Below are 72,089 nucleotides of genomic sequence, written 5' to 3'. Positions count from 1 at the left end.
GATTTTGATCCTTGGAAAAATGGGAAGATAAGTGTTCTCACATAAAGATGGTGTAAATATAAACCATTTTTTAATTGGTGTTTTAATTCATCCACCATTGAAAAACAAATATTGCAATATTACTTGAAACTTTGGACATCTATTTGCACAGAGTGACTTTGATCCTTGGATGAATGTGAAGATACGTGTTCTCAGAGAGGGGTGGTGTACATATACACCCTTCTAAATTGTGTGCTGTAATTCACCTAGAAATGAAGCATATGTACACCCTTTTGGTGTTTATATTCAAGGAAAATAAATTAAAAGACTTAGCCACCATTGTGTCCTTATGAAAACAAATTATTCAAAAATATATTGAAAAACACAAAAAAATAATTAACATGAACACCATCTTGGTCTTGATGTTCATTATTGAAATAATAAAACAAACTATTCAAAAATATTCATACACATCATTAAAACAAACTATTTAAAAATATTCATAGACATAGTCAAGAAAGCCAAAAAGATTTCTTTATTTCAAAATAGGATTTACATATAGGAAAGACACTCTAGTTTGCATTCTTTCATTTTTCACATTTCTCAAGGTTGTTCTTGCCTTAGACATTCAACTTCCTCTTTTGCTTCTTCAACACTAGAGCCTGCATCCAATAGATCCTAATATATTTTGTCAAGATCCACTTCTTGAGATAGTGCAGTTGTGATCTAGGTAGTCATCTTGGGGGCTTTAATACCAAGATCTTGACTTACAAGTTGCTCTAGACCAGTCTAAGATGTTTCAAGTATAGCATTAGGAAAAAAGGAGCTCATTTTGGGGCCTTTTAGGGTTTGGGAAAAATGTCTCTCAACCAATGAGGAGAAGGCCAACGTAATGTTGAAATTTCACAAAAAAAGGCAAAAATATGAAAATGAAAATAGTACTTTATGTTGCTACAAGCGTGTGGCATTAATGAGAAGATTTGTTTTTTATTCTTTTACGGTTTGCCTATCCTATCAAGAGATGTGGACCCAAAATCGAAACAAAGCTCCATTTTGAAACCTTCCCGCATGGTGACCCAAAACAACCATCCACTTTCTCTTGTTCTCAGGCAGCATTCCTCTACTTTTGCCACCATGAACCATTCTATTCTCTCTTCGACAAGCATTCCTCATTGCATCATTGTTGTTGTGATGCTCTTAAACTTTCAAGACAATAAGCTACTTTCACCTTTTATTTGTTTGTTCTCAGTTTCGTTCATTTTTGTTAATGTCCTACTATTTTGGTGTGTTTCTTTGACTTCACAAAGTATTAGAGTGAGGATTTCAAATGGCAACCAAAAACTTTGGTCGTGCCACTAGGAAACAATCTGTTGCTCTACTTGGCGAAGATGTGGATGTACAAAGTATCTCTTTACCACGAAGACCTACCTCACTATCTCATGTGTAGAAGTTTCCAATACTATGACTGTGGACGGTAGCTGGAAAAGGATAGTAGTGGTGAAAGGAGATTGGGTTCTAATGCAACCCAACAAGCAGAGAAAGCAACAATCAACTAACACTTTTTTGGCTTCTTGGAAGGGTAGAGAGAAAAATTTTAGACTAAAAAAGGAAGGCATAAGAGTTAGAGAGGTTCATATACAGCATGTCTACATGCACTGAGAACTTGTATTACGAGATTATCCTACTTATCTTCCACACCAAAGCCCCAATTGTAAGTGTATTTGTGTAATGAAATAGTTGAAACGAAATAATTGTTTCTTTCTATGATAGACAATATCTTTGTTTTGGTTTGATATATATTCCTCATCATACGAAGGGTGGCAACCAATGGAGTGCATACTAGGATTCTTAGATGCTTTACATGGTACTAGTAGGGAGCTACAGTACAAAGGTAGAAAATCAACAATGCTGGCTGAATCAGGTATATTTTTTTATGATCACTTTTATCAATTGATGGACAATGCTCACTCACACGGTTTATTAAAAAAGCAAGATCTCCCAGCATGGAATGGAATACAATTGATTGGCTAGTCCCTGATGGAAGCATCACAGAATCATATTGAGCCAAACTATTTTCGAAAGTACAACATTCCCTAAAACCAAATATTGCTACCAGGATAGTTAAAATCAACGTTTTCATGCCGCTCACAGTTTTTGTAGAACTTTTTCAAGATTATACAGTTAAAGTTTGTAAGACAATGTTGACTTTCAGAACAAAAGGGTATGATGAAATTCCAATTCCAAAATTTTTGGATAATGGTTGGGATAGAATGGTGGCCAACAATATGTATTGTGAGGTTGCTCATAACTCCATCAACATTAACTGCATGATTGCCTTGCAAAACTTTATTTTCTTTTTTTACTATAAACGCAGTAGGATGATAGGCACAAAACTTGTGGCAATGGACCAAGACGAGAGGTCTTCATGTCCAATAATTGAAATAAATGTTATTGAGAATGACATCCTTCTAACATCCATCTCACTAGGACAATGCTGCACTCTCTTTCAATTACACAATGACATTATTATGGAGACTGAGAACAATATCCATAAAGAATTTTCATTCATTTTGAACAATAGGAAAGTAAGTTGGTTTCGACCCTGTGTTTCTCCTAAATATATTCTCTTTATATTTGCATAAAACATTTACATATTGCTAAAATTTTATTTTTGGTGATACTTCAAAGGAGCGAAAGAAAAATTCAATGCAAGGACATTGTAAATAGAACAATTCAGATAATACAAAGCTATTGACTCTAGGTGTTACTTGGAATCCAAAAAAATAAAAGTTGACATTTGATGTATTAATACAAAATGATTACAAGTATCATGTGTTTTTCTATTATTGCTCAAAATCTCTCCCTTGACTTTTTTGCAGTGGAGACCCCTTCTGGGAATCTTCCACATGTTGCTTCTGTAGATCCTGCTGCTATATATCCTGCTAATATACATCCTCCGTCAGTGCTTCCTCCTTGTGCATCGACTCCTCGTGCTCCTTTGGTGTACCTCCTCCTCGTCCATGGGCTCGTCGTGCTGCTTTGATGTCCCTGCCTCCTCGTGCATAGGGTTGGGCTTTTGTGGTAGCTCTGCCTAGAAAGGATCAACTGTAGCTTCTCCTTCCACATCCTTCAAGAATTGTTTGAGCATCTCATCAACACCAACACCTTCTAGAATATATTCTAGATTACTAGTGATAGGGACATTTTGAGCCTCTTGTTCAACCCGGAGATCCTCAGGGCCTTTTGAGCCCTCTCTTGTATGGATTGTTCAGTCTGGTGGTGGACAAGGGAAAGAGGCCTCTAGTAGCTTCAAATTTGTCTTTGCTCTGAAGCTATGTACATATATAGAGCCAAATCTATCCTCTTTCATATGCAATAAAAACAAAGAATGTTTTCAATCTTTTTTTATCAATGCATTGAATTTAGAACTTCTTAAATAGTATGCAATAAAAGTACTTACAAATTCAGGCTATATCTTTGAAAAGTATGTGTCCATTATATATTTTGCACTTATTAGAGTCCTCCATCCACAAGAGAAAGGATCATCCTATTGTGGTGTTTGTTTTATCAAAATAGAAATCTAAGATGTATATTGGACTATGAAGAGTGCAAAAATAAGAGGGAGATAAAGATAAGTGACAATGGTTACTGTACCCGGCAATTGCATTGGTTGAGTTGAATCTAACATCTTTAAATTTGGATCACGGAGGTCTAGTGCATCCATTAGTCTTTTGAGACAGCTTCAATGGGAATGAAAGGCAACAAAATATAAAATTCATACTTCTGCATGTAAAAGCGATATGGTTGACTTTTCAAGAGAAATTTTGAAAATCACGTTTTAGAGCAAAAGTATGGGGAATGACTGACTTACAATTCTAAATCCTAGTGGGTTCCCTTTAAGGAGTTGAAGGTATAGCATAACTTTTGTTGTACATCTATATGCACCAAACTCCAGTGATTGCTGCAAGAGAAACAAATAACATGAGGGGATTAGACAAAGAGGGTGTAAATACAATTTGAACATATCAGGATTTTGTCAATAGAGGGTAGTAGTGGAAAAGGTCAGGGAACATACTCTGGACAAAGTGGGAGGAGAATCATATCAACCACATCCAAATTACAAAAATGAAACTACTTGGAAATGCTTTTGGTTGATGTCTTGTTATCCTTGACACTATTTCTTTGACTCTCTCCATGAGGGACTCTTCATAGGCAACCTTGCCTTTGGTCTCATGTTGGTAAGTGACCTCTATGATCTTGATTGCATTTGCTTTAGGTTTCCTAGCTGGAGGTATCAACAGGATATCTCTCATTTTTAGATCATCCCAATCCTCTGCATTAAGGATCTTGTCATATCTATACCTGGACCCTTACAAGTGTTTGGATGTCTTTTTTCATGATAGTGATCCTGTGTGCATGTGTTGCTACCATCACATGGTGTCCATGAAAAACTCTATTAGCCACTCTTCAACAACTTCTTGGAGAGCAAGTAGTGCAGTCCTTTGCCATCTAAAGTCCACATGCTAGTTGATGCATATTTCCCTCACAAGCCTTTGGAATGGTGCCTTCCTAATCTCCATCAAGACAGATTTTCTTTGGCTCACTCTCTTCTTCCTGTTCCTTGCTAGCATGTGCACAGGCTTCCCCTTCTTTGAGGATTCTGATCTGGATAGAGCTGCGGCAGCCCCTGCAATGTTAGGTCCCTTCCCTTTCTTTCTAGCTATTGCTTTGGTTCTTGCCATAGTCTATTGTGTTCTTCTCCTGGACAGAGACCCAAACATAACAAGAAAATAAGCCACCCAAGAATTTGCTTGAAAACGTGATTTGGTGGAAAGATATGGGCAAAATGTTGAAATTGTGTTCTTAAGCAAATAATATTTTACATACTTCAGCAACACACTCCATGCAAAAAATTTGCTAGAAAACGCGATATGGAGGAGAAATACAAAGAAAAAGCTGAAATCACATTTTTAAGCAAATTCCTTTGAAGCATAATCTAATCAATCAGTTGGACTCCACCATCCTCCTAAACCCTAGAATGCGATGAGATGTGCTCAACAAAAACAACTCATAGAGTATCTTTGAGAGAAAGCTATGGAATGGCCATTTCACCTTAACAGCAGGAAAAAACCAATGACTAGTGACAGATTGCTTACTTGGGCTTGTGTCTCTTGATGACAAATAGGTCAAGGTGGTGGTTCAGAATAGAGCTAGAGCTGGTAAGGTCCATAGAGGACATGAATATTTTCGAGAAAATGCGATTTGAGGCCCTCTTTGCATAAAAACACCCTATATTACATTTATCCACAAAACATGCTATGTGTGCTAGTATTTGATAAAAAACACGATTTTGGAGCAGTTTTCTTGAACAAACTAGAATATTGCATTTTTTATCAAATTGTTATGCAAGAGTTTGTAGAATGCATTTAGAAAGACCAGTTTACAAAAGGTACTAACCTTATTAGTATGTAGATAACAAGAGCTTCATGGGTGACAGCTTGATGGTTGTTAGCTTGATGGATCTTGAGCTATGGTGGGTTAGTGTGATAGAGTTGGTGAGGTTGTGGGTGATAGTTTAATGGGTGTTAGCTTGATGGGTTGAGCTAGAGTTGTAGTGGGTCTGGGTGATGGAGCTTCAGCTATAGTGGGTCACTGTGATAGAGCTGTTGAGGCTTTGGGGGACAGTTTGATGGGGTGTCAGCTTGATGGGTTGAGATAGAGTTGTAGTGGGTCTGGGTGATGGAGTTGGAGTTGTATTGGGTCAGTATGATACAGCTGTTGAGGTTGGATAGCACAAGCCTATAGGGAAGAAGATGAAACTCAAGATGGAGATGATGAGGGGGATGATTAAGTCTGGCGGCTTGGTCTAAAAATAGGTGCATACAATCACTAGATGCTCAACTCACTAGTACCTTGAAGACCGTTTTTGGCATGTGTGGCTGACAAGTGTGACTTGCATAGATATCTGTGCCATCTCCTCTTATCTTCACTTTTCTCCATCCATTGAATAATGAATCTTTATCTTCTTTATCATCTTCATCTTCTTCCTCGTCTTCATTTGGACAACAATTTAGACCTTGTCTTGTCTCCCACCATCATCCTCACCTACCTACACTTGTGCAAAAGCCATGGAGAGAAAGGATACAGGTACTTAAATACACCACAGTCTTGATCTACCTTTCCAAGTGTTTTCTTGATCTATTTAATTCTATTGCATTAGCTATTAGGCATTTGCTTCATATTTTTGAATGATCAAGACAATTATCTTGAAGATTTACTTGAATTTGTCTGGACTTGATGTTTTATATGGAGCCTAGAGATTAATATTGTGTGGCCAAGGAGTTTTCTTGAAAATGTGATTTGAGCCTTCTTTAGCTTAAGATTACCCCATATCGTGTTTATAAGCAAATTTCTTACTATTGCTAGAAGTTTATTTACATCAATAGAATGTTTTGCTAGAAAACGCGATTTCAGTGTATTTAACTAGAAAGACAGTCATATCATGTTTTTTTGCAAACTTTCAAAGAGGGGGAGCTAGCCATCTAGGTGATGCAACAAGACCTGTTAGGAAGACCATTGACCTGTCAGCTTATCTGTAAGGGAGGAGGAATCTCCTGGTAAGAATTTATTTATGAGTGCTTCTGTTTCTTTTTAGCTATATGTGTGGGACTTAATTTTAATTTTGTATGATGCAATCAAGAGAAGAAATCCCAATGACAAGGGTTCAGACAAAGGTGGACAGTTACTTGCTAAGGGAAAGGAGAAGGAGGAAAAGAAGTCACCCCAACTGCAGCTCTTTGAATTTCTACAAAAGTCAAAATGCCAAATGCACTATCACAAATACCATGAGATGTTCTCAATCGAGAAGATTATTATGAAAATGTATTTTCCATAAACATTTCTCTTGGTAGGAATGATCATGGGAATTGGATACAATACGAGAGTACTAATTGAGGTGTCACATGGAGAGAAGTCAAAATGTCCATGTTTTGCTAGGCTAGATGGTTGGCATTGTGGTAATTCCAAGTTGATACTAATTTTGCTAGTGTGACTATTGCTATTACAATTGGATAAACTGCATATTTTGATGTTTGTATATCAAACATAACTATGCTGGAATTACTTAGTATGACGATTCCTCAATTGATAATTAATTGGTGCGATGGTTCATCATCATCACATGGCTTGAATACATATGATGAGTTGGATAATGAGAAATGAAGATGGTGAAGGTGGTGGAGTATCAAATAGTTGATAAAGAACATGCAATAATATTGTGAAATAAAGATGATTAAGCTGTGGGCTAATTTGTTTCATTAATCTTGGATAAGACAAATAAAAGCATCTCTCAAAGGTCTATGTACATCCAAGCATCAATATAACCATTGAGTATCGACAGCTTCATCAAGATTCATATCAACATTGCCCCTATTTCAACAGATATATCAATGTTGTCTCTTTTTCAATGGTTACTTCCACGAATAGGGTTTACACGCCATTTATATCAACACTTATTGTATTTTAATAGGTTTTTTTGAATTAAACTTATAGGTTCTATGATAGATAAATACATATTTTGCATGTACTATAGCTTAACTTGTAGGAAAAAACATCATGCTTTGTCGATTTGATTAAGCACTTTTATACATGGTGGTAAGGTGGCACCAAAGTTGAATGTCAAATTGGATGGGTGGCATAAAACCTTCATTGATCAATTGAATGTCAAACATAATCATAATTTGATCAAGTCATGGTTTTACATTTGATGTGGTTTGTTAGGGGCGGTGCTCAAGATCAATCATGAAGCACTTGTTGGAAACTTTTGTAGCCTTGACGATAGTGTTGGATATTTTTATAGCCATTACTATGGTGGTGGAGTACAAGAAATTCAATAGCTAAGGTAATGGTGATATCAAAGTGCATGCAGTTCAGTATCATATAATTTCAGGGTTTTTGTAAGAAGTTATTAGCTTGTCTTAGGACTCAACTTGTTCGTTTCTAATTTGACACATGATTAATGAAATAAAACCAATTTGTTGTTTTGACTATAATTTATCTACACTTAACAATTTCAATAGCAAAAGGAGGAATCAAGATTTATAGATTGGCACATTGAATTAGGTGATACATTTATACTTAGAAGTGACCTTGTAAATTTTTATAAAAGAAGTTTAAAAGGGATCATGATTTCCAAACAATTCATTGAGAATGGAAAGACTGGGAGGTTAGTGGCCTTATGAAGTTTTGTACAAAGATGCTTGAAAATGATTATAATTTCATTTATTATTAGGTCATAATTACACGGGTGTTTCCCTTATACTTAGGTCACCTATGAATTTTTGTACTTGAAAGGCATCATCACTTCCAAATGGCTTTGTTGAGAATGGAAAGTTGGAGAAAAATTTTTATTTCTAGATTATTACATGAGAATGAAAAGTTGAACAATGCACAAAGGAAACCCATTAGGTATGGATCGAGTGAAAATTGAATGTCAAAGAGGAATCACCAAAAATCTAAGGGGTTTATGGATCATGTGATTGTTAGGACCATAGTAGGAAACACTTAAGGAGCAACAACTGAATATTAGCCAGCTATAGTTGTAGCAACGATGGATGCACAAACATTCATATTTAGGATTGCAATTGAGCACTATGGAAGAAATACTCAAACAACATAACACAGACATACATTTTGAGTTGAACATCACTAGTCCAAGGAAAGAACATAAAGGAGGTGGAATGCCTAGGAGATTGTAAAGAAAAGCATAGGCTATGGAGGTATAATGGCTTTTTATAGCTTATTTTGGATGCCTTTGTGAGAAGACAAGGTTCCTATTTCTTCCTCTAGGTTGACCTCCATTACGCATATCACCCCGCAAGGCAAGGAGCCCATGTACCACTTCCCTATTATGGCTCAATGTTCAGTGGTACTGTGTAGCTTCCTGTGCACATTGTTGGCCTTACTAAGGGTCTATGGAAAGATGGGGGCTTGGGCTAGCCTTCCTTTTTCCTTTGTCTTTGGTCAACATGACTTCTTTCTATTCTTTTAGGAGACTTATCCCAGACCAGCCATATGGAAGGTATTTGGAGGTTGGGGGAAGAATTTTAGAGGTTTGGGGGAGGAGGAGAAAGGTTCAGGTAGCAGAGAGGAGGTTTGGGGGAGGATGAGAGACACATTGCGATCATGTGGAGATCTAAGCATTGGAGTCTACGGGCAGAAGCGCAACTAGGGGGAAGAGGAGCTAATGCAAGAAGGTAAACGCGATTGGCGGACTCACGGACTATAGGAGTGGATTGCATGCCAGATGTTGCACTGGAACAATGCGTAGACTGCATGCAAATGTGCAGCTAAAGCAGGCAAGTGGGGACTCGTAGAGTGGAAGGACACTAGAGATTGCACAATTGTCGTGAATTCGTGGTGGTTAGACACCTAGCACAGGTTGCGTGGCTGGCAGCATGGTTGACAGCTAATGTACTGTCAGCCAGGGGGTCCTGCACTACGAATTGCTCTTTTGACAACTACTGCTCCATTAGCAGCCCATAGGCTCTTCGTGGATATACATATAGGTCTACAAGCTAGCACAAGAGAACCTGGGCACCGTGATGGAGCGGGACAGAAGGACGATGAGACAGGACGATAGTGTAGACATCTAGCAATATGCACACAAAGAGAGAGAGAGAGAGAGAGTCACGGTAGTGTCTCTCTATGCATCGCATCTCAATCAAATAGAGTCTAAGACAGATCTGGTCATGGAAGTGCATCATCTGTGAGAGTGGGCCAAAGTTGTGTCCCTTCTGAAAGAGGCAGTGGTATCATTCCCGGATCTTATAGTAGGTTGGAGAGAGAGAGAGAGAGAGAGAGAGAGAGAGAGAGAGAGAGAGAGAGAGAGAGAGAGAGAGATGGACCTAAGAGAAACTTCTTGAATGAATGGCTTCTCCCAAAGCATTCACCATACTCAACATAGCCTTGCCCTTGACCTTGACCTCTCCACTACATTAACCAGGTGGTGCAAGCCTTGAGAGGTCTCGAAGTGACTATCAAGCACCATAAATCTTCAAGGAAGTATTCAACTAGTGTCAACCAGAAGGGCTAGGGACATCAATTTTGTGCTAGATGGTGGATAGCTATAAGAAAGGAAACGACAATCGTCCCTTCTTCAAAGGAAAAATACAATCATCGGCTCAACTTCACCCATGTCCTAGCCAAAGAGATGTTGGCAAACTCAAATTGTTTTGCCTTTCTCTGAGTTGTCCTGCAACATGATTTGAGCTACAGATCATGCATAAATGTGGAGATTATAAGAGCCATTTCACCACTTTTTGAAAGTTGTGTGCAATATGCATGGCAACTTTATTCATCCCTCAACTTATCTCAGCCATGGGGATTCAAAGGCATTTTAAGATGTGGCACTAGAGATTTTCTCTTTTGACGCAAGCTTGGGCATGGAGCAGGGGAAGGTTTAATCGATGGAAATGGTGGAGGTTGCTCCTATATTACAAGGGCTAATGAAGTCCTAAACAAGAGGTTTCATGAGAGAAAAAGTAGTGTATTATTGAGCACTTGGTAGTGATGATAAACTAGGGGAAGTTTTTGAAGTAGATGTCTCTTTTTCTCTCATTTCCAAGGTCTGAGGCTGTTGGTCACCTACAATTGTGTCATTGCTCATTGTAGCATAGGTCCTTGGGTCGTATTCTAGTGTATTCTGGTGAGAGCTATAGTCTAAAGTGTGGAAAGTGGTTCTAGCATATGCGTTAGGCGAGGAAGAAGACTTGATCACATGGATTGGTGGTCTTTACCTCCATGGGAGTTCAAGGGTTTGCAGGGTTTAGAAGAAGGATAGGGTTGACGAAGCTAACTAAGGGTTCTAGGGTTTAGAAGGAGCCCAAGGTTGAGAGAGGGTTGCAGAGTTGAGGAGTGGAGAGTCAGTCTCCTTTACTGATTTACAGGGTTAAGGGTTTAGAAAGGGGTACCAGGGTTCAGGAGGAGGAATGGAGAAAGGATGTCTGGGTATTGCCTCCAGAAGTCACCTATGGGATTATCCGACAGTGGATTCCTGTCAATTTCTGTATTCAACTCCCGTGTGGGTGTTCGGTTTGGATTATCCAAATCGTGAAGCTCATTGTTGTAATCATTGCCACCACCTTCTATTGGAAATTCATAAGGGGTACATGCTTGTGGCAGAGAGGAAGAGGTTATAGGAAACATATAAGAGGTGGAAGCAAGTAGTGAATTAGAGAAAGATGGGATGTTGGTAGGAGGTGGAGGAAGGGCAGAGTAGCAATTTGATAATCCTCAGAGAAGGATTTTCAATCGGTGGGAAAAAGTTTGGCGTTACTGGATGGTAAGGTTGGGATTCTAGGATTAGAAAGAAGTGTTGTGAGGCATGGGCGAAGAGGCATGGCAAGGAATAGTGGTTAGCATGGATTTCAAAAAATGTACAGAGGATGTTACTAGAGTTAGAGAGGGAGGTGAGAAGATCAGAGCAGAGGGTGGTGAGATAGGGAAGATTGGATTGAAGGTAGACCACATATTCCTTAGGCACATCTTTATCAATTTTTGTTGAAGGCATTGTCAACTTCAATGTGGGAGCAACTATCGATGCAAAAAGCTCAGTAGGAGGAGCTCAAAAAGAAGTTGCCATTTGGAGCGCTCTACCTATAGTGCTAGCTTATAGTAGCTTTTGATTGTCGAAGCTGCTAAGTGCTAGTGAGTCTCTCTCTCAAAGTTCTCTCAAGTCCCTATCTTTGTCTCTCTCAATCAATAGAGTAGATCTCTCAATCTCAATCTAGGCTTAGCAAAACCTAAGCTCTGATACCATGTCAAAGAATGAAAGATTGTGCTAAACCTAGTGTGACTAGATGAGCATAAGAACTATGGAGGCTCAAAGAACACTAAATAAGACATGAGAGGGAGATAGCAAATCTATATCTCTTGCAATGTGTACTCAACAATACATGATAGGCTTCTTATATAGAGAGAGCCTTTAGAATAGTCAAACCATGTGGGATCCTCTCATCCACATCTCTCCTTGTGGATATCCTCAATCCACATCTCCACATCATGTAGTCCACATCCTAGGGTGGCTCCTTTAATTCTTTCCTATACCATACCTTAGCCCTTTAATCTATGTGCTCATGGCACCATATCTCAACAGTGGAGACATCCCATTAAGCATTCATACAGAAGTATGGCATCTGGTCTTAACCGTATGAGGTATGTATGTATTAATAGATAGAATACATTCTTCTCATCCTCATCCATTTTCTGGCATAATTCTTGGAGGGTCTTATGGCTGAGTGGCCTGGTCCAATCAAGACCAGTGACTGCATCATGTAGCATTTTGATCTGCAAGTGGTTGCACTGAATGTGAGCTTGTCTTTGTAGATGATCCGCTTGGTTAAGTGTTGCAACAAGATCTTGGTATACTGTTGTGGTGCTTTGTAGCAACAGATCTTGTGTTAATTCCTCCGTGTCATCATCAGCTTGATTATGAAGTTGAAGTTTCAATTCAAAAATTATTGCCTTTTGATGTTGTAGCTCTGTGCTCTGTTTATTACACTTACCAAGTGATGTGGTGTAGGAAAGCTTTAGAACATTGAATTGTTGAGCTACTTTTGATGATCCCGACAATTTGATCGCATGTGAATTTGGAGTAACTCTTGTTCTTGGGCATCCAGTCAGGCATTGGCATTCACGCGGGGGAACAAATTAACGTATGCTAGGGATGTCAAAATGGTGCATATTGGGCTGGAAAAACACCCCGTAGCGTGGTGATTCTGTGTGTGAAATCTTGGTTTAAACCGGTTTCAAATCGGGTCCCAAATGGGCGAGTTATAGACCTTTAAAGTTAGGGGGAAATCAGGGGTCCTTTAGTCTTTAGTGCCAAGTGTGAATGGACTTAAAACCTAATTGAGGGAGCCTAACTGAGGGAGTCCAATTGACCTAGTTTAGTTGGCCTAACTAAACTCATGTCGTTAACCTAACTAGTCTAATGTTAGTTAGTCCACTAACCTAACTAGTCAGTTTCTTTAACCGAAGCGACCTACCTAGTTCAACTAACCTAGTAGAGGTTATCCTAACTTAGCTATAGTTAAATTAATCTAACTATAGTTAACCTAGCATATATATAGTTAGACTAACTAAGTGCTTGATCTAACCTAGGCTAGGTTACTCTAACCTAACCTAAGACAACTAACCTAGCTAGGGTTAGTTGGTGGGTTAGGGTTAAAGTCTTTTTTTTTGGGGGGGTGGCGAGCGCCGCCTCGGCGCTCATCCGAGTGGGAGATGGGATGTCCTAGGGAGGGAGGAGTGTGTGGGGGGGTAGGAGGAGGTGTGGTAGCGGAGGTAGTTAGGGAGGGGAGGTAGTGGCGGAAGGCTAGTGCAAGCAGTAGAGAACCGTGTGGGCGGGTGTTGATGCCATGCGAGGTGGGTGCCATGTGGCAGGCACTGTTGTCAATTTTTACGGGTGGGCACCGCTATCAAGCATAGTGCTGTCAAGACGCTACCACCATAGGTGGCCCATGGAGAGGGTAGACAAAGAGAGAGACAGAGAGAGACACAGAGAGAGAGATAGAGAGAGACAGAGAGAGAGGTGAGAGGGGGGGCGGGGGTTGGGGTGGGGGGAGGGGAGAGAGAGAGAGAGAGAGAGAGAGAGAGAGAGAGGAGGTAAAGGGGGGGGGGGGGGAGATCACAATGCCTTAGCAGAAGGTAAAGATGCTCTGATATTGTGAACAAATATGAAGAGGGAGGAGAGAAGAGTGGAGGTGAGGAGAGAGGGTGAAGGGTTAGGGTTTCCAACCCTTTTGCCATCTTAGTAGTCTATTGCATTACTACTATGCACAATATAAACATGATGTTGAGATGAATCCTCAACATATCCTCAATCATACCCTAATAATTATGCAATGATTCTCATCCTAAACTACATGCAAATCAACACTATTAGACACACCAATCATCTTGTCTCCAAACCCATAGTGCTTTTGAATCCAAAAGAAAAAAAAAACATTAAACGATATTTTACACACTAGTAACTCAATGAATAGGTTTAGAAGCATAAAAGGTGCACATATTGTTATGCATAATTTCACAACTAGAACAATGCAAGTGCACTTGTCACCACTACATTTTTCTTCTTGACTTCACACATGAGGTGGAAAAACTTCTAAGATCAAAAAGATGCATGCACTAGTCACCAATTGTGCTAGATAGACACAAACTTTTTGAATTACCCAAGAATGAGTCCGTTGCATGGAATCCCATCCCATCCACCCCCCGCCCCGCTCTCCCCCTACCCCCCCAAAAGAAAATTTGTAACCCTTGTAAATTCAAGTACAAGATATTAGAAATGAATGGTTTTTTTCAAGAATCAATTTATAGCTATACCATTTTCGTTCTCATATGTAGTTTCTCCATGACACACTTTAGATGTCATGGCTTCGTTCTCCTTATACAAACCCTCCATGACACCCTAATAGTTACTCAATGATTAAGTAACATCTTAAAGTATGCTTTCCTCTTAAATTCAATATTATAGACATTGCCAATCATCTTGTCTCTAGTCCCATGGTGTTTTTAAACATGTAACAAAAGCACAGTCAAACATTATTTGCCACATTTGGAGACTCCAATGAACATGTGTAGACGCATAAAAATCCATACACATATTGATAAGTATGATTCATGACCTTAACAATGCGAGTGCACTTGTCACCACTATGACTCTCTTCTTGACCTCACATCCTTTAATGGAAAACCTTGTAAGCTCAAATGCATGGATGCAATAATTAAATTTCACAATCATTTTGCTCATGTAGAAGGGAAAATTTGGACACAACCTCCTTCCATGAGACTTATTTTTATTCTAATCAAGATTTCACATACATTGTTGCAAAATGTGAAACTGATCACTTTCATTTTGAAATTCAAATTTGAAAGTTTTTAACTTTTTTAATAATAAGAAATAAGCTTCAAGTTCAAATATGGTGCAAACGGGTTGAACTTTTTAGTTGTTGAAATTTCCTCTAAGGGATGCTTCTTGTTTGTAATTTTGAAGGTCTACACTAGAGATAGGTGGCCATGCATTTCGGGAAGACTACGTATTACATCAAATCACATCAACAAATGACCATTGTGGCTCTTGATAAGGGTAAAATGATATCTCAAGAAGGTGAAAAAAGAAATATTGTACACCTAACAAATATTACTATTAAGCACAAATGCCAAATTTTGATGATATAGCATAAGACTCAAGCTAACGTATAAAGTTTTGTAAAAAAAACCTTGAACAACGTTGTAAAAGGTTATAACAAGGAAAATAATTGGGGAAGCATGTTCTAGGACTTCTTGCTCATTTGAACACAAAATGTCCTAATATAATTTGGATGGTGGTAGGTTAGTGCTTCCTAATCTACTCATGGAATTCCTTTTACAATGGATGTCACAATGTACAAGGTGATGTTTTATGATAGAAAGGATGTGAAAAACTCAAATCATTCATTAAGTTTTAGATTTATTTGGAATTAGCTTTTCAAAACTCACAAATATAGCCATGTAAAGTGTTGAAAGATTTCGTTATGCGTTGTAAAAGCCCTTAATGCCACATTCTCAAATTGTGACTCTGTGTGACTTCTACGACCTGTACCAAGACACACATACATGTGGTTGCACCACTTGTTTCTTTTTGAAATGGCAAACATGCGAATGCACTATAGGCATGTGGCTACTCTATTTGGGGACCACACTCTTCTTATGCCAGTAAAAACACCTTGTGGAGTTCACAACACCCAAAAGGTATAATACCCAATCACACACACCAATGAGGTGGGAAATGGTGGAAAGCCATGCAAGGTACGGATGGGCTGCCACGTGTAAAGATGGGGAGAGCCACGTAGGACGGAGAAGAACGGCCACGCCTGCAAGGGGAAATGATAAGGATGGCCACGTAGGACAAATGGGAGGAGGGTGGAGCTGAAATTTGTGACAAAATCTCTGTTTTGCAGGTTTTGGAAGTTGGGAGATTAGGCAGCATAACCAGGAGCACCATTAAGTTTGTGGGCAAAATCTCTTGAAATCTCCATTTTGCAGGACTTGAAAGTTGGGAGTTTCAGCAACACAACCAGGTAAGCACCATTGTGACCTTAAGTTTGTGAGCAACATCTCTGAAAATCTATGTTTTGCAGTTCTTGAAAGTAGGGAGTGTTTCAGCAGAGCACAACCAGTAGCACCATTTTGTTTGTGAAGCAACATCTCTGCTTTGCAGGTGTAGGAATTTTCAGCAGCAGCACTCGTGAAATTTGTGAATGCCTTGCAGGTCTTGGACGTTGGGAGTCTTGTGGTGAAGAAGATGCGGAGAATCACAGCTTCTCGCTCCCGCCATAGCTTCGTCACTCCCACCAGGACGCTTACCCCAGCCCTCCAGCCTAAATTCCTTTCCTCTCAGGCCTCCCCCCCCACTGATACCAATACTGATGACTCCCCCCGTCCTCAACCCATCAACCCACCTAGCCCTTACCCTTCCCCTCAGATCCCCCGCCAGAACCAGAGTTTGTCTCCACCCCCCCTTAGACAATCTGCTGGTAGTCCTTCAGCCCCTCCTGGAACGGATTATCTGTCGCTTTTCCAACCCAGTTACGGAAATGCCCTCACCGGCGTGGGTGCTTTCTCTCCCGGTACGGCAAGTCTTTTTTGGTGCAATGCACGTCTTCGTGCCAAGAATAGAAATCACATGTGTAATACTGGTTAACTAAAACGAATGTAAAAGAAATTTCGGAATTGTGCTTAATAACAATTTTGTAATCGCGAACAGGGGTTGGAGTTCATATTGCATCAGAATGGTTACTCGTTCAAGTTGTGCTGAGTGGTTTAAATTAAGCGGACACATTTTTGCATTGGCATTGCTTTTGGCCCGTCGCTCGGTGAGAGCTTAGAGATACACGTTAATTCCCATGCTGGATTAATCGTCTGCATTGCCTTTGGATTCTGCATTGGACTTCGGGGAGAGAGCATATGCATCTTGTGGTTGAAGGGCAATTTCCCTAGAGGCCATTAAGAAAGAATAATAAGACTCATCCTCTAAAAACACAAGAAATAGAATCTCATGATGATCACTCACAAAGTTGAAAAGCACAAACTCTATCGAGCATAGCATGGACTAGCTACTATGACATCCCCTCCTAGTGATGGGTGTAGACCATAGTATAAACATATTCTCTTACTCATACATATCGAGACAAAAACACATGTGTGTTTTGGGCATGTTTGTGAGAAGTGCAGCGGAAATGAACGGGAGAGAGAGAGATAGCACGCCTCACACAATTGAGAAGGAGAGAAAGGAGGATCTCTGGAGAAAACCCCGCTACAACTGGGGGAAAGCCTCGGAACCAATGGGCTGCTCTAGAGCTCAGACAAACAGCTCAACAACCACGAACACGGGAGGCACAGAGAGGATTGGATGAACTGCTCCACAACTCTCCCCTAGCACTCCTCTACAAGGCAGGCTCCCCTAGCACTCCTCTACAAGGCAGGCAAAGCTGCTCCAGAACTGCTCAACTGAGCTGGCAATGCTGTTGCACAAGATGATGATAAGAGGGCTGAGGGGGGCCTATAGCCTCACTCACTGGGTGGGCACACCCACAAACAAGGCCCTCTCTCTTAGTGACATTAGGAGATGTTGATCTCTAACAGGTCCTAGGTTCATCCAAATACATGTTTTGCAGACACTAGTCAAGTTTCCATCCATGTTCTGGCCTGCTGATATTGTGAAAAAGTCTTTGTATCTTAAAAGGCGCATTACCCTATCAGCTGTGATTTCCAAATCTTTTGTTGAGAATGCTCATTTAGGAGAGAGTAAAATGAAATACTAAAATCTTTACAAGCAATTGTAGCTTGAATGAAAGAATTATTGCTGTCGTGATTGAGTTTGCATTAGTGCCCATTGACATGTAAGGTAATAAAAAAGACCTCATTTTGGTATTTTCCCCCAAAACTTGAACTTTTTTCTTTCCCCCCATGGTAAGTACCTGTTATACAATTTATTCTTGTATTAGCTGAACATAAAATAGCACAAAAATTCTTGTCTTTAAAAACTTTGTTGAGAGTAATAGCATCAACCTTCTTATCAAGTCACATGATTATTTGCACTTCAAGTACATTGCAAATCAAATATAGCACATCTATAATAAAAGCTATACACATCTTAAGCGTAAATACATTTTAAAAATGAATAGCATAATTCACAAAGAGAAGGAATAGCTTAATCAATTTTGATACAAGTCTACTATATGGTTTGCAAATTTAATACAAGTCGAGCATACGAATACAACTCTAATAAAAAAAAGGAAATATTTTTGTACAAGAGCATATTTTCCTTCCCCTTTAGTGCTAGCCTTTGTCACGGCTGAGCCTGCCCGTCACTCTGAACTGCCAACAGAAGCTCAGTATGAAAACCTTTGAATAAATGGATGCTCAAGATTGTGTGAGTGTGTTGATATGAATGTGTGAGAGCATATGTTTATACTATGATGATACACTCATCATTGAAAGTTGATGACATCGGTGGGGATGTCATCATAGCTAATCCCTGCAATGGGTCATAGAGTTTATGGTTTTCGATCTTTTGAATGACTGTCATGAGATTGAAACTGCACTATTTGTTGTATCTTCAAAGGGACATGTTTTACTGCATTCATCTATATATGTGTGTGTGTGTGTGGGGGAGGGGGGGGGACGGAGGGGGTGCGCACACGCACTTATAGATGAATGCAGTAACATGCCCAAACTCATCCTTTGAAGATACAACTCATCCTCCTATCGATCTCTTTAAAGTGGGCGATTGTGATTACGTAGAAAGACATAGAGCGCCGTAAAGTCATGCTTAATGGTAAAAGCGAAGCAGTTTTAGCCAAGGGACCCAGTTTCTGATGAATTTTTGTCATTGTGCCCACATAGGGATGGAATGTTGAAATGGAAACATTTAATGTGCTTTGTAAATTTCTGTTGGTCATTGGTTCCAATGCTGGTATTGGGATAATTCTTTCTATCTTAAATGGTGCGTTGCCCTATCAGCTAGATTTAGATTTAGATGCTCGTTGGGGAGAGACTAAAATGAAAACGTTTAGACTTCACAAGAAGTTGTAGCTTGAATGAAGAGATTTTGGACTACCTTTTGATTAGCCTTCTCCTTTAGTGCTAGCCTTCGTCATGGCTGAGTCTGCCCTTCACCTCCCGAGTGCCGACAGAAACTTAGTATGAAGACTTTGTATAAATGGATGCTCAAGTATGTGTGGGTGTGTGGATTTGTATGTGTGAGAGCATATTTTTATACTATGGTCTATAGCCACTGTTGGGTGCTGATGACGTCAGTGGGGATGTCATAGTAGCTAGTCCCTGCTATGCATGATGGAGTTTATGGTTTTCAACCTTGTGAGTGACTATCATGAGATTGACACTGCACTATGTTGTGTTTTTAGAGGATGAGTTTGGGAATGTTCTTGGATTCATCTAGGTATATATAGGTTCCAATGCTGTCTTTGGTATATGGAGTTCCAGTTTGCTAGGAAAAAGGCAAAACGCCTTTCAGCTTTACAGCATCAAAAGCGAAAAAAAAATTCAGGACCTTTTCAGAGGCTTGGATACATAAGTAATTGCATCCTTTTAATTGAAGGAAAGGCATGTCTAAGTATTGGAAACCAATTGTTGACAAGCAAACTGACTGGGAGGCCATAAATAGTCACATTGAAACAGTTGATGGCTAACTCTAATGTCTGCAGGCATAGTGCAAATATTTGCAGGCATGGTTTTATGGTTTTAGGGGAAATATTTGGAGGCATGGTCTAATGGTGATCTGCCTGCTTTTTTTCCCCCATGCATGTTGTCTGCTTGCAGTTTTTTAATATGGATTTGTAAATTCATTTTATTACAAAAAGGTGATTTTTTTGCTTTGCATTGTTTTACGATATGGAATTTTAGGACTCTGGAGGGAAGCTTATCTTGCAGTATGTAATTTCATTAATTCAAGTTGAGGAAACTGTGTGTCTAGTGTAATTGAAAGCATTATTGATGCCTTTGCTATGGTTTTGAAATAGTTGTAGAATGAACAGTTGATGTCTAATCCTTTGTTATGTTGATGGAGATTTTTGCAGGGAGTGTTCTGAAAATCTCTTCTCTACCCCGATTTGTATTGAAAGAGGATATTGTTCACCATTTGAGAGGAACTAATGTGGACCCGGAGAAAATCAAGTTTGTCTACAACCCTGTGTTCAGGCCAGATTATGTGTGAGTGACCTTTTACCTTGCCTTTCCTCAAAAATTTCAAGAAGTATGTATCTAGATTAACAAGCCTATACGCAACACAGGCCAGCTGGCAATAGTACTAATGCCATTAACTAGGTTTACATGGAATTTTCAATCTGCTAATTTAATGACCCTCTTTTGTGATGCCTATTATACAATGACACTAAGAGATCTATGGGAATAGTACTGTAGAACATTGCATTCTGCTTTCTGCATAGTGGTTGTGGAATCCACTAAAGGTTTTTGCGGTATGAATCATCAAGATGTGAAGTTACTTTTCATTATCTAATGAAAAGATTGAATGCAAGAGATCAAAAGTATCAGTGATGTTTACTTCTGTGGTGAAGCAGAGGCATTCGTTGGCCATAAAAGAATCTTTACGGCTTTCATTTTTAAATCAGGGATACCATGTAATACATGATGGACCTTAGTTCCAACAGCCTGCTATGTGGGCCGACCAACAGCAGGGGCCCTGTGCTCTACAAAAGGAGCTGCCTAGCAGCCCTACATGGGCCTGGGCCCCTGCTCCACACAGCCCGGCCTGAGGGCCAGCAGCAGCCCTGGGTAGCTGACCACATGCTACTCCATAGATGGCCACACTGCCTCCAACCTGCCCTGATCAGCAGGAATCTGACCTGCAACCCCAGGCGCCTCTAGGAGCTGTCACGACTCACGTGGCAGCAAAAGAGGCCAGATGGAGCCCTCAACATCGCTGTACAGACCCCATGCCCCTCTTAGGATTCTCCATAGCTATCGTGGCAGCATATGGACCAGCAAGAAGCCTCGGATAGCCACACAACCCTACAGTCAGCCCTACCCTAGTCTACCCTCACGGGGGCAGTGACACCCACAACATAGGCCCTCTCTCAACCTTGCCTAGTCTCCCTCTGGGCAGGCATACCCACAAGCAAGGCCCTCACTCACCAAGGTGACATCAGGAGATGTTGACCTCCAACAGGAGCCCCTCAAAATAGTCCACTGAATGGGATGCTGTTTGAAGTGACAACGAGATATCTGGAACTGCTGGTTTCTGTTCTGCTAGGTCCGGTTCCGCTTTCGCATACCAGTTTACCTTCAGTCAAGAACCTGTCTCCGAACTCAAGCACTCTAGGTACCAGCATCCTCCAACTGTCCCCGTCATGATGGGTGAACAGCCTGAAGTCCTCCTAGCACCAAGCTCTTGGGGTCTGTTTCAACCCATCCTGCATCTACCTAGGTTTGCAACCAAAGAACATACCCAAGACACCATATTCAAGGCATAAATCCAGATTACCTGGACCGTGAAGCTCCAACTATGGTTCTATACCATAGTTAGGGGAAACGGAAACGGGGAAACGGGGAACGGAGACGGAAACGGAAACGTTTCGGGATTTCTGCGAGGGCTGAAACGGGGAAACGCCACGTCAGCAAGGGAGGGGAGTAGATGATGATGGAGGGCTGAAGCAGGCTGCAGGAGAGAAAGGAGAGGAAAGGAGTGAATGGGGCTGAAGGAGGGCTGGAAAACCTTGAGGATGGAGAGAGTATGAGGCTGAAGGAGTGGAAGGAGCCTGGAGACCAAAATCAAAAGCAAAAAGACAAAAAATGTGATTTTGGAGACCTAGCAGCCTGTGTTGTCTAAAACGGCACGTTTCAGGGCTCTGAAACGCGTTTCAGACTGGCTGAAACGTTTCAGCCAGCCGTTTCAGGGTCCTGAAACGTTTCAGACCCTGAAACGCGTTTCAGAAAACGGCGCTTCTCTGAAACGGCGTTTCAGGCCTGGCTGGGCTCTGAAACGCGTTTCAGCGTAACTGTGTTCTATACTGTTGTCCCCCCACACCCTCCATCTGACCCTGAGTTCTCAGGTCCTGTCGAAGAATCCCCCTCTATTGCAGTAACTCCAGCCAAGCAGCCAGATAACTCCAGGCACTCGTCACAGTTTATCAGCTTCACAAAGAATCCTGACTCCTTTTTTGACCAATCCTCAATGTTTGACATTCTGACAGTAATGCCGAGGTCTACATACCTAATCTTAGCAGCACTCGGAGTAGCCCCCAAGAAAAGTTTCTCTGTCACCACTAGCTGAGTTGAACCGTTTGACTTTGCTGGCACTCTTCTTCTTCTGATCAGCCTTCTTATTTTTGCAATCCTTGACAAAATGCAATGGCTCATCGCAGTAGCACTTATTTTCTTTCTTTCTCTTCTTGTTGTTGTCTTCATCTAAAGAGTCCGCTCCGTCGTCAGATTTGGGCTTGCCTTTGCCAGGCTTACCCTCGCCCTTGCCTTTTCTCCTGTCCTGAGCTATTACAGCCTTGTCATCCTTATCCGTACCATCGAACTTCTTTTCCCGACCTTCTTGCAACTGCAGCAATGGAACCAGCTCCTTGAAAGTCACCGGTGCCGCCCTCTGCCTTGCAGTCTCGTAGTCACAAAACTACTACAGCTCCAGGGGAGCATTCCCAGCAAAACAACCTTGCCATCATGGTCGAGCTCATCCTTTGACCAACTGCCGCAAGCTGATCCCGCACCACCTTCATCTTGATGATGTGTTCCTGTACTGATTCCCCTTCATCTATCCTCATACTATACAGCTCCGTCTTGAGGTCCAAGATTCTCGTCTCATTTTTTAGCTTATACATATCCATCAATGTTGTCCAAGTCTCGAAAGAAGAGTTTGCCATGCTTAATATGAGGCAACACCATATCCGTCGTCGTACCCACAATGATAGCAGGGCTTCCGCATCCTGGATTTGCCATGCTTTCACTAATACAAGGTCCATTGGCGTTGTCACCGCCGTTGAGGTTGATGTGGTTAGAGTAGTTACGGGGGATGAGGCAACAGCTCTGTCCCCATGGCAACACCAAGTAGCTCTGAACCTTCATTTTCCACAATGGGTAGTTGGTCCCATTGAGCTTGTCCGTCTCGCCAAAATTTGGGATGATATCAATTGGCCATGATAATGAACTGAAAGAGGGAAAGAGTTTAGATTGTTGTACACTTGTTTGAAGCTGAGCCTCTCACCTGGGTATAATCCTTTAGGTCACTGCCTGAACCTGAGCCTCTCGCTTGGGTACAATCCTTCAAACACCGAAGCTAATTTCTCTGAGCAATGAATCAAGGTCATCCTTCAACAAGGTCCTTGCCTTCAAGCTACACTTCTTGAGAACTTACGTTAGTGCTCTGATACCATGTTAGAAAATGAAATCCCACCGGAGGGCATCTCGTAGCAGTAGACTGATAGATAAGCTTAGGAATTACACGCGGAAGAGTTTGACTATGGAATCAAACTTCATAAATATGTGTACTTCACAACCATTCATGTGAGACTTGAGTGCAAGCTAGCAAATCGACCGTGCATCAAGACAAATATAGAAGCAACACTTATATATTTCTGTCCATCCACGAACTGGACACAATACAATAGCAAAATGTTCTCCTACTATATGCTCTACACCTCTAGATCTCTGAGCCCGTGTGCTCCACTCAGCTTATGTAGACTTTCTGTCCAAAGGATCCCTTCCACCTTGCTGTCCAGAAAGCCAGCCTAGGTGGGCTGCCACTCTAGCTTTGTCTGCAGCTCTTTTGGGTCACCTCGTGAGTATTGGCCCAAGGATGCCTTACTGCTGCTCCTATCTGCTGTCTTGAGGGCTGCTCCAAGTGATGTTGATTGGGGGCCCAAATGCCCCATTTATAGGGGCTGGCGGCCCTCTCAAAAGAGCCGACTCATTCAGACCCTGTACCCAACTCAAGAGGCTCCCAACCGACTTCATCTGTGCAGCCTATAAAGCCCCTCCTAGGGGCACAATTTCAGGCCTTTGGCTTGCCCTGCCTGGCCACGTGGCAGGCTGCCACTGCCTAGGCAGGCCTGCCATATCCAGCCTCATTCCCAAGCCTTTGGCGCTCCATAACATCCTTGATTGCTGTCCTTTCTGTCTGCAACAGATCCGCCTCTGTTAACTCAGTTCAGCCCTGTTCTAGGCCCTAGAAAGCTTCCAACTGGTGTGCATTGAGGTTTCCTTGCGCATGCTTGTCCTCTCCATCCATGGATAGCCCTGTGGCACTTCTGCACCACTTTTGCCCACCATGGTGGTGTTGGGATATGTGTGATCAAGGGCATGCTAGGTGCTTGTGTGCATTCACTAGTAGTCATATGGTTGTGTGTGTGTGTGTAGGAGAGGCACACTTAGTGCCATAGACCATGACACAGGTGATGATGTAATGCAAAGGCCCCCACATGGGGTGGTGCCTATGATTGTGGAGCTACCTCCATTGATGTAGGAGAGGTGCCACTAATTTAGGACACCCTCTCTCCATTTCTATAAAGAGGGACTTCCCTCTCAAATCAATAGAACACCCATTGCTACATCTTTTGTGTTCTCACTCCTCTTGCCACAATGCATCTATTTCCCCACGTTCCGACAGGTGGCCCTGATCTGCCAAGTCTCTCTCTCTCTCTCTCTCTCTCTCTCTCTCTCTCTCTCTCTCTCACACATGGCAGCCCATGTGGCAGCCCCATGCGTACTCCTATTTTATGGGCCGCCCCTCCGATGCACTCCTCATATGGGGGACTCATAGATGGGGAGGTGACCAACCCTATTCCAACAATGAGATGTGCTCAGGGATGAAAGACCCTTGAGAGCTAAATGGAGATACTGCAAGACCCCCTTGGGTGGAGACCCAAGAGACTCCAATGAATGAACTGTTGCAAGATAGTTCACTAAACTGTGTGTTGGAATGGTCACCTCCCCATCTGTAAGCCCCCATATGAGGAGAGGGTGGGGGAGGGAGACCTGGGGCAGAAGATGCCCAGAGAAGGGAGAGAGAGGGGGCTGCCACATGGGCAGCACACAGGCTGTCATGTGGGCAGCCAGCTAAGGGAACACACCTGTAGTCAAGGTGGCTGCAACAGATGGCGCCAACAACAGGAGCAGATGGCGAGGCATTCAGCATCAGGATCTGGCCTGGAAGAGGTGGATCTGGCAGACATGGCGGGGCGCCCTAGGTAAAAGGCATGATGACGTCAGCAATAGTACGGATGTGTACGGGAAGGACATGATGCCGGTAAAGGGCTGCAGCATGGCAGGGGTCTGGGCAGGTGTACAGCCTGCATTAGGGACTCCAGCAGCAGCAAATGGGGCTGCTAGTGGGCAGTGGCATGCCTTATATAGGGCTGGGCCCTTGCCTTAATTGGAGGGCCAAAGGCCCTAGAAGTTTGGGCCAAAGGGCCCTAGTTTTAGAGCTCTTAAAGGGCTGGACCAGCAGCAGACTGGTTGGCTAGTCTGGTTGGCCAGTATGAAGCTGACTGGTCGGCTTTTATGACAGGCCCCTGGGCCTATAAAAGGAGGACCTTCAGCCCTCATAAATCATCCAACATCCAGCAAGTTCAGGGGCAGACAGGAGCAGCCAGAAGCCACTTCCTTGGGCTTCACACTGGGGGTGAAGGAGAGTGGAAGGTGTGCTGCAGACTGAGTTCCCTAGAGGCTGGACCTTGGCTGTCTTCTAGGGCAGCAAGGTGTTGTGATCATCATACCTTCTGGAGCAGCCATTCACAAGCAAGTTGGAGCAGTGGAACAGCTATCTTGGGGCCTACATTCAGGAGGACCAAGGGGACCTGTGTGCTGCAGACAAAGCTTGGCAGGGGCTGCCCACCTAGGCTGATTCACAGGCAGTAAGGTGGAGAAGAACACACTAGACGGAAAGTCTATAGACGCTCGAGGTGGAGCACGTGGGCTCGAGTCTAGAGATAGCCAGCAGATAGGAGAAGTACCTTGTGGTAAGATCAGAGGACCACACCATTGGTGGGACTCTGGATCTATCTCTTTTGTATTGTGTCCATAGTTTTGGACGGAAATATATTATTTTGGTTATTTCTCTATCTGGCTGGTTCATTGTCTATTGATGAGTCTGCACATCTATTTTATGCACATAAGTTAAGAAGTTTGTGATTCCACATCCCACACGCACATTGTGTGAGGTCCCGGGCATTACTATCAGTCTTCTGCTGTGCATACCCTCTGTCGGGTCATTTCTAACAATGTGCTCTAAGATGAAAGACTCTTGAGTGGAGGAAGGACTGCCCGTGGATGAAGAATTAAGCTGCATATGAGTACTGCTGAAGGATAGTCCACTGCCTTGTGCCCCAGGGGCGAAAGACCCTTGAGTTGATGATGCCCTGTGCTTGTATTGGATTTGGATCTGAAGCTTCTTGGAAAGGAACCAATTGTGCTCAAGGAGATGGTCATAGTGCCCAAGAGTTGTTGGAGATATCATAGCCAAAGAGTGTGTTGATGTGATGTGTTGGCATGTAGTACTAGGAGATCTATAGTACTAGTTCATGTGTGTGAGTCATGTAGCTTATATAAGGCTTGTACTTCACTTGTCTTGTGCTTTCATTCCTTCCCACCTGTCTCTACTCTTTTCTCAGCTCTCGGGGGACCACCATTGTCTTTCGTGAACCCGTGGAATGGTGCCGAGGGAAATTCGAAGTGTGCCAACATGATTCAACAGTTCAACTTGCCGGGGAGTCATACTTGATGAATGAATGAAAGCCTTCATTATGTCTTCATATGAGTATCACTTCTTCACTCCCTAGACTCTCTCTCTCTCTTCCTCACACCATGTTTCTAACATGGTATTAGAGCAGGGTCACCCTGCCATAGCTGCCTGCCACGCCATCATCTCCCTAACCCCTAATTCGTTTCTAGCTGCCTCCTCCTTTCAGCTGCTCATACCCGATTAGGGTTTCTAGCACAGCTGCCTCAATTCTGCTTCACCTTGCCTCTGTTTCCATCTGCCTACTACCTCCACAGCTTGCCTTCATTGCTGCTCTCATTTGGCCTCTCTTTGCAGCCTGTTTGCACTCCTTTCTACCCGCTTAGCCTCTCCATAGCCTACCTTTCATAGCCGCCTCTGTTCGGGTCTCTTGGAGCTGAAGTCGGTGCACTCTCTCCTTCTCTGTCTGCTGGTCGGTACCTAGCAGCCACAAGCGCCTACACGTGTGGAATTTTTTGGCTGGCTGGCACGTTTTCCAAGAGACGCCTTGCACAAGAGCTGATTCGGAGCTATTCCATTCCCGTTTGAAGGGCTTGCAGGCTGTTACAGCAGAATTCAACCATTAGTGAGCATTCATTACAGTTTTTCGTCACTTCTAGAGGCCTTTTCGATCTGCCTTGGAGCTGTTCTTGCATTTTCGAAGTGTTTTGGAGTTGCTGCTGCAGAAACGCCTTCAACAGAGCCGTTTTCAGGGCTGCTCCTAGCCTCTAACTCCTCTAGAATAGCTGACTTTTGGCCTGGTGACCTGCTGGTGCATCATGGTACACCTAGTATAGCTTGGAGCTGGTCTACTGAAGGGCTTTACAAATTTCGAGCTATATCCTTGCATTTGGTGCTCCTCTATCTACCATTCTTGAGGATTTTGGACCTGCTACAGCACCGAGAGCACTCCTCATGCCCACAAGTGCTTTTTCCTTGGCTCATTTCTGCGTTTACAGCATCTACTTGCTGTTCTTTGATTCAGGTTCACTCAGTTCTCTATTTCGAGGAGTATTCTTGCTGCTTTTCCATTAGGGTTTGCATTTTGGAACCCCCAAGGGCATCCACCAGCTGCTGGACACGTTTATTCAAGCATTTCTGAAGCTGCTGAGCCATTTCAGAGCCCTAGACAAGCTCCTTTATTGGCTGGTTATCTATTTCAGCTTGCTGCCTTTACTACCTCAGTTTGATACTATGGAGCCTCGTCCTCATGGTAAAGACTCATCAGCACCACCTTCAGCTAGGGATTAGCAGCATAACAAAGCACTAGTGCTTATTGGTGTGAGGTTGGTCATCAACCTGACCTCACTACTTCAGCTAAGGAGAACCTAGACAAGCTCAAGAATATTTATGCTACATCTACTGGGAAGCTTCATCTGCTATGTTGCATGATCTATTCCTCTCTGGGGTAGAAGATAATGCTTAGCTCTATATGTGTTTGTGTTGAGTCAAATAAAGGTTCTCAGCCTTGAGTTGTCCCTCCTAACTAAATGTATTTGGAGTCAATAAGAGGTACGGTTTGATGGTATTGACCACCCAGTTAAGAGTAAGGGGGGTTGACGAGTGATGGTTTAACCTTGCAGTCGCAAGCTGACTAAGAAGTCACTATCACACGGGAGGTGTTGGATAGTTGGACTTGCTCTTTACAGTATTGCGGTCGAGGGGGGATCGGTCTACTCCTTGCGTGTTGGGTCTCACAGTCGTTGCTCTGAAGGGTGGTGTTGGAGATATCATAGCCAAAGAGTGTGTTGATGTGATGTGTTGGTGTGTAGTACTAGGAGATCTAGTACTAGTTCATGTGTGTGAGTCATGTGTGAGTGCCACCTGTCACGATGGGACTTATCCCATATGCACTTGGTGCAAGTGTGTGAGTGTGTAGCCTATATAAGGCTTGTACTTCAATTGTCTTGTCATACTCGATGAATGAATGAAAGTCTTCATTAGGTCTTCATTTGAGTATCACTTCTTCACTCCCTAGCCTCTCTCTCTCTCTCTCTTCCTCACACCATGTTGCTAACATGAGCGGCGTTTCTGGGCACATGAAATGGTTTGCCGTTTCGGCACCGTTTTCGAAACCCGAAACGATGTTTCAAGTAGGGCTTTTTGTGACAATTCCTAAACAAGTGGGCTCTCCCCAAGCTGTGTAGAGGTATCTCTTGCACCCTAGAGAATTCTCTCTAGAACTCTCCCCCTAGCCCAGTGTCCGCAAAAGTGGTCTCCCCTCTTGGTGCCATCTGTCCACTATTGGACTCCTTCCATTTAGCCCCCTCTTGAGCTATTCCTTGCACCTCTTTCAAAAATGCATGACCTAGGGTGACCCTAGACCCAAGCCCTGGAGGCCCCTATCTTTACAAGCACTATCAAGCCCTTCGGTTTCCCAACCGTAACCAAGCCAAGGGGCTTCCGTAATTATGGTTGATGTAACACTTTTTTGTGTGTGCAGTGCCTCCGAGACCTAGCCAGGGGTCGAACTCAAACACCCTAGCACACACACACCCGTCTCAACCACTGAGCTAGAACCCCATTGGCGGGTAGGGGGGGCACTTTTTGCCCCAAACCCTATGACCCCTTCTCACGCCACCATGGCCATTTCTTTGCGCAGCTCCACTCCATCGTCTCCTCCTCGCTCTCCTTTTAGCCCTCTCACCCTACAGTTCTCTCCCTTTCCAATGTCTCCTCTTGCTCTCCTCTCATCCTACATCCCCCTTCTCAGCCCGCTGCCCCTCCTCCTTGCTCTCCTCTCCAGCCTCTCTTCCTTGCTCTCCTCTCCTCTCCTCCTTGCTCTCCTCTCCAACCTCTCCTTTTTTCTCTCCTCCCCTCTCCTCTCCTCTCCCCTCCTCCTTGCTCTCCTGATCTCTTTCTCTCTTCTCATTGCTGTCCTCAGCCCTTGCCCTCTCCTCTCTGTTGGTTACTCAGCCCTTGTTGAATGACATCTGTATTACTAATAAATTAAAAAAAAATATTATATATTTTATCAACCTTAAAATTTGAAACTCCATTTCCACCGTTTTTTTTGGTGGCCAAACTCTGAAACACCGTTTCTCCCCTGTTTCCGTTTTCGTTTCCGAAACTCATGGGAACTATGGAGATGATTCAGCTCCTTGAACGAACGCTCGCATGAGAGCTACTTAATGATGGATGGGCTCATGGTGGAAGACTGCTAGACCCATCAACTGGTGTGACATTGAGTGCTAGTGAGAAAAATTCTCCCCCCCAAAACCCCCTCAGGGAAAAAATACCTAAATGTCTGACTATGTATGACTGAATGCCTAATTGACTGCTGTGCACGACTAAAGGCCTCTACTTGCTGTTGTACAGAATTGCGCCATGCTGTACAGATGTCTGCCCTCATTGGTGATGACATGGAGCGGATTTGCGACAAAGAGCAGGGCTGGAATCTTGTGGCAGCAGGCTGGAATGGGAGGGGAGCAGGGCCAGGAACTGAATGCTGCAAATGCACAGGGCAAATGCCAGTTAAATAGGGCCTGATATGGCCAACTGGAATAGCCAGTTGACCGATCAGGCTGTCGGTTGACTGGCCTGGTTGGTCGGCTGTTTTTGCCCAACCTGGTTAGTCCTATGGCTGACCCTAGGCAGCCAGGCTAGCCTATAAAATGCTTCCTGGTCCAGCCCCGTTTGGCAGCCCTAAGGCTTGCCTTTGGACCTCCTATCAGTCCCTAAGGGCTGGGAATGGACCTATGTAGCTCGTGCCTGACTCGTCCCTGGACTAGGGCTCACAATGGGGCAATGGCATACGACAAAATGTCTTGGGAAAATTTCTGACACTGTTAGATCAACCTAAGCTACTGTGATTGGGTTATTAAAGATGCCAAAAGGAAGACAGCTTTGTGGGCAGCAAGGGGATTGGAGCTCACAACTGTTCTCCCCCACAGGAGCATCCCAAGCATCACGCGTTACTCTACCCCATATGAGCATCCCAACCATGATTGCTGCTCATTGAGGCACAACTGCTTCTAGTGCTGATGGTGGCCAATTCTTGATGTGAGGGAAGTCTACAAAAACAGCAGCATAATGCATTTGTATTCTCCTTAGCTTCTTACCAGCTTGAGATGGTGCCGTTATTCCTGTTTCAACTTTTTTCAACTTTTTATTGATATTTTGCTCTAAAATGGTCTTTTAGTTCTTTGCATCCTTCTTGTTCCCCACTTTGAAAATAGCAACCATCTCATTGATCTGCCACTCTTTTGGAAAACTTCCTCCAATACCTTAGTTGTTAAGCGGGTTGGAAGCATGACCCTCAATACCTCTGAGTTGTCGTTAGTTGGGTTTCTTTTGCCCATTTACTGATTTTTAGACCTAAAATGGATCCATAAAACTTGGCCATCAAGCTACTAATCATAATGGTTCTTTAGTTCTTTGCATCCTTCTTGTTGCCCCTCAAGGCCTCTGAATTGTTTCAGGTTTGTTTTAAGACCTCTTTAGTTCTTTGCATCCGTCTTGTTCCCCGTTCTTCTTTGCAGGCGTACTCAGTCTGTGCAGGCAAGCAAGCATGACCCTCAAGACCTCTGAATTGTTTCAGGTTCATTCTAAGGCATCTTTAAAAGAACCTTACCTTTACCAGGGCATGGTCAGATAGTAGATCTATGTCAATAGGGATTGCTTGTGAAAATGAAGATGTCAAGGGCTGTGAGCAACTAGTTGTCTAGGGCAGCCTGCTGCTGCAGCAGCAGCAGGCTCAGGTTTCCACCTAGGCAGGTGACGGCAGCAGACTGTTACTCAGGCAAGCAGGAGCAGTAGCAGACTGGTCGGGTGCACAGCTTGGAACGTCTACAGCAGCAGACTGGAGCACTATTTGTCTTCAGTCTTGGGTATAGCAGGTAGGTTGGCCCCCACAGACATGTCGGCTGCAAGGTTGGCCTAGTTCAGGAGGGAGGCAGCCTATAAAAGGCCTCCCAGTGCCGACTCCCTATTCTAAATCTTCAGCATAAGCAGCTGTCAGGGAGCAGTCAGCTTCTCTCCACTCCATTCTCGAAAGGGCTGGGTGCCCAGCCTTCACCATTCCAGAAGGAGCAGTCTGTCTTCTATACAGTAGTACTCATTGAGCTATTAGCTATCGGAAATATTCTACCTAGAGGGCTCAGTTACAACTGTCAACAAGTGTTGTGTCATTCCACTCACTCATATGTATCCATGCATGTGCTGATTTCTAGTTGGTCTTTACGCTTCCGGACTCAGTCAGTTTCCACAGACATTTGAGAGAAGAAATTATGTATATTACAGCAGGAACGCTGTCGTGGACAAAACCAACTACATTTACTCTTGGTATGTCTGCGGTGACGCTGCTCACTAATTTCAGGTAAGGTGGAAGTATGAAGTCTCTTGATGGATTCACTGATGACTAGGGATTTACAAATTGTAGCTTTGCCTGTATTTAGTAAGGTAAACAAGTGTTGGAAGCAGCTGAAAGACCTTCGGGCGTGCTGCTGAACCTGGCTGCTCCCGCTGCCCCCCTCCCGACATCTCCTCCTTCCTGCAGCCCCTTCCACCGTCTCCGCCATCACTCCCCCTCGCCGCCTCTTCCCTCTACCTCCTCCGCTACCTCTTCGCCCCCCCCTCCCCGTCTCCCCTCGCCTACCCTCCCCGCCTCGTCTCCCCGCGCTGTCCCCCGCCTCCCCTCTCCACTTCCCTGCTCCCCCTTCTCCTCCCCTCCCCGCTGTTTCTTCCACCCCCCCCCCTGCCCCTCCCGGCCTCCTTCTACCGCCTCTACCACCTCCCCCCACGGCCTTCTCTACCTCCTACCGCCTCCTGCCGCCCCTACCTCCTCCCCCCTCCGCCTTCTCCACCTCCTTCTCTCCTCCCCCCCTGCCGGCTTCCTTCTCCCGCCTCCTCTTCGCCTCTTGCCCTTGCCTTCTCTCCCTCCTCGCCTTCTTGTCCCCCCCCTCCTTCTCCGCCTTCCACCCTCCTTGCCTCCCTCCTGTCTCTTCCGTCCTTACCCCCCCTCACTCCACCTTGTCTCCGCCTCCCCCTCTGACGTTTTTCTCCCTTTTCTTCTCTCTCTGCAGTGGGAGCATTTGTGCTTGTTAAGGCGAAAGAAAACCTTGGTGGTGACCCCTGGTCTAGCCAGAGGGGCTCTATGGTAGCACCCTCGAATCCCACGGCCGTTAAGGTTCTTCTTTTCCTAGCGGACAAGCAACAGGTACAACAGGCAGTTCAGTCGCTCTAGGACAAGGCACTTGTAGGCAGAATTGTGGGCCTCACGCCTACACGGAGACAGGTGCGAGAGTGGATCCAGGCGAGCTTGGCATTAGAAGGAGACCACATCCAGGAGGTCACCATCTATGGACGAGGCGTTTTCCTCATCCAATTGAGCTCCCCCGACACTGCCTCGGCACTTGTGGAGCAGAGCCTCATCCTCCTTGGCCCACATCTTGTTTACCTCTTTCCTTGGTATCATGGATTCACAGTGGAGGACATGGATAAGACACACCATGTTCCATGTTTTTCGGTTGCACTTCGTTTCCCAGGGCTCCCCAAGGAGTATCGAGCCATCCTCCCTTCCATTGGTCGGGCATTTGGCACATCGCTCAAGTCCTCGCTAGAGTAGGCTGCCTCAGTTTTAGCAAATGATGGAGTCCCCAGGATCAGATTGGTGGTTGAGAGCCCAGAGTCTCTCCCAGAGTTGATCCTTCTCGAGACCCTTGAAGGGGGCACACTTTGCCAGAGGGTGGAGATTTATGGGTTACCAGGCCAGTGTCTTCGGTGCAGACAGATGGGTCATGTCGCTAGAGATTGCCCCCGTGGCCTCCCTCGTGCGCTCCCCTCCCCCTCCGTAGAGTAGACAGAGTCAGAAGGCCCGGGCCCAGTGTCCTCTCAAGCAGGAGCAGCAGAATTCTGAGACCCCTTGGGTTACCCTCTCAGAAGGGGACTGGACCCAAGTTAAAAAGAAAAAGAACCCAAGCAAGCATGCCCGCAAGCGCCGCAGGCAGAGAGCCAATCGCAGAGAGAGGGACAGGATTGACCAAGAGGCCCTGAAGGAGGAATAGCAAGAGCCACCTCCTCCAATGACAGAGGCCACCGCCCATCCAGATGGTTCTCCAGCTTCGGAGTTTCAGCCTCCGATTCCACCCTTGTAGCAGTAGCAAGCCCTAGGAGCTCCAGATGCGACGATGGTAGAAGCCGCAGACGCTAGCCCGATGGGGGCCGCGGAGGAGCCGATCTAGAGCCCCAGCAAGCCTGATCAGTAGGGAGGCTCTGTGGTCCTTGTCCCCCCTCCTCCCCCTCCCCCTCCCCCCCCAGGCCCTTCTCCCTCTTCTTCTTCACTTCCCCCTCCCCCTCCAGGGTTTCCCCTGCCCCCTCCCCCCCCCTCAATCCCCCCTCCTTTAGTGACCCTCACCACCCGCCTCCCTCTCGCTATTCCCCGCGTCCCCACCGCTCCCTCTCTTGCTGTCCCCCTCTCCACTTCTGTAGTAGGTTCTTCCGCTTCGATACCCCTACCAGCTGGCAAGGGAACGATGACTCCCTTCTGCCTCCTCATCGCAGCAGCAGGCCTGTTCAGTGTTGGTGCAGAGACGAGACACACAAGGAGAGAGCAAGCACAAAAAGCTCGAAATGATTGATTGATTCAGGAGATGTGACTAAAGTCACATCATATACATGGATAAGGTTGTGCTTGCTAAGCACACCCTGTAGGTCACATGGAAGTGTGCCTGCCAAGGTCGGGGGAAAAAACCTCCACTAGTTGGAGTAAAAAGTGCCCCGGGTCTACACCTAAGGTGTCACCCTACACTCCCAACACATAGGTGCTAACAAACCCCCCTGAAGTGAAGTGGTGACAGTGTACAAGGTGAAGGGCCAGGAGGGGGAAGAAGAGCAAGAGGGAGAGAGTGAGAGAGTGAGAGAGACTCCAAGTGTGCGGGTGTGAAGTGATAAGCCACACCACAAACTCAGTTGTGTTTTATTAGGATTAGGTTTACCCTATGACTGTCTTAAGACAGTCATAGGTGTCCTATCTTTAAATGAAGGGTTGGCAATGTGCCTTTACCCCAACAACCTCCCACCTAAAGGCCAATGTGCCTAAAGGGGAGAAAAGAATAAAAAATTACAGCAATATACAGTTACTGTATACAAGACCATAAAATAAGAATGGTCTCATCCTAATCCCATGATGTGGCGGCAATGTGCAAACCGCTCTGTAGGCAAGCTCTTAGTGAGCAAATCTGCAGGATTATCATCAGTATGCACTTTCACAAGCTCAAGTCGCTTGTCTTCCAGTACCTCCCTGATGAAATGATATTTCACTTCTATGTGCTTGGTCTTTTGATGAAAGACCGGATTCTTTACCAACATGATAGCACTCTGACTATCACAATGCAAAACTGGCATATCTCCTGTAATGCCCAAATCTCCCACCAGCCGAGTAAGCCATATTGCTTCCTTGCAAGCCTCAGTGGCTGCAACATATTCAGCTTCAGTAGTTGACAGTGCAACGCATTTCTGCAACCGAGACACCCATGATATAGCACCTCCTGCAAATGTGAAAATATAACCGGTAGTAGACTTCCGGTTATCTGCATTCCCTGCATAGTCTGAATCTGTAAAACCATGCACCAATGCATCCTGCCTACCATAGCATATGCACAAATCTTTGGTACTCTTGAGATACCTCAAGACACCTTTCACTGCTTCCCAGTGCCTCTTGCCTGGATTTGCCATATACCTGCTGATGACTCCCACCGCAAAAGCAATATCCGGACGAGTAGCAACCATGGCATACATCAAAGAACCAACTGCAGATGCATACGGAACCTTGGCCATTTCAGCCTTATCATCATCTGATCTGGGGCTGTCCTTACTGCTGAGTTTTAAATGTGGAGGCAACGGGGTACTAATAGACTTCCCCCCCTCCATTTTAAACCTCTGCAGTACTTTGTCAATGTACTCCTTTTGTGACATAAACAAAAGTCCCTTGGACCTGTCACGAGTAATCCGCATGCCAAGAATATGATTTGCATCACCCAAGTCTTTCATGTCAAAAGACTTATGCAGTTGTTTCTTCAAAGCACTAATCTCATGCTGAGATTTACTGGCAATAAGCATGTCATCCACATATAGAATGAGTAGCATCAAACTGCCATCCTTTGCCCGTTTGGTGTACAAGCAATGATCGGTCTCACACCTATGATACCCTTGGGACTGCATGAAGGCATCAAACTTCTTGTACCATTCTCTTGGCGCCTGCTTGAGTCCATACAAGCTCCTTTTGAGCTTACACACAAGCTGCTCTTTCCCTTTAACAGCATATCCCTCTGGCTGACTCATATAGATCTCATCATGGAGATCTCCGTGAAGAAAAGCTGTCTTCACATCCATCTGACATAAATCCATGTCGTCATGAGCAACAAGAGCTAACACTGCTCTCAAAGTAGTCATCTTGACTACAGGGGAAAAAATCTCATCAAAGTCAATGCCCTTCTCCTGCTTAAATCCCTTGGCAACCAATCTGGCCTTATACCTTGGTAAATCATTTGAATCCACTTTGACTTTGTAAACCCACTTGCATGGCAAAACCTTTCTGCCTGCAGGTAGCTGCACCAAGTCCCATGTATCATTCTGAAGTAGGGAGTCCATTTCTGACTGCATGGCTTTCTCCCACTTCTTTTTCTCTGTTCTTCCCATCGCTTCCTTGAAGCTGGAAGGCTCACCACAATCTGTCAGCATGATAAAATCAGCCACATTATTGGCTCCTGGAACAAACCTGGCAGGAGGCCGTTGTACACGGGAGCTCCTCCTAACAAAATGTTCCGGATTAGGCTGCTGTCCAGCCTGTTCTTCATGCATGACAGGTGGCTGTACCACTATATCTGGCTGTTCTACAGCCCCATCTGCTGGCACATCCAGTGGTGCATCATTGGCAAAATTATCTGGCTGATTTTCAGCCTGTATACCCTCTTGAACAGGGTGATCTGCAGCAGCCTGCTGCTGCATATAAATGGGCATTCTTTGCTGTCCAACATCATCATAAATAACCCTCTTGTATTCCACAGGTTGCACGGGTTCCTTGTGTACACTATCCTCCTTAAAGATGACATCATTGCTGCGTATAATCTTCCGTTTAACGGGATCCCATAACCTGTACCCCATTTCACCTTCGTCACCATAACCCATAAAGATGCATCTGATAGACTTTGGATCCAGTTTGGTGCGCAAGTCTTTGCGTACATGAGCGAAGCACTCGCAGCCAAATACACGTAAGTGCTTATATGAAGGTGGCTTGCCAGACCACACCTCCTCTGGCACTTTCAACTCCAAAGCCTTGTTTGGCGACCTGTTAATAATGTGAACTGCTGTTTGCACGGCTTCTGCCCAAAAGCCATGGGGTAATGCAGCATAAGACAACATACATCGAACCTTCTCCTGAATAGTTCGATTCATCCGCTCACTTGCACCATTTTGAGATGCATTATGAGGGGCTGTGAGTTCCTGTTTGATGCCCTTAGCTTGGCAAAACTGCACAAAAGCATGTGACACATACTCACCCCCATTATCGGATCTGAGGCATTTCAGCCTACGACCTGTCCGATTCTCAACCTGAGCGACAAACTTCTTGAAAGCATCTAAGGCATCGCCCTTATGCTTCAAGAAATAGACCCACACTTTGCGTGTGGCATCATCAATGAAAGTAATAAAATATTTTGCACCCCCTAGTGATAACTGTGGCATCTCACACAAATCAGTGTGCACTAGATCAAGTGGTGCTCTATTCTGGGGAGTTCTCCTCTTATGAGGAGTCACAGAATGCTTGCCAAATATACAATGATCACAAGTAGGCAAATCTGAAAAAGAAAGAGGCGGCAGATAACCTAAACGTGACAGTTCTTGCATTCCTTTAACAGACATGTGTCCCAACCGGCTATGCCACAATGAAACCTTTGGCAGCTCGGTTATGGCAACAACATGATTACCCACACTGGAAACATAAAGAGGGTACAAGGTATCACTCTTAAAACCCTCAGCCACTACAGTCTGGCCATCAGTAATCACCCATTTGGAATCCCCAAATGTGGTGTGGTAACCACTGTCATCCAATAAGCCAGTGCTAATCAGATTTTTCTTGATTTGCGGCACATGGCGGACACCATCAAGCATGAATATGCGTCCATCAGGAAATACTATCTGTATACTGCCAATCCCTGCAATCTGACATGCATAGTTGTTCCCAAGATGAACAACTCCATGAGTACCTGTGTAGGAAGTAAACCACTCCCTATGAGGAGTAACATGAAAAGAGGCACCTGAATCCAAGAGCCAGGTGTGCATGTCGTGACCATCAATAACCAAGGCATGTGCTATTACAGCAGAAGAGCATAAAACATCATGTATGTCACTGTCACTGTCCTCTGCTGCAACATTCACTGCATCCAAGTCATCTGCCTTGGCCTTGCCTTTGCCTTTGCTTGCATTTCCTGCATCCTTTGTTTCAGCCTTCTTGGCTTTCTGATCCCGTATGAACTTGAAGCACTTAGACTTCACATGTCCCTTCTTGCCACAATAAAAGCATTCAATTTCCTTTTTACCACGGGATTGACTTCGGGATTTGGACTTACTAGCAGATCTCCCCTTCTGCTGAGTCCTGCCTCTATCCTGTACCTGCAAAGCATTTGAAGACTTGCTGCCTGCATTATTCTTCCTGCTCATCTCCTCCATAAGGAGAGAGCTCTCTACATCAGCATATATAAGAGTGACATTTGAATTAGACAGGGTGGTCTTGAAAGTGTCCCAACTCTCAGGGAGGGTACACAACAAGAAAGTAGCCTTGAACTCCTCATCAAGATTCAACCCTTGTGCAATCAGCTGTGTAAAGATGGCATTGAACTCACTCAAGTGTGAGGTCATAGCTGTACCTTCCTTCATGCGAAGATCAACCAGCTTCTTCAGCCAATAAACCTTACTGGCTGAGCTCTTTTGGGCATACAATTCTTCTAGTCTTTGCCATAGACCATAAGAGGTCTTTTCAGCCTGAACATTGAACACAAGAGTGTCGGAAATAGTGAGCATGATAGCTGCCCTTGCGGACAAATCAAGCTCTTCCCAGTCATCAGCTGCCATGTCAGATGGCTTGACACCCTTCACTCTTATGGGCTTAGCAATCTTCTTTAACAGAAGTACATTCAAGCACTGTTCTGCCCATAATGCATAGTTGTGTGCTCCTTCCAGTTTCTTTATGTTTAGAATTGAAGAATCACTTCCCCCTGATGCCATATCAGATAAGAAGAGTACCTGACTCCCTGGAAGTAAAAAGACTGAATAAAAATTCTGATTTCTCAGAAAAAAACCTGCTCTATCAAGAGCCAGGAGCACTCACAATAGTGCTGTTTTTACTGTCAGGAAAATCTGCAGCAAAACAGTAAATGTCCCTGCAAATACTGTACCTTCTGACACACTGTACCGTGCTCAAAGAGGCATAAAAACAGTAATTTCAGACTGCTGCAGCTGCTCAACAAGTGCTTAACAGTGCATAATCATCTGACAAAGCACAAACACTGCTGTAAACAGTGACTGTACTGACTGTACTGAGCACAAACACTGCTGTACTGACTGTACTGATCACTTCTCCCACCTCAGATGAGGTATTGCACTGAGTTAATATGCATAAACCACTTGGCAAACACCCAAAGAAAAATGACACTTCAGCTTGTCACAAAACCTGCAACAGAAAATGGGATAAATCCCAAGCAATCACCCTTATACCAAGGGGAGAAAAAGCATCTGAAGATCTCTGTCGGTAACCCAAGTGCTATCAAACAAAGTCTGGGCAAAAGCCCCTTGATCTGACACCTGAACCAAGTGGAGAACACCTCAACACTGAGGTAGCATGCAATATGAAAATCTCTCTGACAAAATCATCCACCAGTGTAATGCATATACTGCCCTGTGTAGAAATGACATACACAGATCCCAACGTACAAACACTCAATGAGAAACCTTTTGAGCACTGTCAACGATGGACAGTTAGGGACCGAGTAAACTCGATGCGCCCTGGCCAAGCGTGGCTCAACTGAGGTTCTTTGAGTGTTGCACAAGAAATGTGACCTGCAAGAAAATGTCACCTCGACACTGCGGAAATCAAGACAAATGTGTGCTCTCTGGCACCACACTGCCTCAAGGCATACAATGCATCACCTTCCGGGCAAAAGCCCTATGATCTGCTCACCTGTAAACTGAGATTCAAATCCAGTAAAAGCATATGTCCTCTTGCAAGATCAGGGCATTACCTTGCCAGAACAAAATAACTGTGCAATCAACCACACACTGTGGTTCTCATCACCTCAAGCACGAGATGAATGAAAGTACTTGCTGTACTTTCAAGATAACACAATTTTGTGAACTGAAAAAATGACCCTGAATCAAGAGGAATGAAGAGCAAAATGCTCTTTCTCCTTTCTTTCTTCCCCAAACAAAAAATGTACCTCCCTGCTGCACAAAATCGGAAACAGCTCCCTGTACCTGCACTGTGGAGATCCGTACAAATGTACGGCTCTTGTACGAAATCCCAGAAGAGGGAAAAAACTGTCGAAAGGTGTGGCGGCGTCGTCCGTACAGTTGTACGGCAGTCCGTACGGCTGCCCTTGGAGTAGACTGCTCGACACCTCGAAGCAGCTAGCAGCTAGTAGCAGCTGCTATGCAACTGCTGGCTGCTGATTTGATGTGGCGACGCCCTGCTGCTGTCAGCAGCTGCTGTACGGCCCGCAATCGAGCTGCTCCCGTGCCCACGCCACAGCCCGCGCTCGTGCCGCTCTGTCTGCGCAATGCGCAGCCTGGCTCTGCCTACTCGATGCGCGTGCCTGCGCTCTGCCTGCTCGATGCGCGTTGCTGCCTGCAGCCCTGCAACGTACGTCCGTACGGCGGGCCAGGTAGACCAATAGGGGTTAGGCTAGGGAGAAGGGAGAGTAGGAGAAGTAGGCTCTGATACCAGTTGAAGGGCCAGGAGGGGGAAGAAGAGCAAGAGGGAGAGAGTGAGAGAGTGAGAGAGACTCCAAGTGTGCGGGTGTGAAGTGATAAGCCACACCACAAACTCAGTTGTGTTTTATTAGGATTAGGTTTACCCTATGACTGTCTTAAGACAGTCATAGGTGTCCTATCTTTAAATGAAGGGTTGGCAATGTGCCTTTACCCCAACACAAGGCAAATGTGATATCAATCACCAAAAGGAAGTAAGTTCAGAAGCTTGCGAAAGCCTTCGAACTTCTCACGAGACAATGCTTTGGTGAATATATCTGCCACATTGTCATGTGTAGGCACATAGATCATGCTGATTTCTGAGGCAGACAATCTCTCTCTGACATAATGATAATGAACCTCAATATGCTTTGTGCGAGCATGGAAGACGGGATTCTTTGCAACTGTCAAAGCACTCTGACTGTCTGTAAAAATAGAGGTAGCAGACTCCTGTCTCATACCCAAATCAGCAAATAATTGCCTAAGCCAAACACACTCAACGGTGGTTGTGAAAGCTGCCCTGTACTCAGCTTCACAACTGGAAGTGGCCACGGAGGGTTGCTTCTTACTCAACCAAGAGATGCATGACTGCCCAAAGTAGAAGCAAAAACCTGAAGTGGACACTCTTGTGTCAAAGCATCCTGCCCAATCGGAGTCACAGAAAGCATGCAGCTGTGGATCAGCCCCCTTGGGAAAGAATAAACCGAGGTAGTACCGTGCAAATAGCGGAACACCCGCTTAACAGCCTGCCAATGCTTGGTTCCTGGGCAATGCATGAATTTGCTCAATAAGGAGACCCCAAACTGAATATCTGGCCGTGTATTGCATAAATAAATTAAACAGCCCACAGCCTGCTGGTACAATGTCTGATCAAAAGCATCCCCAAAATCTTCAATGCTGAATTTCATCCCAGTCTCCACAGGAGTTGCCACTGGCTTGCAATCTTGGAAAGAGAACCGCTGAAGCAACTTCTCGATGTACTTAGTTTGTATCAGAGCAATACCATCATCCCGCTGTATAAACTGAATGCCCAAATAAAAATGCAAAGGGCCCATATCACTTATCTCAAATGAGGAATGTAATTCAACCTTGAAGGCTGCAATATTTTGCTCATTGGGGCCTGTGAGCAGCATGTCATCAACATATAAAACAATGACCAAAAAAACATCCTGAGTCCTTTTAACATAGAGGGTACTCTCAGTTGGACTGTTGCTGAATCCCTGGGCAACCAAATATGTGTGTATCTTTTCATACCAAGCTCTAGGTGCGTGCTTAAGGCCATACAGAGCTTTGCGAAGCCTACACACCAAGTGTTCCTGTCCATCCTGCACAAATCCACGAGGCTATGTAACATAAACCTCCTCATGCAAGTCTCCATGTAGGAACGCTGTTTTGATGTCCAACTGATGTACTTGCCATCCATGATGGGCTGCCATGGCGATCATGCATCTGATAGTGGTCATGCGAGAGGTAGGGGCAAAGGTTTCATCAAAATCATTACCCTTTTGCTGAGCATACCCTTTCGCAACGAGTTTTGCTTTGAAGCGGTCTACTGAACCATCAGCCTTCCGCTTAATCTTGTAGACCCACTTAGTACCAATTGCCTTTTTGCCTGGAGGCAATTCAGTTAAGTGCCATGTTTCATTTTGCATGATGGAATCATATTCTGAATGCATGGCTGCCATCCAATTACTGTCCTCTGCAGCATCCTCAAATGTCAGAGGTTCTTCATCACTGCATGTGCTCTGAAAGGCATAATCAGTAAACAACCCAGATGCATGATGAGATTTTGCAGGAGTCCTCGCAGGTAAAGGAGTATTTAACCTGCTGTCCTGTAATGTTTCAATCAGCCACCTGGGCACCCGTTTGGATGACTGAATGGCTGTCCTTTCCTCATCAACTGCCTGGCCAATATTTGCCTCATCTATAGGCATATGTGGTTCAGCCACAATAGGCTGATTAGTTGCTGTACCGGCCTGCGTAACAGCATGGGGAATCAAACTGGAATGTTCTGAAAATGAGGGACCTTCAGTTGCCATGGGCAGCATTTGTTCAAACACATCCCTAGAGTAGACATCAGGCTGCTTTTGACAGGACAGCAATGGCTGAGTGGAATCCTCAGCAAAAATGACATCCCTGCTTGTAATAATCCTCCTGCTGGATGGATGATACAGCCGATACCCTTTGCTTTCAACACTGTACCCCACGAAAATGCATTTGAGAGCCTTATCATTAAGTTTAGTACGATGTTGCTGTGGCACATGTGCATAGGCCAAGCAACCAAATACTCTGAGATGAGCAACAGAAGGCTTCTTACCATGCCATGCCTCATACGGGGTGAGATTATGCAAGGCCTTTGTGGGACATCTGTTAAGTACATAATTTGCACACATGAGAGCTTCCATCCAGAACCTGTTGGGCAAACCTTTGCCTTTGAGCATACATCTACCCATCTCCATTTCCGACCTGTTTTTCCTTTCAGTGAGCCCATTTTGCTCTGGGGTGTATGGAGTGGTACACTGATGGATGATGCCTCTCTCTGCAAGATATGCATGAAATTCCTTGGACATGTATTCTCCCCCTCTATCAGTGCGAAGTGTCCCCACTTTTTTTGAGGCATAATTCTCAACCTGAGTAATAAAATATCTGAATTTTGTAAACACCTCTGACTTCTCCTTCAATGGGTAGAGCCACGTGAAACGAGAGAAATCATCAATGAAAGTGACAAAATACAGATATCCCCCAATACATGGAGTCCTCATAGGACCACAAACATCACTGTGTATAAGCTGTAATCTACGGACAGCTCTGACAATCCCATCTTTGGGAATCGGTGTGCGATGCATCTTCCCCAATATACATCCCTCGCATACATGGCGAGTCAGAGTATGTATGTGTGGCATCTCGGACACCATTTCATGGCTGTGTAAACGCAGCAAACTTCTGAAAATGAGATGGCCAAATCCAGCATGCCATAATTCAGCATTTGCCAATTGTGATGGGGTGGTGGTGAATAAAGCATCATGCAAAGCACTCTCATAGTGATCAAGTCTGTAAAGACCGTGGCATAAAGTTCCAGAAGCCACAATTGTATCACCATCACTAATGTCATGTACTGTGCATCCGTCATCCAAAAACTTCACCATCAAGCCACCACGGGCAATGGCTGAAACTGAAAGCAAATTCTTTTTTATGCCAGGCACCCATAGCACATCAGAGAGTGTAAATGCACCACCATTTGCTGCGGTAAGTACAATCTTTCCCACTCCTTGCACAGGATGGGAGGAGTTGTTGGCACATGTCACCGTGCCTCCATGAGAACCAGCTGTTTAAGATGTAAACAAATCCTTCTGTGAGGTAATGTGCTTGCTAGCACCACTATCAAAATACCATACATTGGCATCACTCACAGATAGGCATGCATCATGAATAGACGGATTGTAACTGCATAACACTGCAAAAGCCCATTCCTCATCATGGGAGGATGTATAAGTGTAATTTGCAGCCTCTTTGTTATTCGACTTGGGGACATTATCCGTCACTGCCATGCTGCCCCCTTTGCTCTTTTCCTTCTCAAGCCTCTTGCGACATTCATTAATGTAGTGTCCTGGCTTCCTACAATAGTTGCACTTCCCCTTTTTCTTGGGTTTATCACCCTCTTTTTCATACTTGCCAGATGGCTGGCCTGCATCTTTCTTGGGCTTGCTGCCCCCCTGAAACGCAGCCTTACCTTTGCCTTTCTGGATGACAATAAAAGCCTGATCAGCCACACGCATCACGGTCCTATTATATCTGGACTGCTCCTCTTGCAAGAGTACAGAAACAAGCTCATCGAAGGTAATTGAATTGGGATTACCCTTCATCATAAGCTGCATAGTAGTGGACACATTCTGATACGTGTCGGGGATGGCCTACAACACTGTAGAAACCAACGAGGCATCCGGAATAATCTCATCCACAGATGCTAATTGCTCCCGTAAATCCTTTACCTTCGTGAGATAATCATCCATGGAATCACCATCAAGCGTAGGAAGAGTCTCCAATTTCCTCTTCAAGTATGCCACACGGGCTTCATTCCTGACTTGGTACAACTTTGCCAAATTTTCCCAATTCTTTTAACAGATAATGCAATCAAGGCATGTGCATTGGCATCTTGGCCATCCCATCGGCTCCGCTTTGGAGTAGGTGATTGTGATATCTTTGTAATCCGAGATGACTCACCCTCTGAACTAGGTGAAGGAGTATTTGTTGGTGCATGTGGACGCAACTGAGTGCCATCCACAATGCCCCAAAAACCTTTGGCCACAAGCACATGTCGCATCATGTACGATCAGAGAGGATAGTTGGTCCCGTCCAATTTATCTTTTGCAGAGAGCAATCCAAAAACATCCCTTTCTGCCATTGCAATTGCACAGAATTTTCCCAAATTTCTTCAAGAAATTGTACTGCAAAATTGAAAGCCCCAAATTTCGAGCTTGAAATTGCAACCAGAAAGGGGCAATAGCACAGAAAGCCCCAAAAATTGCAATTTCAACAGAAAGCCCCAAATGTTTGGACTAAATCTACAGATCTGTCTGCAAGATTGCAAGCAGAACCAAAAAGCCCCAAATTTCTGAAGTAGATTCTGCAATTTGATTGCAATGTCTGCAAAAAACAAAATGCCCCAAATGTACTCCCAAAAATTGAGCCAAACAATGGCTGTCTACAAAATGTGCCTGCCAAAGATCACCTGCAGATGAAGGAAACCCTGTACGGATCTGCAGGTACAGATGTGCAAGTACGGATTTTTGCAGCTAGACTGTACGGTCGTACTGAAATACTTGTGTAGTACGGTCACTCAACACAGTGCTAGTACGGATGTTGGTACAGATGCTAGTACGGGCAGCGCAGGTAAGATTGATACAACGTTGGGCGATGATGCAAGTACGGTTGCAGCGGGTACGGTTGCAATAGGTACAGCAGGTACATGATGGTACGGACGGGACATGCACGTATGCGCCTTTAGGCTGTACGGCGACGACTACTTGCGACGGCGCAGGTAAGGCTGCAGGTGCGACTGTACGGCGTTGCTATACGGTTGGTGCAGATAATACCACACGTATGGCATGTACAGAATGGCGATGATGCAACAGGTACAGCAAGTGCAAGCAGGTACAGAACGTACAGCGTCAACGCAGCTACGCAGGTTCTGGAGCAACAGGTACATACGGACCTGTACGGAACGTACGGCACTATACGGACAGCTTTGGATGACTTCGAGTTGTACGTACGGGATGTAGAAGCAGGAGCAGGGCTAGGTGCAAGAGCTCAACGAGACTCTGATACCATTTGTTGGTGCAGAGACGAGACACACGAGGAGAGAGCAAGCACAAAAAGCTCGAAATGATTGATTGATTCAGGAGATGTGACTAAAGTCACATCATATACATGGATAAGGTTGTGCTTGCTAAGCATAGCCTGCAGGTCACATGGAAGTGTGCCTGCCAAGCTCGGGGGAAAAAACCTCCACTAGTTGGAGTAAAAAGTGCCCCGGGCCTACACCTAAGGTGTCACCCTACACTAGGTGCTAACATTCAGGTTGGGATCCTGAGGGACAAGGCTCGTCTTCTCGGTCAGCGGCCCCTAACCTCCAGCCTGGGCGTCCCTTACCGCGAGACTTCTAAAGGTTAGGACCTTGGAGCTATCTGGAGGTTCCAGACTCTTATCCTCTACCATTGGAGGTAACGCTCTGGTCCTCCAGCCCCAAAAGGAGGGTTTGATCAGTGCAGTGGGATCTCTGATACACCCCGTTTGGAGATTTTCGTTTGCCTCCACAAGGGTGGAGAAATGGTCCCTGGAGGTGTTCGATGCTATTTTGGGGAATCAGATTACACTCATGATGAATGAATGGATGGGGCCACATGGACTATACCTTTGGTACGCCCATGGTGCGGAGGTGAACTTTTAGTTGAGCTTCACGCGTGAGAAGCCGGTGTGTGGTTTGGCGACAGGAGTTATCAGATTGCTATTGGAGGCAAAGGTGGAGCAAGCACACTTCTGGCCCCTCCAGAAGGGTGCGGAGCTGTTCGGGGTGGAAACCTTCTTCATGATGAAGTGGGCACGGAAGATCGATATTGAGCAGGTATCCACACTAGTACGACGACACACAGATACTGACTACTCGCCCTCTAAACCCTTGGCAAAATCACGCAAAGTAGTCTTTCTGGGACAGGCACTCACTCACAAGAGAGCCTTGTTCCTGACTCCCCCATTCTCATGAGCTGGACCATAGTGAGTTGGAACGTACACGAGCTCCACGACGGTGTTCGTTGCCAGTCGCAGTACTTGATACTCCGACAAGAGTTGCAGAGGGTAGTGGTAGGACGGAGAGTGGACATCCTTATGATTCAGGAGTACATGTTTTCAGCTTCAGACATTAGACGACGCCATCACGTTCTCCTAGGGAGAGGTCCAAAGGAGTAGTCCCCTGCGGTAGGACGGAGTGGAGGGGTTTGCATTTCAGTCTCACAGACTTTGGCCCCAGAGGTCTACGATTAGGGCGAGCTCATTCCAAGATAGGCAATTTGGATGGGAGTTTGGAGGGGAGAGTCCAGGATCGGGATCCTGAACATGTATGCCCCAGGGTGTAGACAACACAGCCCGGCCTTTTGGAGGAGGCTGTTAGAGTGTCTTCCGGATGTAGACTCTTGGATTGTTGGAGGTGACTTCAACAACCTGGAGTTTAGGGAAGACAAGTAGGGTGGAGTCTCTTTTTCTGAGATGCCAGCAATAGAGTGTAGCACCTGGGAGCAGTTCATTTTCATGATCAGTGGTAGAGACCTGTGGAGAGAGCTAGATTTCAGCAGGACACCTGGCAGCCTTCTCTTCTCCTTTGGATAGAGGAGACACGATGGATTGCTAGAGAGACTAGACCGTTTCTATGTTGGGGATTGGGCACTACACAGAGGCGGATCTATTGGGATTCTGGTAGGTACCACGATGTCAGACCACTCTCCAATGGTACTTCACTTGGATCAGCCTTGCCGAGGTCTCCCCCAGAAGGGGGTCCGCATTCCAAAGGACCTCCTGTAGGACGAGGAAATTCAGCAGGTCATGGCAGGGATTTGGGAGCAGTCAGAGACGGCACCGTGTGAGGGTTGGGCTACGTGGGTGGCCGATGCGATTGTGAGGAGTTGCAGGCTCACACCCTTCGGCGGAGGAGTACCCTTCAGGAGCGAGAGCGGGCTTTGAGGAGAGACCTCGCCTCCATCGAGAGGCTCAAGGAGCAAGACCCAGTGTCTCAGTGGCTTAGTGACATATTCGAGAGCACTTGTCTCGAGCTCCAGGACATGGAGTGCGATGGGCTGAGTTCTCCTATCATTCCTCCCGGACCCGATGGGTGTAGCAGGGGGGCAGGATGACGAAGCAGTACTTTCAGACCACTGGGCCTTGATCGGCAGGCACACAGCTACAGCGTCTCTGGGACTCGCAGGGCATCATGCACACTGACCCGCAGGAGATTCTGGACTTGACCATGGGTGCTAGCTCTTTTAGACGGAGAGGATGACCCCAGTTGGTCTTGTGGCCCGAGAGCTAGTTCGGGATCACGTTCCGCCAGTAGTCTCGCAAGACTTATGTAGCAGACTTGAGGAGCCTTTCATAGATGAGGAGCTCTGGGAAGCCCTTAAGGCTCTCCCGATCTAGTAGTGCCCGGGTGAGGATGGCTTGACTCCGGCCTTCTTCCGGAACTTCTGGGAGATTATCTCCATCCCTTTTCGTGTAGCTTGCCAGGAGATTTTTGACACAGGCCTTCTCCCTCAGTCTTTGAGTAGGGGGTGGATTTGTTTGATTCCGAAAGGGGGAGACAGGTCAAACATTCGACAGTGGAGGCCGATCACTCTGCTTGATACTACATACGAGATCCTCGCCAAGGTCTTGAGTTTGCGATTACGGCTCCATCTTACCAACATCATCCATGACACACAGACTGGGTTTGTCCAGGAGCATAGCATCCTGGACAACATCTTCACGTTCTGGGAGACAGTGGATTGGTTTAAAGAGGAGTCACAGCCGTTGGCCGTCCTTCTCTTGGACTTTGAGAAGACCTACGATAGGGTGGAGTGGTCCTTCTTGGAGGGCACTATGAGGAGATTGGGTTTCTCAGACAGATGGGTCAGAGGAGTTTCAGCGCTATATGCAGGGAGCTCTAGCTAGATGCTTATCGGAGGACACACAAGCGATGCCTTTTCTCTCTCTCGCTCAGTCCGCCAGGGCTGCCCACTTGCTCCCTTCCTCTTCTTGTTTGTGGCTTGAGGCTTTGGGCTACTATTTGAGATCACAGGTGGTGGGTCTCACAAGGTTGAAGCTCCCAATCAGACAGGAGGAGGAGCTACTTGACTCGAAGTTTGCAGACGACATGGCCTTGTATGTTGAGGGCACCACAACGAGTCTGGAGAGAGTCAGGGGCACCCTGGCTATTTATTATGAGAACTCGGGGGCACAGATCAATTAGACGAAATCTATAGGTTTCTTCATAGGCTTTGAAGAGACATAGGAGATCCGAAAGTGGGGGAGTGACTTTGGCTTTAGATGGATACCGCGGGGCTAGACAACGAGATACCTCGAATGCCAGGTGGGTATTGACTTTACAGCAGAGCAATAGATTGCCCTGGTCCTTGAGAGTGTTCGGCGCAAGCTTCTCTATTAGAGCTTGGCTAAACTCTCCTTAGCAGGTCGCGCCTTAGTGGCAAACCAGGTCCTTCTTGCCACGGCCTAGTATATCACCTCCTGCTGGTGCTTTCACAGAGGTTGCATTGGGCAGCTCCAACGGTTGGCACGTAACTTCTTTGGGCAGGTTCAGATGGCACGAGGAACACTAGGGCCCGAGTAGCTTGGCAAACAATGATCATGCCACAGGCACTGGGAGGCTTGGGTGTCATTGATCCGGAGATGCAGAGTAGGGCCCTTCTGGGCAAGTTGGTGGTTCGTGGCCTCACCCCAAGTACAGAGCCTTGGAAGCTCCTCTTACAGCAGCAAGGACTTCTGAGGAACACCCCATGCATTGGGGGACATTGGCAACCTTCACATCGATGGATCTTCTCAGAGGCCTCCCTTACGGGGAAGGGCTCCCCCCTGATGAGGAGTCTTCACAGGGTATGGCAGAGACTGGCAGGGGGTCTCATCCGTGCTCCGCCCAGATGCAGAGAGGAGTTTGAGCACCAGTCCCTTATGTGGCACCCAAAGATTAGAGATCATCAGGGCCGTATGCTCGGACAGCGGACTCACATTGGTTGGGCACAGTGGTCCAGCAGGGTCCTTTGGCCATTGGAGGAGACTATCTATGGAGACAGAGGCGAGGCTTGATGCCCTAGCGCATCTGTGAGGGGCAAGGCAACGGATGGGCGAGATTGACTTCGCCATTCCGGAGTTCTGGTAGGAAGGACTTCACGTTTGGAGAGACATCAATGGTTGGGGCAATTTTCCCATACTGGTGTTCCCTTGAGGATGTTGATGCAGCGCGGCAGCACACACATCTGTATAGGACCTGGAGGCCTACTTTAGTCACTCACTGAGAGTGACCCCGAGATGGATGGGAGTCTTGATGGGGTACATTGGTAGATGATCAGAGTGGTGGGCCGTTTGGGGAAGGAGTGGCACATTGACCCTCCCAGTATTTCAGAGTAGGATGCCTCTAGATGGCGCCTTTGGCTGTGGGAGGGTAGACCCCTGAGGGAGGTCCAGTGGGATCCGGGAGAGTGGTTATGGCCCTTGAGGGGCGGCCTAGCTAAGCAGGTGGATGAGGTGCCCTTCTTTTCCTACACCACACGGATTGGTAGGAGGCTTCAGATGGACTCGTTGAGGTGGATCCCTTCGAGGAAGAGACATTCGGTGACCCAGAGAGTGTCCCGGGATGTGCGCTCCAGGTTCTGGACATGGTTGTGGTCCAGCTTGCGGCCGAGGAAGAACTCTTACTTCTTTTGGCTGGCCGCCCACAGAGGCTTGCCCATCGGACCATGGTTGGAGCAGATGCGAGTGGACGGGCAGTGCCATTGTTGCTCCGATGGTGCCCTGGAGACTATCTGGCATTGCCTGTGGAGTTGTCGTAGCGCAGCGAGGATCTGGATGGGAGCCCTCAAGATCATGACACGTATGCAGAGTCTTCATAGAGACTACACCTGGGGGATGGTGGCTTGGTTGACAGAGGGAGGACACGCGTTTCAGATTGATGAGATCTCCCCAGCCTATCGGATATAGGGTCAGAGCATCCAGAGGATCGCACTCCACGAGGCACTCCCCCCTGACAGTCTAGCTCCTCCTTCTCCTAAGGAGGAGAGTGTCTGGGAGGTGGAAGCCAACATCACAGCTTGGAACATTTGGGTGGCTCGCTGCAGTCTTGTGATGGGTGAGCACCCGGCTCTACCCGCGGCTACCCTAGTTGCCATATGGCAGGATATCATTTACACTCTACGGTCCACTTGGGAGCGCGGGACTCCAGGCTCCAAGGCGACTATCGAGAGGCGTGCTTGTTTCTGCAAGGCTTGGCCTGTAGGTGTTTTCTACATCTTCACTCCGTGAGGGATTCGTTGGCTGTATAGTCCCCCCACTTGGTTGTTAGCCCCAGTTTTAGAGATCCCCTAGGCAGTGAGCTGGTTTTCTCTGAAACAGCAGGCCGGTTTTTCTTTCAGCCTTTTCCGGTTTTTTCCATACTCACCACCTTCGGGGCTGCTTCTTGTATGAAAATTTTCAAGCATTAATAGAAGGTTCCTTTCTTTTGAAATAGTAAGGTAAACAATTCCCACTTCATTCAGATTGTAAAGCACAAGCTCTAGCCTCCCTTCTTTCTTTTGTGCTGTCACTTGTTCTATAAAAATGTTGATTTGTAAGATTGGATGTATTTTAGTTTTATGAAGGTATACGTAAAGCACAAGCTCTAGCCTCTTAGACTGTAACATCCGTCCAGATGACAGCAAGCTACCATAATTATGGAATTTGCAGGCAGCTTGAAGTTGACTCAATTGCAACCCAGAGGCAACTTATGAAGCGCTTGCAGGAGAGGGTTCGTCTGGGCTGTCGGATGTTGAGGGCAGAAGTGGTAAATGATTTCTTCTTTTGGTACTTTTGATTCATGCATTATCTTTTCCATTTTTCTTTGCTTCATTAGTTTTCTTACATCTGGAATTGTCATGTCTTGCAGTCAGCTCCAATGCCATGGACTTTTGTTGATGCAGCTCTAAAAGATTCTCCACGAGGTCAAACGGTAGGACTTTGTTTGCATGTGTATGATTCTATTCTGCATCCCAAAGACTTCCACCTTTTCTTGAAAAAGCTCAGTGAATGACACCTGGCTTTTGATATAAAATGAAGTTATATCTTGGTTGACTGGAACAAGCGCTGCCCACTCAACTCATGTGCTAGTACTCTTTGATACTTTGATTTACAAGAAGCGGTTACAAAAGATTGTGTGAGATGTATAGTGACCCATAAGATAATCAAATAGGAATTGCCAAATGGTAGAGTAGGGCAGAGCTAACGTGTGGCTTTAGGTTAGGAGCAGGTGCTCCTTCATTCCCATATGATCTCAATGTAATGTGAGGCATGCTAGCAAATAAGTCCTTTGTGTTAGAATGTAGAGGTCAACTCCCCAGCTGCAACCCCCATGTTAGGAGGACGGGGGGAGTAAGACCCTATAGGAGGGAGGGATTGAGAGAGGCTGCCATGTAGGCAGCAAAGTTGGCTGTCACGTGCGCAACAACATACCATTCTTCTTGGGTTGATTTGGGGCAGCCTCATGGTCTACCCAGGGCCAAGGAAATCTGGAGGCAACAGAACGCATTGAGCTGAAATTTGTCGATGTGTGGGAAGCCATGGGGAATATCTCAATTGTAGTAGATCCAAATAATGCGAGGGAGTGGAGGAGCTCACTAAAAAATGGAGCTTGAAGTCACCGAGGTGAGCATGATTACAGACTTACACAAAGGCATGTCAGAAGAGAGTACTTCTAGGAGGTGCTTGGCTTGCTCCAATCAAACTGAGCTTCTAGGGTATGTATCCTCTTTATGTTTTATTGGAGATTTCAGTAGATTCCTTTGGGATGGTTGTTTGTGCAGGAGAATTCTCAGTTGTATAGAGAATGAATTTTGAAAGCCTCCCAAGATTATTGATGGGATATCTCAAGGTGTATGCCCCAGGCACACCTTGGTTTCTATGTGTGTGTGCTAGAGGCACAGTTAGGTGCCCATAAGCACTGTTAGGTGGTGGTAGATGCCACATAGGATGATTGAGAGAATCTAGGAGCAGATTGAGGAGATGATTGTGAAGCTCAGAGGTCTCATCAGTGATGTCAGAGATCATGTAAGAGGTGCCTACATAAGGACCTCACCTTTCTTCATTCTTTAAGCAAGCATTCTCATTTTGTGTTCACTTCATGCTTTCCCTTCAGTTCCCCAACATGGTATCAGAGCCCTTTGACCCTCCTTGAGCCCATTTGTGCCACATCATCTTCTTCTTCTCCATCTTCTTCTTCTTCATCTTCACCACTTCTTCCCAAATCTTGCTAGAGCTTGTTCTTCCTCGTTTCTCCGCCATTCCCAAGCCCTTCCTGCTGGAGATACCTCTCGAATGGGCGAACCTTCACCTTCAAGGAATTGAAGAAAAGACGTCGCTGTTGGTCGCCATTCCCCAAATAGCGGATTTTTTTTGTTGCAGAATACTCCCTGCCTACTGCACCATTGCTCAAGCCCTCTTAGGAGTAGATGGGCGACCTCAAGACGAACATTTTGAGTCACTTTGTAGCCCATTTGGTTTAGTAACGAAGGAGAAAACGTCAAAACACAGACTCAGCCTGCAGCAACTCCCCCGGGAAAAACAGTGCACCATTTCACCCAATCTCTGTGCTGGATCTTCTTTGGTATATGAGCTTTCTTTTGCTTCAGAAAGCCCTGTTTTCTTTGCTTTGAAGAGTGAGATACAAGCCCTCCAAGTTCAGGCCTCTGTTTTAGACAGTTTTGACAAGGTTGTGTGTTTGATGCTACATTAGATGCTACTTTAGCATTTCTGATGTTTTAAAGTGTTGAATAGCATCAGTACAACTGTGGCTACAGCTTTGCTTTAAGTTGCTACACCTGGATTTGCTTGGAATGCTTTCATTTAGCCACCTCTATGAAGCATGCAAATGAAAACATCATTTCCATTATGTTTTGTAGCATGGAATTTGGTTGCAAGCCTTTGCTACTCTAAATGCTTGTATTTTGAAGCTCTTCAACTCTTTCTAGCCTTGTAAGAGAGTAGACACTGCCCATTCTGGGTTAGACCCTCTCATGGCTACCATCTTGAATATGGATAAGTTCAATGGTAAAGGCTTTCACACATGGCAGATGAAGGTTAAGTTTGCATTGAGGAGGGAAAACCTCTGGGGGCTTGTCAAACCGGCTTCAACTTCTTCTTCAACAGCCTCTAATGCTGGAGAATCCTTAGCTCCAACACACCCGGCAAGAGATCCTGTTAGAGAGGAGAAAGCCTATGGCATCATTGCTCTTGCCTTAGGAGATGACTATATTCATCACATTTTTGATTTGGAGTCTCCTTTTGAAGCTTGGCAAAAGCTTGATATTATTTTTGGTGCTAGCTCTCACATCTCAAAATTGTCACTTAAGATTGCATTCTTTGAATTGAAGATGGCTAGTGGCACTCCTTTGGCTGCCCATGTCAATCATATGCGGAGTCTCATGACTCAACTTGCTTCTATCAACTCTCCAATCACTACAGATAATGCAATGGCAGTGTTGCTCAAGAGTATGCCTGAAGATTATGATCATGTTGTTACCACTTTGAAAAATCTTCGTAATCCTAATCTTGAAGGCCTTATTTCTGCTCTTCAAGAAGAAGAAAGGCACATGGAACTCCGGAGAGGCAATGACACAACCTATGCCATAAAAATCCAAAAGGACAAGTTTTCACCTTGCAAACAACGTGGAAAGATTAATCACCTCTCAAAAGACTGCTTCAAGATCAATCCATGCAAACACTGTGGCAAAAACAATCACCATGAAAAGTTTTGTAGAGCAAAAAAGGAAGCAACTACAAAGTCAGAAACTGCCAATCTACTTTCAGTTAATGTGCCTCCATAAGATGAGGCATCCTATGAAGATTATGCTTTTTGAATCATCTCCATATATGCTCCAGATCTTCCTTTTTTATGTTGAGTCAAGGAACTCAGCTTAGATAGTCCTCCAAAATGAATGAAATAAACTATTGTGTTTTGTAAACACCTCTGGTCACCATATGATGTAGGCCATGTGTATGTGTTTTGCTCCATGGTACCTCCTGCAGACATTGTGTGCATGTACATGTAGGGGAGATAGCCATTGGAAGGCCTTTTGTATCCCTTTTGTTTACTTCACACCCTTGGGAATCCCTTGCTAGCATGAGAACCTAGCCATAGATTTATCCTTGACCACCATGAGATGGCATGAGAAACTATGAGACTAGATGTATCCTTGACATAGCCTGAGGCATTCCCTTGAGGGGGGGTATGATGGGATATCTCAAGGTGTATGCCCCAGGCACACCTTGGTTTCTATGTGTGTGTGTGCTAGAGGCACAGTTAGGTGCCCATAAGCACTGTTAGGTGGTGGTAGATGCCACATAGGATGATTGAGAGAATCTAGGAGCAGATTGAGGAGATGATTGTGGAGCTCAGAGGTCATCAGTGATGTCAGTGATCATGTAAGAGGTGCCTACATAAGGACCTCACCTTTCTTCATTCTATAAGCAAGCATTCTCATTTTGTGTTCACTTCATGCTTTTCCTTCAGTATGATGGGATATCTCAAGGTGTATGCCCTAGGCACACCTTGGTTTCTATGTGTGTATGTGCTAGAGGCACAGTTAGGTGCCCATAAGCATTGTTAGGTGGTGGTAGATGCCACATAGGATGATTGAGATAATCTAGGAGCAGATTGAGGAGATGATTGTGGAGCTCAGGTCATCAGTGATGTCAGTGATCATGTAAGAGGTGCTTACATAAGGACCTGACCTTTCTTCATTCTATAAGCAAGCATTCTCATTTTGTGTTCACTTCATGCTTTCCCTTCAGTTCCCCAACAATTATCGTTGAGGTTAGTGGCAAAGAATTCGACAAGTTTGAGTTGTGATCAGTGTAGTGGTGACGAGGCTTCTCCAAGCAAGCCCAGTTGGAGGACATTGGAAGGACCATAATGATGATATTGTCAAAGCTTTTATGGTAGAGATGTGGGATCTGAGAGATCAAAGGAGGAGTGTACTGGTGGAGAACGTGTGGGTGATTATGATCTTCCAGAGACAGAGAGAGGGATTCCTACCCAGTGAGGATCAATGTGGACCATCCACTAGGATACCATTGTGCTGGGAATCAAGGAGCAGGACACAGATGGTGCCAGTTTTATGTTGGGTTGAAACAGACCTCGGATCTTGGGTACCTTAGAGGGCTAACTCTCCTACTATCTCCAAGGGGGACGATTTGATGAATCTGTTGGTGGGATACTGAAGACTCCCGGTTGTTCATGACTTGGACCAGTAAGTGTACCAATGTTCCCAATTGGATCGGATCGTCTGTGAACGATGCTGAGAAGTTCCTATAGACACTGGAGGTGATGAAGACGTTCTTGACTTATTTGTGAGAGCTTCTGCAAAGGAGCTGATGGAGCGATTCTTTTGACAAAGTGGATATTGACCCCACGGTGTGTCATTGAGAGGGGCTGCTCGAAGTATAGTGTCAATGCCCTACCTGTAAGCCCCCAAGTGAGGAGAGCTTAGGGGCTTAACACTTGAATTGTGGGTAGATGGATCAGTACAGGAAGGACTGAGGGTGCCACATGGGCAGCAGAAAGGGTTCCTTCTTTTGTGGCAGCCCAAAGGGCCACCAATCTCTGCATTTAAGGACTGGAAGCTCAAATGGAGGGCCAAGGGTGTGCAAAAGGGTTGTTCCTCTAGGTCCAACTCCATGAAGGTAAGCCATCTCAAAACACAGGTACAATCCAAATAGTATCAAATATCCATCGTACCACCATCCACGATCATGAATACACCAACTTTCTCAAGCAATTGTGGTACCAATCTTCGGTTCATTCAGATGCCCCCCTCAAGATCCGAGGACAATATGGTTCCTGCTAAGCACCATGGCTCTAGCCTTGGCTTAGATGTTTCCCCTCCCTCCCATCCCCTTGTCATTTCCACCCCCTTTCCCCTATCTCCTATACTTGTCACCCAATCCTGTTTCATGACCTGCCCACACACTTTTGAGCTCTCATCCTCCCACACCAAGCTCTCTGCTCTCCTCCTCGACACATACCAGCCATAACAGCTCTTTAGTCCCCATGGATGTCATCCTCATGGAGGTTCATAATCTCCGCATGCAGGGGGTTGAGTAGTAGAGGTTTATTTATAGCCTTTGCCAGGACATCACACAACTCCGTAAGGAGCTTGTCGATGTACACCACGTGGTGGCAACAGCCCCATGTGATGGACCAACAGTGGAGGAGAGGATAGATACCATGCAGAGGCCTGGAAAACTGTGATGTCATCACGTATTGTCTCAAATGGGATGTGTCCCTTTGTAGTGACTTCATGGGCATATGATAACGTGTCTGGGGGGAAGTAGCACACTGCAATGAAGATCGGTTGGGCATGTGGCAGATGGACTCGTATCCACATATGACGTGCATGCTCCTCTCTTTGTACCATAGATATGAGTGGTCTCAAGTGTGTTTTGAAAAGGATAGCCACGCCTCCAGAGCCTCATACCCCACTGTCTCTCCTCAATTCTCTCCTATGAGTGAACTCCCAGGTGTATCCTGTCATTGTGGGCAGCCCTCTCTCTGGGCTCTCATGTGTCTCGGTGTAGAAAATAATGTCTTTATCTGTATATGTCTCTGAAAAGTCACCCGCATCGGACTAGAGGGTGCCATTACAATCTAGACAGCCATATTCAATCTGCCCTGTGTCTTTGTCTCAAAGGCCTGACACCGTCATGCATGTATCTCCTCCACCTCTTTCTGCCCTCTCTTGAATGATTACCTTACCAGCCCGATATACAGCCCATTTTCCTTTGCCTCGCAGCTAGCACTCGAGTCATCCCCTCTCTTCTGTGCTGTTGTTGTAAGAGCGTGAGATCATCATCCAAATATGTTCTAGTCCTCTTCAGAGTTGCCCTATACTCATGAAGGTAGACCCGTCTGCTAGTGTCCGAAATCTCACAATCAGAGGTCTCGTTGGTGCATCATCCTTTCCTACCCTCCAAGTGGCCTCGATGGTAAGGTTGACCCCCATCTTAGTGATCAAAGCTTCAACATCTGCCATTGTAGTGTTCACAACTGTGAGGCCTCTAATGAGGAGGACATTTAGCGCTTTACTATTTCTTCTCTTCTCTTCCTTCAAGGCATCAGAAACAAACTTTCTTTGTTGGTGCTGCTTTGTCCTTACTGACCACTTTCCATTCTTTCATCTCAGCCTTTCCTTTGTTTCTCTGCTTGGAAAACTCCTCATGCTTTGGTCCCCCCCCTCCCCCAAGACCTTGATGTACAGTAATTGGAGGAGGTCTAACTGTAAGATATGGTTAATGTCATCTCAAGGGATCGACTTGGGAGGTGCATCCATATTGTACTAGAAGGGGGTAAAGCCGGTCCATCTGGATACTGTGACTGACAAATCATGAGGATACACGTGCGTACCAAACCGCGTCGGCCCCACTCTTTGCTAAACATATGAATGAATCTAGTGCTAGCCTCAGTTATCTCCAATGAGGTAAGGCCCATACTCTTTGGAGGAAAGTCACTGTTTGAAAAGGGTGTCAACCTGGAGAGGTGTCATGGTGAACTCGGCCTATACTATTTGATGGGGGACTGAGGGCTTACTCCAGATCATCCATGATGAATGAGAGAGAGAGAGAGAGAGAGAGAGGTCTTGCATAGAGACATCTAAATACTCAAGGTTAATGCTAACATTTATTTTAACTCTTTGGATTCGGGCGTGGTAATCTTTAGAATACCCCTTTGTACAACTGTCGGTCCTGCAATGAGGTGGCATAAATCTTGGTCCCCATTGAAGTGCTATGCTGAGGTTGCTCATGGTTGAGGCTATTCTTGCGGGTCCAGGTCTGAGGCTAACTGTGGGGACTGGGCTCATGAGAAGAGGGTCAATGGAGAAGCTATGGGGACTGCATTGGATGCTGCTCTAGAACTCGGGTCTACTGAAGCTGTGAGGCTGCTAATTCTCAAGGGCTAGATGCTGCTTCTGGTCCATGGGCTGTTGCTACCTGTGGAATTGAACGAGCTACTACATTTGTTGCTTGCTAGAGTGGCTGAGGCTATAGTGATACAACCGCTGTCCGTGAACCTGCTAGACTGCAAGTGTGCTAGCTCATAATGGAAGGAGGCAAAATGGCCTCCCTTTATAGAAAGATGGCATTCGACCGTCACAGACTAGCTGACTTGCTACATCCCCAACTGTTGTCTACACTGACTTGCCAACTGACCTGTCAGGGCTGATGTGGCTGCTGATATCAGCTCCTGTGCCAGTGTTCTGCACCTGTCTGTGTCTGTCTGCAGCTGTCTGTACCTGTCTGCATGCTGCCGTACAGTCTGTACAACTGTTGTACACTGTTGCTGCTGACTGTGCAGCGGCTCTACTACTGTTTTGCTATTCTGCTGTTGGATTGGGTTGCAGAGCTGCCAGCAAGGAAGCCATGCGACGGGCTGCAGATGTTGAGGAACTAAAGGGAAAGCATGAAGTGAACACAAAATGAGAATGCTTGATTATGGAATGAAGAAAGGTGAGGTCCATATGTAGGCACCTCTTACATGATCACTGACATCACTGATGACCTCTGAGCTTCACAATCATCTCCTCAATCAGCTCCTAGAATCTCTCAATCATCCTATGTGGCATCTACCACATTACAGTGCTTATGGGCACCTAACTGTGCCTCTAGCACACACACATAGAACCCAAGGTGTGCCTGGGGCATACACCTTGAGATATCCCAACAAGCCCCCCCTCAAGGGAATGCCTAAGGCTATGTCAAGGATTCATCTAGTCTCATAGTTTCTCATGCCATCTCATGGTGGTCAAGGATTAATGTATGGCTAGGTTCTCATGCTAGCAAGGGTTCCCAAGGGTGTGAGGTAAACAAAAGGGATACATAAGACCTTCCAATGGTTATCTGTAGATGCACACAATGTCTGCAGGAGGTACCATGGAGCAAAACACATACACATGGCCTACATCATATGGTGATCAGAGGTGTTTACAAAGAACACAATAGTTTATTTCATTCATTTTGGAGGACTATCCAGGCTGAGTACCTTGACTCAACATAAAAAGAGAGATTTGGAGCATATATGGAGATGGTTCAAAAAGCATAATCTTTATCATGTGGAGACTCATCAAATGAAAGTAGATTGGCAGTTTCTGACTTTGTAGTTGCTTCCGTTTTGGCTCTACAATACCTTTCATGGTGATTGTTTTTGCCACAGTGTTTGCATGGATTGATCTTGAAGCAGTCTTTTGAGAGGTGATTAGTCTTCCCACAATGTTTGCAAGGTGAAAACTTGCCCTTTTAAATTTTTATGGCATAGGCTGTGTCATTGCCTCTCTGGTAGGTTGTGTCATTGTCTCTCCGGAGTTCCATGTGCCTTTCTTCTTCTTGAAGAGCAGAAATAAGACCTTCAAGATTAGGATTAGGAAGATTTTTCAAAGTGGTAAGAACATGATCATAATCTTCAGGCATACTTTTGAGCAACACTGCCATTGCATCATCTGTAGTGATTGGAGAGTTGATAGAAGCAAGTTGAGTCATGAGACTCCGCATAAGATTGACATGGGCAGCCAAAGGAGTGTCACTAACCATCTTCAATTCAAAGAAAGCAATCTTAAGTGACAATTTTGAGATGTGAGAGCTAGCACCAAAAATAATGTCAAGCTTTTGAAGGAGACTCTAAGTCAGAGATGTGATGAATATAGTCATCTCCTAAGGCAAGAGCAATGATGCCATAGGCTTTCTCCTCTCTAGCAGGATCTCTTGCCGGGTGTGTCGGAGCTGAGGATTCTCCATCATCAGAGGCTATTGAAGAAGAAGTTGAAGCCGGTTTGACAAGCCCCGAGAGGTTTTCCCTCATCAATGCAAACTTAACCTTCATCTGCCATGTGTGAAAGCCTTTATCATTAAACTTATCCATATTCAAGATGGTAGCTATGAGAGGGTCTAACCCAGAATGGGCAGTGTCTACTCTCTTACAAGGCTAGAAAGAGTTGAAGAGCTTCAAAATACAAGCATTTAGAATAGCAAAGGCTTGCAACCAACTTCCATACTACAAAACATAATGGAAATGATGTTTTCACTTGCATGCTTCATAGAGGTGGCTAAATGAAAGCATTCCAAGCAAATCCAGGTGTAGCAACTTAAAGAAAAGCTGTAGCCATAGTTGTACTGAAGCTATTCATCACTTTAAAACATCAGAAATGCTAAAGTAGCATCTAATGTAGCATTAAACTCACAACCTTGTCAAAACTGTCCAAAACAGAGGCCTGAACTTGAAGGGCTTGTATCTCCTTCTTCAGAGCAAAGAAAACAGGGCTTTCTAGGTAGAAACAAAGCTCATATACCAAAGAAGAGCCACTGAGGAGGAGAGGCGCAATTCCACGTCACGTCACCATAGCTAGCGGCTTGAAGATCGACTGGTTTTTCCATGTTTTCTCCTTGAATATGCAGCCATTGCTGCTCAAATTTCAACTTAAGATAGCCCAAGGTATGAAGAAGCTTCCCCTAAAAGGAATTAGAGAAAAGTGGAGTAGAAATAGAGAATATGCAGAAGAGAGTTTCGACGATTTTTGGGAAATGGCGACCAGCAGTGACGACCTTTCTTCAATTCCTTGCAGGTGAAAGTTCGCCCATACGAGGGGTATCTCCATCCAGAAGGACTTGGAGAATGGTGAAGCGACGATGGAGAACAAGCTCTAGCAAGTTTTAGGAAGAAGGGGAAGAAACAGTGAAGATGAAGAAGAAGAAGAAGAAGATGGAGAAGAAGAAGATGATGTGGCACAAATGGGCTCAAGGAGGATCATAGGGTTCTGATACCATGTTGAGGAACTAAAGGGAAAGCATGAAGTAAACACAAAATGAGAATGCTTGATTATGGAATGAAGAAAGGTGAGGTCCATATGTAGGCACCTCTTACATGATCAATGACATCACTGATGACCTCTGAGCTCCACAATCATCTCCTCAATCAGCTCCTAGAATCTCTCAATCATCCTATGTAGCATCTACCACCTAACAGTGCTTATGGGCACCTAACTGTGCCTCTGGCACACACACATAGAACCCAAGGTGTGCCTGGGGCATACACCTTGAGATATCCCAACAACAGATGCCAATGACAAACACACCACACTCAAGCCAAGGTACAAGCAAAGGGCGAGCTAAGGATCAATGATCCAAAGATGCAAAGCAGGGCCGTAGTAGGCAAGTTCATCATTTGTGTCTTCAATCCATGCGTGGAACCCTTGAAACAACAACACATTCTTTGGAACACTTTGGGTACAAGGGGGCATCGTAGATGGGTTTCCTTAGACCATGATATTGCTCACCTTTGATGAGGAGCTTGATGCAGCAATGCCCCCATTTAGGCCTCTCCTAGGCTCTCCCATAGTGCAAAGAAGACATTGAGAGGAAGCCTTTCCGCTGGCATCCACAAGTTGCATGATGGCGAGATGCGGCCTAACAAATGATATCACTTGGAAGCAGGATGGGTGTATTCTTTTGACGCGGGGAGACATCGTTTGTGCATTGACTTGGAACAGCAAGCCCAATGTCTCTCATGGGCAGTGGAGAGGTTCTAGTGGTGGCATCCTTGAGATTGATGCAGCCATTCCAGCTGATTGGTGAGAGGGGCCGTTCCTTGGATTTTATCTCAAGCAAGATGGAAGGGTGAGTTCTATGTGATAGGTTTTCCCGTAAGTGTGTGTGAGCGAGATGTAGTCGACATTAGCATTTTTGGATTGTGTCCAAGTAGACACCTCGCTAGTAAACAAGGGTGGGAATGGGATCCCCACTTTGGCAACATTCATCACTTGTCGAGTGGCATCTTTATCTTTTGGAGGGGGGGTTGCTCTAGGATCTGAGGGAGCGGTGGTGGTTGTATCGTGGGATTGGCACCCTCTTGTGAGAAGCATTGGCTTCAAGAGTTGTCCCTTACCAAATCTTCTCCTACCTTTCGGACTCGCATGTGGTGCATCCACCAAGCAACGCAATTTCTTTCTTTTTTGGTTGGCTACCCATTGAAAGCTACATATTGGCCCATGGCTTGAGTAGATGAGACAAGACGGTGACTCCCATCATTGTAGTAGTGGTGTGCAAGAGACAATCCTAGTGGCATACTGAATTTGGATACTCTCTCTCAAGATAACTTAGCTAGGCTAGGAGATTCATACTACATAGATGACTTATTTGTCGAGACGTTCCAAGCTTTAGTGGAGGACTTTCTTCTTCTTACTTTTGTGAACATAATTACATTGTAAATGGAAGTTTTTGCAATCTCTTAGATCCTAGTATTTCTTAATGTTCTCTAGGTTTAGAGGTTGATATCAATGAAACAGAAATAACTTAAGTATTCTAACTAGGATATCATAAGAATGGCTCTCCTTAATGTACACATTTTTTATATGGCTGATATGGAGTGATTGTACTAGTAGAGTGCTTTCATCTCTTACTTTTAGTAATTTAATCATCTTCTTTGAAAGGGCTGTAATTCTCAAAAAGTAATGAAGAAGCTCCGCATGTTGGAATAGATTGGTCACCTCCCAACGTGTGCGCCCCCACATGAAGACATGGGGGAGGATGACATACAGCATAGGATGGGATGAAAGGGGAAGGGAAGCCATGTGGGCAGCAGTCTGGCTGCCACATGGGCAGCATAGATAAGTTCTTCTGTCCGTTTTACAGCAGCCACATGGGCCACCCTTATCAGCATTTAGGGCTGACAACTCTGCCCTGTTTTATGGCTGACACAAGGGCTTGATACACCCATCCATATACCCATGGAAGGGGCCAAAGGACTGGAGAAGGACCAACATACAAGCTGCAAATAAGCCAGGGCTGGGGCTGTTTAGAGGCCCAGCACACTGGTCGGCAGTGGCAGCAGACTGACAGATGGATTGGCAGTCTGTGGGGGCCAGTCAGCCAGGTCATTGTGCCCTAGAAAAGGGTCCCCCCCATGGGGGCAGGTCAGCGATTTATTTCTTCCAGCAGGTCAGGCAGTTCAGTCTGCCAAGGTTTGTCCTTCCAGGGGCTCACAAAGAGGCAGATCTACACTGCAGTAGAAGTGTGCTATTGTGGTTCAACGAGGGTGAGCAGAGGACTCATCTTCTGTAGCTACTGAAGCCTACAGGAAGGCACGTGGCAGAGAAGAGGAGTCTCCCTCAGTAGGTATAGCATATGGAACCATTTCTGGTACTTACCTCAGTGATAGTATGCTATTTTTGAACTTGTTTCTCTACATCAATATTGCTATGGTCATACATCTGAGTACTCTCTCTCTAGGTCTGCAGTGCACTTCCCATACATGCATGCACACAGAGTGAGTTGGTGTTTGATGTGACATCGTGTGATCTCTCTCCAAGTTTTCGGCTGTGTGCAAGTTGGCTACAGCAAGCAACTTTCTTTTCTGACATGGCATCAGAGCCAACATTTTGAGCTAGTGGTACAAATTGGGAGTGTCTGACTTGGTATCAGAGTCTGGTTGTCAATCAAGGATAGCCCTGGTCTCGGAGTCAAGCTTGTGATCAGAATGCTATAGGGTGTAACTCATGTTATGCAGAGGTAAAACGTACAGTCTAAGCTTTGTGAAAAGCCATTTATCAACTGTAAAATACTTACTTTCACTTAATAGCTTTGGAACTGTACCGCACCTACCCAATGCTCTCTTACTAGATCCTTGTAAAATCAGAGATTGGGAAGCTCCTTATTCTGTCTTATGGTACTTCCTGACTTATGTTTTGTTTTAAGAAGGGTCAAGAGTATTGACATAGGAAGTTCTGTGGCTCTCATATAACCTGAAAATATCATGTCTCCATTTTGACAGCTGATTATGTGGAATGTACCTCCAAGCACAAGCATAGAAGATGTTGAGCGTTTTTTCCAGGGATACAGCTATGATGCAAGATGCATTCACATCATCACTGTGTATGTTGCTCTATCATTTCTGGATTTCTTCATAGCATTGTTTTGGCTGGGAGATGAATGTATGCCCATATGATTGTTTGAAGATTCTTGTTTTGCTCATGTGTGATGTTGGATTTCTTGCAGTGCAAGTAACCAACTTCAGAGTAGAAATATCAATAGACGACCACCTCAAATTCGACCAAATTTAGTTCACATAGCTGTGGGATTTACTTCAAAACTTGAGGCACTGCGGGCAATGCGAGAGAAGACGGGAGATTTTTGTTTGAATGCTGCAATCAATTTGAGGCTTATCCAGTAAATAGAGGAAAACTGCTGCAATCAATTTGAGGCTTATCCAGTAAATAGGGGAAAACTGCTGCTCCAAAAGCTAATAAAAGTAGGCCTTGACTTCTTGGAAGCTTCACTCTCCAACATTTGTAAGGTTTCTCATGTAAGTATGTAGCAGGCTTAGTAATCCATTGATGAGGGATCGAGAGTGGCCAAGCTTTGGTTACCTTTGCTGAGAGTTTTGAAAAATCTTTGGGGAATTTTCTTTGGATTGTTGGATAACTGCACCGGGTGCCCTCTTTAGTGGTCTTTACTTTATTAGGATTCTGTTCTGCCAGGTGACAATGTAAATCTGCCGAGCACTGATGTGTAGGAAGTAATGGTGTAGTAATGGCATTGTAGGCTTTCCTGCTGTATAGTTGATGGTGTAGTAATCGCATTGTAGGAACTAATAGTGTATCGTACTGATGTGTAAGAATAATGGTGTAGTAATCACATTGTTACCTTCCTGCTGTATAGCTTTATGTTTTGTGATCCAATATATGTAAAAGGAAAAGATGCAAAATTTTCTAAGGCGTTAACTCATGATGCTTCCCGACTGCATTTATAGTACAATTTATGTCACCTAATGCAAACAATGATTATGTTGATAATGGTATCCATCTGTTGCATTTGCCACCTCTGCCAAAGAAAATATATTATCCAAATTTGCTCTCCTCCTCAAACACTTCCTCCCCAAAAGAGATGCGCAATGGGAGCCATAAGTACGCCAATAAATAATTTCCCCTCGTCCAAGAAGATGAGCAAAACTTCAAAAGCTCCCGGTAGGAATAACTCAGGTGTCCCTTCATCAATGTTGGTGTTAATTTTTGTTGTTTATTTCAATCCCCTCCGGTCTCCGAAAAATGAAAGTTTATTAATTATCTTTCTTTTTTGGCGGAAACGGGGGTGCCAGGGGGCGGATTGTCCATATTTAGTGTCCAATGTTGGTCGGCTAATGTTGGTCCAACCTCACAAATTTGTTTATATTTTTATATTAATGATAATCTTTCTTTCATTGAGGGCATCCAAATGTGTTCCGAGATTGGAAACATGTATGGTCCTCAGCGGTTAGGTTGTCCATTTTTTAGTGTTCAGGGTTGGTCCCACCTTTAACACATTTGCTGCTTTAAAGAGTTTTGTCCCGTCTTCCACAATGTGATGTTATCTTATTATGTAAAGTGGTTTGCTTATTCTTTTTTAACCTAGAATTAATTGTGATTTTAGATCCGAACTGTCATTTTGTACTCAACTTGAGATGAAAAGTTCTTCTTGATGTGTGCCTCAATTTTAGTTCCAATTTAAAGTGAGCTTCCATAATGTAACACTCAAGGCTATGAAGGTTTAGGAGGTTGTCTAGAGCATCCTGTCTCCATGGATTGGATGTTTTGTATTTGAAGCTTGCAGGTGATCTCTCGTGTTATCTTAAAGAGTCTATGTTTTTGCATATTGTGGACATTAGAGAGATACATGAGGACTCTGTGCATCTAAGGGTTTATCTCTATGTTGCCAAAATAATGCAAGCTATAGATTGGTTCATACCCAAAAAATACACTTTAAGCCTCTTCCCAACTTTATCTAGTCTCCTCTACATTGCCTTTTTACACCTCTACCCATTGAAGTAAAAAGTACAAGTACATTGAGTGCCAATCCCAAATTGTACCTTCATTTGCAAAGGCATAAAGATATCTCAATATTGCTTCTATCCTCTTGTCAATGGAATCTCCCAATGTGTTATTTGAAGAAACAATTGATATGTAGCTTTTTGTTGTCTATCTTTAGTTGTGCTTGTACAAGATTGTTGGCTTGTTCATGGGGTCTATTGTTCCTTATGACAATACTTTGAGAAGCATTGGAATGTTCTACCATTGTTCCTTATGACAATACTTTGAGAAGCACTGGAATGTTCAACCAATGCATTGTATTTGGGAATATCTTTGGTCTTTGGTGCCTACACAAAAGTCCTCTACATACTCGAGGGTATGCCAATCAATACCTATCCATTGGATGCAAATACCAATATGTGAGCACTAGATGGAAAGTTGATTTTTAAGTCGTGTGTGCATATATCAGTTATGTCTTTAAGCTCATCAATACATCTATATCATATTTAGGAGAGTTTATTGCATGAGAGCTCTCTTGAGAGTGAGAGTTTCTTAAGAGTTTCTTGAAGACTCTAAGCATTTTTCTTGTGAGAGTGAGAGCTCCATTGCGAGGATTTTGAGAGTCAGAGTTGTAAGTGAGAGAGAGAGAGTCTACATTGTGATGAGTTCTTCGAGTCTTCAATGAGCCAAAGACATGCATTCACCTACTCTACAACTATCTACAGCAACAAGCTTGGCATAGACCTTGCAGACATGGCACACACATTGCCTTATAAGCATTGTAACCTCCTACTAGGCACACTATGAATATTGCATGTGTACACACCTACCACAGCAACATATGCGCTTCACAAGCACACCTACAACAACAATCTATGCATTGACCTTGCAGAGATGGCACACACATTGCCTCATAAGCATTGTAACCTCCTACTAGGCACACTGTGAATATTGCATGTGTACACACCTACCACAGCAACATATGCACTTCACAAGCACACCTCTTCACATGCACTTTGCATGGGCACTTGACAACCACACCATCCATTTAGCCCCTCTTCTTAATCAAAATTTGGGAAGCCATAACTTTCGATCCTCGAAGAATTTGCAGGTGGTCTAAAAAGGAAAAGTGATCAATTTTTTGAGCTCTAGAATCTATGTGCAAGTTTTGACACTTTAACCTTATAGTTTTGAGCCTCTACATCATATCCAACTCTTTTTGCATATTGCAACCTTTGCATACATGCATAGGATCCCATCACTTTAAACATAACCAGTATCAATAATTATTTCTTGCTTTTCATCGCTATGACGGTTGGTCTAGCATAGATTAGTCTATCTCAAAGGAGATTCAACTCCATAAAGCCAATTGAGACCTTGTCCAAACTTAGCCAACTAGTTCCTATCAAAGTCAGTCCTTTCGCATGTGTTTCATACTCATTACATATTCTAAAACCTGAGCATCTACAAGTCAATGACTAGAGTTAATAGTAGATAGAGATATTGGCATCATATTAGTGGGAAGATTGCACTTGTTTATCCTACACTTCATATGCTCTCATTGTAAAGCCTTATTGACTAATTTTTTGGGCATTTTTTGCACACTTCTCAGCCTTGTGAAGCCATCTAGGCTATTTTTGGCATCTTTTGCCATATCAATCCTTGTATAACAGATTGGATTACATTATAGTTTCTATCTTCATTAGTAGAGCAGACGGTAGTTTACATAAGTAGCATTATCATAGGCATTTTGAGTACTCTTACATCATGTCTACATCTAGCAATCTCAACCTACATGTATCTTCTAAGAAAGACAAGTCCAACTATGGTACTCGGAAGTATCAAATGGAGACCATACTTATTTTACAAGACAAATGGGAGTATGTAGATGGGTTTACACCGAGACCACTTGACGACCCTATAGTGGATCATAAAATCACATAATGCATCTTGGTTGGATACACAACGAGAGCAAGGCATACTAGCTGTATGATCCCACCAATCAAAGGGTCATTATCTCTAGAGATGTAGTGTTTGATGAGAATTAGAATGGGGAATTCATCAAATGCACAAGAGATAGTCACACCAGCAACTCAAACACATACAGAGAAGGTTGATGAAGAAGAGCAAGAATCGCTATAAAATTTCCTAGAAGAAAACTTAGTGGGGTACAAGACAACCAGGACCACCTCCTAGGTTGACATATGCTCAGAAAGGCAAAGCAAATCAAGTTGAAAGCACGAATTATGCGCTTATGTCTACCATGAATACCCTTGGGGCTTATGTTACTTGCCACCAGGAAAGAAGGCAATTGCAAACAAGTGGGTCTACAAAGTCAAGTACAACCAGATGGTAGTATTCAAAGATACGAATCTAGACTAGTTGCAAAAGTTTTTGCACAGCAGTATGGGCAAGACTATTATGACACTTATGCACTAGTAGCGGAGATGGACTCTAAAATTTTACATATCTCTAGCCACACTCAACAAATGGAATGTGTACCAACTAGATGTCAAAAATACTTTTCTCATTAGCTACTTAGATGAAGAAGTCTACATGCAACAACCATCAGGGTATGTTGAACAAGGCAATGAAAACCAAGCTTGCCATATTAAGAAAAGTCTCCCATGACTTAAAGCAAGCACCCTAAATTTGGGAAAATGGGTTTGACAAGTATCAATAGGACAAAGCACATTGATGCTAGAATCGCATTACAACATTGCATCAAAAAAGATAATGCTGCTAATATCGTTACCAAATATGTTGGGAAAGAGCTTTTCTTGGTTGACTTAGAGGAAGGACATTCCCATTAAGGGGTTGCGGGGCAAGGGAAGGGGGGGTGGGGGTGGGGTGTTCACTCTTCATAACAATCTTCATAAACCCCATATAGCACATGTGAGCAAGCATGTATTACAAATACCTCTATTCTTGTATTTTTTAGATTTTCTATTGTAATTGATTAACCCCCTCTTGCATGCACATATTTTTTAATTAAAACTTAGACAATTCTCAATAAATACACATATAAATTATACTAAGTTGCTATTTTTATAAATCCCATCACGTATGTAAACAACATGTAAGACCCCCTATTAAAAAATACCCCTTCATGCTACATGTTTAGATTGACCTCCCCAATAGGGTGTGTGATGGTTGATTACCTAGAATTATCATTCTAAGTTTAAGGGTAGGTGTTCATCATGTTTATATTATGCATAGCACTAGCACAAAAGAGTACTAAAGAGGCAAAAGGATTGAAACGTGAGAGATTGCATTCGATTAAAAATATGGAGGGTGATCTATTTGGGTTAAACTAGGTACTGCTCCTTGCTCACCTCCATCTTGCCCCCCTCCCCCCACCTCATCTCTCCCCCCCCTTCCTTTGCCTCTGATTTCCTCTCCCACGTTGCCTCCCCCTGCCTTTTCCTCAGATCTCCTCTCCCCCCTTTCTTTTTAACTCACTTTTTTCCCCTTTCTTTAGTCTTGCCTTTGTTCACTACAGGTTTTCCCCTTAGTTGCAGATTTCGATTGAGCTACTATTGATGTCACATGCTTAGAGCTACCCATGGTACTTGGATCCAGGTTGTGGGTGTGCCATTGCAAGACATTGAGCTACTATTTCTATTAGGTGCCTTGTGGTGCTTCGATGTAGGTTGCAGGTGTGCTACTGCAAGGTGCCTAATTTCATGAAGTGGCCGGGCTACTTTTTGAGCAGTTGCTGTTGGTTTGTGGGCAGTATTGTAACCGCTTGGATAGACCTGGGCACTCACGTGTAGTTTGCACCTAGAGTAGCTAGCCTTCCAACTCCCTTGAAGGTCACGGACTCCCTAGTGGACCATTGCAATTGCTTGCAACATTTTTTAAGGCCTTTTATGATTAGAGTGTTGTGTGGCTTATGGCACCCCTACAAAAGCAACTTGTGCTCAATTAGCTCCTTTGGGCCAAAATTGGGATTAATTCTTGGTGGTAGAAGTCAGTCTACCTTTTGAAAGTCCTGGGGGGTTTTATCATTGCCATTTGGTCTCATACTTTGCTAAGTTTTGGGGCCTCTTCTCAAGTCCTTTGGTGAAGTGTTTGTAGGCCTTGGTTTATAGCAGTTGCTTTACACCTTTGCTACATATTTTTCAACTCCTTTTTTCCAGATTGCCAGCAGTGACACAGTGGATCTCACTCTATTGAGGAGATAGGTGCACGATTGGATCAAGGCAAGCCTAGCACTAGAGATTGACCACATCCAAGAGGTCACCTTCTATGAAAAAGGTGTCTTCCTCCTCCAATTGAGCTCCACTAATATCTCTTTGACCTTGGTGGAGTAGAGTGCCATTTTTCTTGGCCCGCACCTTGTGTACTTCATTCCATGGACCACGTGCTCACGGTAGATCACATGGATTCAACTTATCATGTCTCTCACTTCTTAGTGATACTGGAGCTCTCATAAGAGTACCAGCTTATCCTCCAACTCATTGGGAGGGCTTTTGGCATATTTCTTGAGTCTCCGCCCAAATAATATTATCAATGATAGCAGATGATGGTGCTCCTTGCCTCAAGTTGATAGTTGAGTATCCAGATACCCTGCTATAGGAGATCCTCCTTGAGACTCTTGATGGAGGCGAGCTCAGACATTGCGTAAAGATATTGGGGGTACCAAGGCAGTGCCTATAGTGTAGTCAAATGGGACACTTGGCATCTGACTGGAGGAGAGGCTTGAGCATGGCTCCTTCGCAACCCCACTAAGAGTAGGGGGCAACATATCTAGAGAGAGACCAGTGCATGATAGGTCATCATATCTAGAGAGAGACCAGTGCATGATAGGTCAGTAGATGGAGTCCCAAACACTCTAGGTCAATACTTCCAAAGGGTGTTGGACTATGGTGGAGCACAAAACCCTAGCAAGAGAATCTAATTAACCGCAAGAGTTAAACTTCATTTTGGAAGCGCGGAGGGCAAAAAGCATGGCAACACCCCTACCATAAGGGGAGCAAGCATAGGACACCCCAATAGGCTACACCTAGACTCAAAGGATGAGACTTTCTTTAAGGTGTCAATAGAACCCCAGTGACACGGGTTTCAAACATGTAGGAACATACAGAATAGCAAGACTCCGACATTCTCATCACCTTGATAGCCATTGCCCCTCCCACCCACCCTTCTCTGCCTCTAAATCCTTCCCCGCCCCACCCTCCCCTTGCCTTCCTCTTCTCCCGATTGATGTATAGACATCATATGCATATGTACATAGAGTGTGGTTAATC

General features: G+C 44.7%; 1 protein-coding gene and 1 pseudogene across 3 annotated transcripts; one reads left to right on the top strand and one right to left on the bottom strand.

Annotated features, from left to right (window-relative positions):
- Window positions 1-15,790: 15,790 nt before the first annotated feature.
- LOC147879996 (uncharacterized) lies at window positions 15,791-65,458 on the top strand. 3 transcript variants are annotated; one of them, XM_087371367.1, is made up of 8 exons: window positions 15,791-16,100; window positions 16,292-16,649; window positions 20,121-20,253; window positions 51,710-51,806; window positions 51,909-51,971; window positions 64,827-64,927; window positions 65,051-65,212; window positions 65,256-65,458. In XM_087371367.1, exons 2-8 carry the CDS (start codon window positions 16,325-16,327, stop codon window positions 65,266-65,268), a joined length of 894 nt encoding a protein of 297 aa, XP_087227493.1. In that variant the 5' UTR covers window positions 15,791-16,100; window positions 16,292-16,324; the 3' UTR covers window positions 65,269-65,458. The 3 variants fall into 3 exon arrangements, with proteins under 3 accessions (XP_087227493.1, XP_087227492.1, XP_087227491.1); XM_087371366.1 differs by having other exon boundaries at window positions 15,792-16,027; window positions 65,051-65,458; XM_087371365.1 differs by having other exon boundaries at window positions 15,793-16,100; window positions 65,051-65,458.
- Window positions 40,934-41,649, bottom strand: LOC147879997 (secreted RxLR effector protein 161 pseudogene; annotated as a pseudogene).
- Window positions 65,459-72,089: the final 6,631 nt, after the last annotated feature.

This window comes from Dipteris shenzhenensis, chromosome 33 (assembly GCF_047967505.1).
Source record: "Dipteris shenzhenensis isolate YYH24624 ecotype China chromosome 33, Dip_SZ_1.0, whole genome shotgun sequence".
Lineage (NCBI taxonomy): Eukaryota > Viridiplantae > Streptophyta > Polypodiopsida > Gleicheniales > Dipteridaceae > Dipteris > Dipteris shenzhenensis.
This window is presented reverse-complemented; position numbering and strand designations above follow the sequence as displayed.

What these genes read in the sequence shown, in the direction of transcription:
- LOC147879996 (XM_087371367.1), top strand. Translation starts at nt 16,325, where the DNA reads ATGCGGAGAATCACAGCTTCTCGCTCCCGCCATAGCTTCGTCACTCCC. An exon ending in GTGTTCAGGCCAGATTATGT is followed by an intron (nt 20,254 to 51,709) that starts GTGAGTGACCTT and finishes TGGAATTTGCAG; the next exon opens with GCAGCTTGAAGTTGACTCAA. An exon ending in ATTCTCCACGAGGTCAAACG is followed by an intron (nt 51,972 to 64,826) that starts GTAGGACTTTGT and finishes CCATTTTGACAG; the next exon opens with CTGATTATGTGGAATGTACC.